The sequence below is a fragment of the Topomyia yanbarensis genome, chromosome 2 (genome assembly GCF_030247195.1).
Source record: "Topomyia yanbarensis strain Yona2022 chromosome 2, ASM3024719v1, whole genome shotgun sequence".
In the NCBI taxonomy this organism is placed as follows: domain Eukaryota; kingdom Metazoa; phylum Arthropoda; class Insecta; order Diptera; family Culicidae; genus Topomyia; species Topomyia yanbarensis.
In genome coordinates, this window is record NC_080671.1 from 185,780,343 (window position 1) to 185,852,431 (window position 72,089).

Genomic DNA, 72,089 nt, shown 5'->3' on the forward strand with positions numbered 1-72,089 from the left:
TTATACAGACCAATACTGTGAAAAAAAAATGTTTCAAACTACTCAGTATATCCAGATATGGACGACGATAAGTTAGAAGACACATTGTAGTTGCACCCCCCATCGAGAGTGGATACTTTGGGAGACTTCTTTTCTTGGATCTAATTTGTGGATATTTTTGGTCTTTGGTCCGTTATTTCTCATGAAAGTTCGTACCAATATAACGAATGTGCAGCTGATACAACTCATGGTTCATTCGCCTGTGCCACGTTTCGTCTTCCATCTGCACTCTACCATAGATGGTACGCAACACCTTTCGTTCGAAAATTCCAAGGGTGTATTGGTCCTCAACGAACATAGTTCAGGTCTCGTGGCCGCAGAGGACCACCGATCTAATCAGCGTCTTGTAGATAATCAACTTCGTGCGGCGGCGAATTTTGTTCGACCGGAGCGTCCTCCGGAGTCCAAAGTAGGCACGATTTCCCGCCAAGATCCGTCTCTGAATTTCTCTGCTGTTATCATTGTCGTCGGTTTCCAGTGAGCTCAAATACATGAATTCGTCGACCATCTCAATTTCGTCACCGTCAATCCGAACTCGGGTGGGAGGTTCACATTATCGTCTCTAGAACCTCTTCCTCTCATGTATTTTGTCCTCTAAACGATACGAATAGTTTAAATATCGCACGTGGAATGTCTCTTTTGGAAATTTTCATGTCAAACTTTCATATTACCCAGTTAAGCCAAATATTTTTCTGATATAGCCATGAATTTCCTTAATTATAGTGTAGATAAAGACTTTGAATACAATTGAATTAAAGTTGAGTTGATGTAGCAGCAGACAAAAAAAAGTTTTGTTTTCTCAAACCTTCGCAATTACAATTAATAAATATTTCAGATTGGCAGAAGATCTTATCACACAACTTAGAAATGGATACAGAAATAGCTAGATAGCTGCGATAGAAGAGAAACAGAGAGAGAGAGAGATGGGGGGCGTGTGAGGAATAGCAAATGTTGGTTAATGCAGTGATATTATTTTTATAGGTATATTATTATGATATATTGATTTCTTATATTCTTATTATAAATAATGTAAGTAGTAATTTTTGCGCCATAACCAGTATAACCTAAGTCTTGCAAATGAGCTAAATTTTCGCTAGAGTTTTGGGCTTCAAACATACTTACTACTTTACTTTCGGTGACGCCACGAGTATAATTATATGAGAAATCTTTTATCTCACTATTAGGTGAATTACTTGTTGATCTGTGTATTGATATACCATCCAACATTTACCTCATGATTAAACGTGTGTGTGTGTGTTAACCATCCTAACTCCCACTAGCTGGTAGTGATTTACAGAAAAAAGATGTTTGCATGTATTTTAACATATCCATGCAAATAACTTGGTTCAAGGATTTAGGTAGGTGTTAGCTCAATTGACTTTCCGATGACCCATTTCGTGTACAGTGCCAGACATGTTCCGAGGTCATCGTTCCATCAACCAGCCCCGCCTTACTGTAATGTTTGTATCAAATGGATTATAACATTACAATAAGACTTTCGATTCCTTACATGAGGTAAGAAATGGACGCGTATTTAGTGTATTTATTTGATTTTTGTATATATAAATTAGAATGTCTGTAGAAAAATATACCAGTTTTTCTATTTCCTTCCTCATCTTCTACTTACGCGAGTGAATGATACTTGCTTATCCATTTTTCGTCCCATTCCAAACCTCCAGATATCCTCAAAATCTCCAGCTTCTTTCTCACGCATCAAACAGCCCGTACAATCCTTTCTCTTTCCCACATTTGCAAGTACAGCGCAATTTATCAACAAAACAGTCGACCGATCGCGGCTAAGGTACACACTCGACGACATGAGCTTCTCCGTACTAACTCAAAATCGCAGTAGATATTCAAAGAAATACCCACAGCATAGTCTGATATAGGACAACTTTGACAATCCTTTGCCTTGACCACCATCTCCGCTCTCATGATTATCCATTCTTAAATTGCATCACATAAAATTCACTCCATATTGCACAACGAGGGAATAGCCTTTCTAACGCGTACAATCCCGATCCGCTGTTAAAACAATTGTTCGAGTAGACACTCCTTGGAAAGATTTCACTTATTTTCTTTATTTCTCACTTTACGTCTCTCGACATAAAAAGAAGTGTCGCGTTTAACATAAATTTTCATTGACAATCATGCAACAATACGACGCGGCGTTTGTTTATGTCAATTCCATTTACCTCATGATTAAACGTAATGCCTAATCCAAGGGATAAATACTAGAACTCACTGTTTCTTTATCAACACATTATTTTGTCTTTGAAGTGAACTTATATATCGATTTTTAAGAAATAGTTAATTTATTATAAAGGTAATTCACAAAATGTTCTCAACATCGAATTCCTTGAATCACGTAGATGTGTTTTCATACCCCGATATTCAAAATCGGTTTAGTTTTGCCCCTAAAATACCAGTAAAGCAATACTCTGTATGAAACAATCTCATTTTTAGTTAGTGGAAATTGGTAAGCGAGGACTAAAAATACAAAATGTTTAATATCTCCGCCGCTCGTGCACGGATTTTGACAGTCTATAGCTTGTTAGAAAGGTATTTTTACAAGCTTTCTATTTATGTTCTATTTGTGGGACAATATTATATTGTTCAGAAAATAATTGCCAAAAACCTGCTGTGTTTTGACAAAATCATCCATATCTCAGAAAGTAAACAACATATCGAAAATCAAAAATAATAGTGTCAAATGGCAACGTTAGGCCTTTCATTTGAAACTAGTTTCATTAAGATCGGTTCAGCCATTGCTGAGATAATTACATGACATTTTGTACATACATACATACACACATACACACACACACACACATACAGACATTGTCTCAATTTGTCGAGCTGAGTCGATTGGTATATGAGACTCGGCCCTCCGGGCCTCGGAAAAAGTTTTCAAAGTTTGAGCGAATCCTATACATTTCTTTTGTAAGAAATGTAAAACCGTACTTGATGTAAAGTATGTGTCCTCATCCACAAAACAATTTGGTATCGTCCAAAATTTTCCCATTTGGGAATTTGCATATATTCAGCATTCGAAGAAGTTTCTTGTGACGAGTGTAGAGCGACTTTGTTTCTACTTACTTGAAGTCAGTGGCGTAGTCAGAAATTCGGTTTGGTGGGGGTTTGGTGAAAATCGATCATACTGTCCAAACGGCATAATTCCGAAACCGTAATTTTTGAAGTTTTAAAATTAAGCAGAATTAATTTTTCAGAAAATAGTAACAGAGTTCGTGTCTTTAGCGAATTTGTTGAGACTTTATTGTAGTCATGAATATTAACCTGAGAAAATTCACCATAAATACTTCTTGGACGATATACCGTCAAAATTATTTTATCAAATGATGCGCTGTTTAACGTTTGTAAAACTCATCGAGGATACTACACCTCCGAAATTGGCGGTTTCAAAATGATGCTATCTTGACCTTAAATTACTGTTTTTGAACATTTGACCTATACATATAGTTGGTCATACAACAAAAATCAAATGCTCATCAAAATCGATCAGGACCTGCTAGAGTCGAATGGAAATCGTCATTTTTCATAAATTTCTCTCTACATTCGGAAAGTGTTATCCTCGTTATTAATCATACGTTACGTTTTCGTCTTAACTCGACGCATTCCCAAAATAAAAACCTGTTTTAATCCACCTAGTGGTGCAATTGTGCTTGTCTCATTTGTCCAGACTACAATTCCATGGCTGGTTATGTTCAATACAATGGTGGAAATAAATATTACATGTTCAGTACGATTTGCACATACGTACAATGGATCGACAGCCACGATCTTGAGATACTATGTGATACTGAAACATCGCTTGAAACCAGCGGCGGATCATGGAGAAAGATCCGGGAGGTCCAGGTTCTGCCGAAAATTTTCAACTTGTTAAGAAATTTTAAACTAGTTTTAATTTTAAAGTAGCAACCCCTCACTGCATGCTCCCTCCGGGCCGATATGATTGACGATTTTTGGAGTGATTGCATAACCTTTCTATATAAGAAAGGCAAAAATGTACCAAAGTCCAAAAAAGTCCATTTTTGTCAAACATCTCAATGTTTCATGCATTTTAAAGTCATTTGGCATCAAAAATTCAAATTCGATTTTGAAAATTTATCATTTCAGTTTATATGGGAATTTGCTGTGTGATTGCACTCTTCAACTCGTAACTCCGGAGCTGGAAGTCCAATCAATAAAAAAAAATCAATAGCAGCCGATGGGAAGGTTGTACCTTTCATTTGAGACTAATTTTGTGCAAATCGGTTCAGCCATCTCTGAGAAACAGAGGTCACATTTTTTTCAACACACATACATACACACACAGACATTTTCCGATCTCGACGAACTCAGTCGATTGGCATATGACACTCAGCCCTCCGGGTTGGGATTAGATTGACGAATTTTAGAGTGAATGAGAAAGGCAAAAACATTTTTAGCAAATGTTGAAAGTTATGCATTTTTTTGGTGAGCAGTTCTATGTTTCATAGACATTAAATCAATTTTAACTTCACTTCCTATTAAATAAAGACCCTTATTACAGTACATTTCTACAAAAACGAGCTCAATTTGAAAATAAATCTGAGGATTATGATTGATTAAAGAACTCTGGAATTTTCTATTGGAATGTTTTCAGGCAGGAATTTGATATTGATGCTATTAGACAACTGTGAAATCAAGACCAATAGATCAGTTACATATCAGGACCCCATTCCGACAATTTATCAAAAGTCCTCATGATATTTACAACAACAGGTTATCAATCTACGGATCAGATAATTGTTATTGTTATAATGAAATAAATCAGTCTGCATAAATAAATTTTCAACTTCGATCCAATTTTTTTCTTTGGGTGTGGTGGGGGGGGGGGGGGGTTGTATGGTGTTAAACCCCAAAACCTTCTACGCCTACGCCTTTCGCTTTTCATTTTCCGATATGTTTCAGATCGATCCGATGGTTATAAGTTAGAAAAATTGCAGTCAGAAGGTTCGTACAAATGAACATTTTTGTACTGATAAGTTATCAAGTTCCTTCCAGACAACTTGGAAGTGTTCGGTGATTATTTCTAGCGGTTGTATATAGTAAAATGAAATACAAAATTCGTTTTATCGATATACTGTTTGGCTTATTTCAATGGATTATTACTATATTGAACAATAAATAGGCGACAAAGAGTAATCCACAAACAACAAGCCATAACTTTTAAAGTATTCAAAATAGATATTGGAAGTCTTCAGTAATGTTATTCGCAAAAGTAAGAGCTATAAATTTTCTGAAGGCATCATTTCGATATAATCACTTCCAAGAAAATTTGTGAAAATATCTCACTCATAGGGGGATTAATCAGCAATAACACAATACCGAAAGAAAGGGCATATTGCCTCCATTAAATTCTCCGAAGATACTATTGACCTAAAATAAGCCGTTTTTGGCGTTGATAATAGATTACATGTTTTTGGTCATATTTCTGACAATGGGAAATGATAAAAATCTTTCGTCCGCATTTAATGTTAAATATCTCTTTTGATAATAGTCCGATTTCAACAATCTATAGCTTGTTCGAAAGGTATTCGTATAAGCTGTTTAAAAACATTTAAATTGTTGATCTATATTGTCAATTTCGGCAGTTAAATTTAAAAAAAAACTGCCGAAAGCGCCATTTTTACGCATTCAAACATTCATATCTTGGAAACTAAACATCAAAATCATATCATATAATGCAACTCGCCAATGCGTGCGGTGATTTTTTTTTTGTTGTGGAGGAAAATTTCCAGTGTCGCCTGATAACGGCTGAAGGTCACTCAGTCCGCTTCCATGGTTTCGTTTACGTAGGGGACGGTGGGGAGTTGTGAACATAGTTTTGTCTTCGGAGCATAACTAGCATAAATATTGGTCGATTCGCAGGCTGACGCAATTCAAAAAAATCATTGTCTTGTTTTAGATATGGCAGAATGCGTGAAATGCGTGGAATCGGCATTTTTAGTTTGGTGGGGAGTTGTGAACCATCGCAAAAAGTAGAAGAGATGGAATATTTTTGTGATTTATTTTTATTAGAGCTATAGAAGATAAATTTTAAGATATTTCTAAACTAAAGATGAGAATGATCTGGTCCGCAATGAGTCGGTGACAACATGATTCACGCCAAGCCACTTGAATTCGCGGTTGTAGCACGGGGAAATTAAAATTGTGGCAGAATCCAGTTCTTCGCATAAAATTGAACATTTTTATGTTACAATATATATGATTCATCCCTGATTTTCAAATTATGATACTGTGCTAATTAAAAAAATACTATAACCCACTGAGATGTACGGTTTACAACTCCTCACTTAGGGTGGTTCACAACTCCCCACTTTGCATATATTCGAAAAAAAAAGCATATCTCCATCGACACACTAAAGGTTCTTCCATTTTTTTGTCGATGAAAGCCAATTACCCAAGGAATGTTTTGCACTAATTTACTTTGAAATCAGTTACATAACGGGACTCCACATACCACAAATACAATTGAGTAAAAAAACTTTTGTTTGGTATATTTAGTCGAATAGTTACCCAAACATAAAGAACATGAGTTAATACAACATTTGCTAATGAAAAAGTGACCAGTGATGGCAGTAGAAACATTTAACGGTAGTTACCACATTTTTATCATCTATAGCTTAGCGGGAATTGACGGTGTTCACAACTCCCTACCGTCCCCTATGTGTTGTCATAGCTGGTGCTGTTAGGGAAGTTGGTGATTTCTTTGATTTGTTTCTTAAGTTTGCGGAATATGGTCGTGTAACCATCTTCTTGTTTTCCTGTCTTATTGTTAGTGGTATTGTTTATTGTTTCAGATGTGCGGGATGGTAGATAACACTGCAAAACAAAATGAAAAAAAATAATGAAAGCAGAACGAAAAAAAAGGCAAAAGGTTGGGGTCCCAGGAAATTCCTGGTGAAGAAATTTTTGACCAAAAATGAAACTAGGTTTTACAGATTAAGACCAAAGTTTGTATGAAGATCTAGGTGTGCTCAAGAGGTAAGATATCAATGAAAATGGTCAGGTGGTAGTAGGTGGTGCTGTAAATTGCTAATCGCCAAACAATTACTCCATGGGGACACTGATAAGTTTTTTTTCTTAATTTTTATGTAGATAAATAAAAGCTCCAAATGATTTAGGTAGTAATTGAGGGATCTAAACTCTAAGAATCGAAACTGGGTTACGCATTCAAAAGTTATGAATGGAAAACAAAACTTATTTCCCAACCGGGGACACATTCCTATGATAAACTTTTGCGCAGAAAAAGTGGCAAATAATCCATTATTTTAAGTAGGTATTATTAGATGGTTTTGTCGCACCAGATGGAACCTAGATACAAGTTTCATCATGTTATATCCGTAAAAAATCCAACCTGCCAAAAAGCTATCAAAACTCTACTTGAAGAAAGCACAATGAAAAGTATACTATAGCTTGCATCAAAATTCGTCTCGGCATAAATAAAATAACCGTTCAGCATACGGGGTTGCGAGATTCCTCTAAGCGTTTCGCAGGAACATGACAACCATTTATATTACGGCAAATTTGTGATTCTTGTGTACGGCGAATGTACAGTGTCGGGCATAAGTGAAGCAACTGGGTGGCAGATTTATTTGATTTTTCTCTCTATATAAATTTCAGTTATCTCATTTTCTGTATCGAACTTTTCAACATTCTGAAGCAAGGCCAATGTACACTTTAAGCTATACGAAGTTGGTCTTAAATCACTTGTTGTAAAAGTAGATATGATCAGAAAAGTCACGCGCGCAAACCGGCCCGGTGGCATAACTTCTGTCCGCCACTGTTCCTAGTTTCCATGCGAGCGCTTTAGTCAAAGTTGCATCGTGTTCGAGTAGAAATTTCTATTCCAGTCAACCAAAGAGGAGCCAAAAGATGTGAAAATATTTGTTCTTTCTTTCCGCGGAACTTTCTCTCAAAGAAGTACTACCGGCACACTCTGGTGTAAGCCGGGAAGCTGAAAAATGTTACACACTTATTTTGAACGACTACGACAATAACGATGACGCTGAGAAATGCTTTGGTATTGTTGCCGAATGCCTTTTGGGAGCAAACAAAACAGCTGATGTCTCACGTTCCAAAGTCATTCGTTTTTGGTGAACTCTCAAGATAAGGGTCGAAAGATGCAGTAAATGGGAAATGAGTAAAATTTTATTACGTACCTTTGAACTTCAATCGTTCAGTACTTTTAAAGATTTTTGTTAAATAACCAATGGCTCAGTGCAAGAACGACTCTATTCTAAACAGCTTGTTTTGAACAGTTGTGAAGCAGTACCGTCAATATTATGTATTAATAAAAGCATTAAACGTATAAGGGCCGCTAAAAACGACCAAAAATAGTCTTCTGATAAAAAATGTTCTTGGAGAACTCTATTTTTATTTGTTACGGATCCATAAATTTAATAGGGTTGCGTAATATTGACCAAGAATTCACGTTTTACAGACTTTTAATAATTTAAATATTACTTTGTCGCGATATCACTAAAAAATTTATTATGTTTCCATTTAGTTGATATGTTGCGCTTACACATTAACACTAAAAATACTACTTTGGTTAGCTTTTGTCACATGGACACGATGGGTACAACCTAAATATGTTATAGGGAATCGAACATTTTACTAGAAGTTTTGAATTCAGAAATATGTGTGACACTGTTCAGCAAAAATGCCGCGCAGTAAAAAACTTGTAACTTTACGTCGTGCAAGATGCACTTAGAAGGTTTCGTCCCAATTCACATCAATTTACATTAGAGTTATATGGAAATATAAGTTGTTAAATGTTTCCTAGTTTTTTGAGTATAGTTATACATCCAAAGAGTCACAATATTTTATTTTACAGAATATTCTATTACATTTTATTTTATATTCTATTCTATTATATTATTAAAATTCTATTATCAGACAGAAAATACATTTTTATTTTTTCAATTAATGCACACCTTGTATGCAGAAATCCCACATAAGTTCTCGGAAAGAAGAAATAAAATGATGTAAATAGCGTTTTCCGTTTATTTTTAGTGTGTCAGAATTAATACTTATGAGCATTTAAATTTTTTTTGTATTATCAAGTATAATATATAATCCGTTGGATTAGAAAGCAAGAAAAGAAAGTGGTTTTGTATATATCCTTGATAAAAAAAGTATTTCATTATTCTAAACAACTTTACAGATGGTCAAACAAAAAGTTATCGCAAATTGCAATATTATTCTAAAGTATTCATGTGTTCTACAAAGTTTCTAACAGTATTCTCAACTACTTTGCTGAAGACACTAAGTATCTATTTTTTTTTCTTTTGAAGAATAATTGTCCGTACTCACTTCATTACAGCACCACAGATATCAAAAGATGCCTTATATCGTGCTTTAATTTTTTTTTGAAAATATTAAACCTTCAAATTTCACGTTTTCGGAATTTTTGGATCACGACCGTATAAAACTGTTGAAACATTAATATGCTCTTCACTTTAAAAGTGCATAATATAAAAAGAAGATAGTGTGTCACGTATAAAATACTAGCTGTAACCCGGTGTGCTTCGCTACACCCATCAGGACTAAACGAAATATTTTAAATATACTAAAAATAACAAATATTTTTGTTACAAAGAAGAAACTTATTGTAATTCTCGCGGATAGACAATGTTCTTAGTTTGACCACCTGGAGCACAATTAAATAAATTGCTCTGTTTTCCTACACACAATCGTTTGAAATCCCTTGGTATCGTTCAAATTCGAGGTAATCTGCTCCTTTATATTTTCTAGTTACAATGGTCGCTTAAATAAAAATTTTCAACCAAAGCATAGTTGTGGTGGATCGATGTTGCGCAGTAACTAATTGCAACACATGCGGTGCACAGTGTTGCAAAACGACGTTTCACGATCAAAATTCAATAACTCCTGAACCATTGGTTTTCGAGAATGGATTTTTTCGAAGAAGTTTCTAGATATAAATAGATGCATCTTTTGATATAATGAATTGAGTGATTAGTCCCCTAAAAGTGAGTTAGAAATTTTTTTCCCCAAATTATTTAGCTAGAAGCTCGCTGTCTTCAGTAAAGCTCTAGAAAATATTATTGTGAAAAACTTTACTGAAGATACTAAAGCTCTATATAGTAACAGTAGCGAGATATTTAGGTTTGCTTGGGATAGACCCCTTAAAACTATGTTGCGTTTCGGCTTCGCCTCATCAGAAACCGACACTAACACATTGTCCCTTAAAAGGGATTTGCGTCAAGCCGGCGCTAATCTATTCCGACAATGTGTTAGTGTCGGTTTCTGATGAGGCGAAGCCGAAACGCAACATAGTATGAAATAAGGATTTGTGCCCTCCTGTACAAAAACTGGTTTTTACCAACAAATTTTCACCCTAGTGAGAAATTTTGGTTTTTACCAAATTTTCCTCCTTAGGGTGAAATATAGCATAGCCCTTAAAACAGTTTTTCGAATATAACTTTTTACGATTACTTTTTATTATTAAAAGTGTCTTCTACAAAGTTGTTAAAAGCGATAAAATACACATTTTTCATAACAACGATGAATCTGTAGCTCTCGAAACAACAAAGTAATTGTCAAATTTCGAATATTTTTAGGTCAATTTTCACCTTAAGCAACTTCCTTGATCGCAAAAATTCGTAGAAAGAACTTATTTCTTTCGATTAAATATAAAAACCTTCGTCTGACGGAGACTGCTGTGTAGGTTACGTATAAAACCAATACTCTTGAAAGCATGGCGGATCGACTGAATTAAATAATTCAACACGATAATCCATAGATTTATATGCGTAACAGAATTTCCATCGATTTTTTTTGGATGGAGTATTGTATGAAATTGAAGTCAATATACGCAATCGATTAATTCTTCAAAGGATTGTATTATTTTACAGAATAATGTGGAAATGTGGTGCAGTTAATTGTTGCATTGATTAACATTTTCCCAATCCATATATCTAACTTTTTTGGCGAATTGACCTGCGAAGGTGACGATAAGAATCATTCAATAAAAAAATGCACATATAGGGTAAAGTTCTGTTTTAGAAACATATTTCCAATGATACGAAGACATAACGGAGTGTTGGTGGACGTGGGTAAAATTAATTCATAAAAAATGACACATTTAAAAAATATTTTGACGATACAGAGAGTGTTAGTACACTCAGGTTTTTTTTACGCGGGGGATACGAGCCGCGTAAATGAAAACCGCGTAAATTTCAAAATCCGCGTAAATGAAAACCGCGTAAATTTCAAAATCCGCGTAAATGAAAACCGCGTAAATTTCAAAATCCGCGTAAATGAAAACCGCGTAAATTTCAAAATCCGCGTAAATGAAAACCGCGTAAATTTCAAAATCCGCGTAAATGAAGACCACTTAAATTTAAGAATCCGCGATAAAGGGAACCTCCTTGATGGATACCGCGTAAATTTCAAAATCCGCGTAAATGAAAACCGCGTAAATTTCAAAAACCGCGTAAATGAAAACCGCGTAAATTTCAAAATCCGCGCAAAAAAACCGCGTAAAAAAATACCGCGCAAAAAAAAACCGCGTAAAAAAAACTTGAGTGTATATTCCTTCACTTTTCATATAATCACTGCACAATTGAACAATATTTCTTCAAATATCATAGCAGAATACTGAAAATTGAGCCAGTGACAGAGAATCTCAGGAGGTATCTCGTTGAAAACTTGCTTTGTGGTGTACATCATAAATCAAAATATATTGGACCAATCGTTTTCAAGGTTTGCACAGTTCTTTTATATATCCCAAGGTATTGATCGAAGCTTTTAATTTTTTCTTGATATTTGAATTTTTCGTAGCAGCTAAAAATGCAATTTTTGTTAAAAAAAATCATAAAACTTAGTTTTGTGAACAAAGTTATGATCTTTAATGATGTTATGATATGAAGGAGAACTGTGCAAAATTTCAAACAATTTGGTTCAGTAGATTTTGAGTTATGCTGTACATCGCATTTATTCGAGGTGTCTCCTGAAGATTGAACATTTATGGAAGTATTGCTTAAATGTTGCATTATTGACTGAATAGACTAACACTCTCGGTATCGCCATTTTTTTTTAGTACGATATTTTTTTCAACAATAATCCTACCCCCTTTAGCAAGAACTGATTTCATCAGTAGGTGTCGACTAACGGGTAAAATTTGACGAAGATCGCCGACCACACCACCAAATATTCGATTGGTTCCTTTTATGGGTCATTGTTGATTCGTGCTATATGACAGTGTTGCATTCTTTCAGCATTTTGCTTACACCCGAATTTTGATTGATATTGTAAGTAACGTTTTCCGCAAGCGCAAGATTTAGTGGATATTTTAGGGCAGAGCTGTTCGTCCATCATCCAATAATGTGGATTTAACTTCGGATGATCGTAAGTGCAATTTTCAATTTAATTTTCGACAAATTCATGCAATTCATCAGTATTATATTGTCATTCGCGTAATAGATCTCTATCAAAAAAATTCTTGCCATTCCATTTATGTGCTGGTAAACATATGTGCAACAAAATTTTAGATTTTTGAAGTAATTGATAGATATTGCATCAGAAACCCTCCCTCTCCTTCAGATTCCGAAACCAACAATCATGTCCACCTTCTTGGTGGAAGAAATACTTATGCCAATTCCTATATAATATATGTAGCTAATAATAGTTCTTCAGTACACCCCCCCCCTCTCCTTTTTCTCGGCTTGGGTACTTCTCACCCTCCCCATCGTGCACAAAAACCACCCCATGAACATCTCCTTAGTGGAAGGAATACTTATGTCAAAATCGAATTCATCGCTAATAATCACATTGAATGAATAGATAAGGATTACTTCAGAACCCTCTCCGCCCCCCATTTCGTGGTCCACTCCCATCAACCATTGGCTTAGTGGGAGAAATACTTATGTCAAATACTAATAAATATGGAGATATAAATAATTCTTTGCCTGAAAAACAACCCCCCCCCCCCCCTTAAGCTCGGTGTACCCCCCCCCCCAAAAAAAAAAAACCATACCATGAACATCTTCTTAGAGGAAAGAATACGTATGACAAATTTCATCAAGATCGGATTTGTAGTTTAGAAGTAGTTAGCGGACATACATACAAACATACATTGATTTTTATATATATAAATAGATTTTATATATATATATATATATATATATATATATATATATATATATATATATATATATATATATATATATATATATATATATATATATATATATATATATATATATATATATATATATATATATATATATATATATATATATATATATATATATATATATATATATATATATATATATATATATATATATATATATATATATATATATATATATATATATATATATATATATAGATACCAACGCCATTAAAATCAGTACTCAAATATACTCTATAAATAGCCACTTACTCAACTTTTTTCATTTTCCCTATACACTAAGATTTTTTACGCGTTTTTTTTTCGCGGTATTTGTTTACGCGGTTTTTTACGCGGATTTTGAAATTTACGCGGTTTTAATTTACGCGGATTTTGAAATTTACGCGGTTTTCATTTACGCGGATTTTTGAAATTTACGCGGTTTTCAGTTAGGCGGTTTTCATTTACTCCTGTATCCCCAGCGTAAAAAAATCTGAGTGTATTTGGTTCCACAGGGAGGCTATCTTTGTAATCGCGAGTACAAAAAAAAACTTCAAATGCTCATAAAACCGGTTCTAACGTACTAGAGACACAGTGGCGTAGCCAGAAATTTGGTTTGGAGGGGGTTTTGATGAAAATAGCAATTTTTTTGAAAAAATGCTAAAATTTAATATGAGTTTGATAAATTATTCAAAACTCAAAAACATAAGTAGTCTAACAGATGTCATTCCAGTCTACAAACAAGAAGGATCAACATGGAACAGTTTTCATACCTCTATAGATTATTTCCTTGTATAATATGTCAATGAAGTCAAAAATTGCGATCTTTTAAAGTGGGATAAATGATCTAAAAAATTTTCAACGTTCAAGATCACCTAATATAATAATCCTTGACTTTGAAGGTTTGACAACTTCGGGAAGTTATCAACATAAAACAGCGCCTGCTTTGATATAGAAATTTTAGTTATTAACTCTCATAGAGGTAATTATGGTGAATTAATTTTTCAAAAATATTAAGAGACATGGTGCCTTCAGCAAAGTTTTTGATAATGTCATTTCAAACAATTTTGTTGAAAATATGAAGGCTACATGAATTCAACATATAGGGATTTAAATGGACTGGGCCTGCTATATTTCTTCTTAGTGAAGAAAAATTTAGGTGAAAACGGATAAAATTGTTTGAAACAATCATTGCGAGTTGAGAACACAAAACCTATAACTAAATTATGGATGGATGGAACTGAAACTTGCGTTTCGACTTCATCTCATCAGAATCCGACACTAACTTGGTGGGCGGACTTAGCTTGTGCCGAATTTATGCTAGCTCCTGAAAGTTGTATCACTCTTTGTGTTTTTGGGTCCTGTTAATATCTGGGAATTATTTGTTTTAAATCCAGTTCCCTTATTTTTTGTAAGCTTCAAAGGCACCTTGAACGCAATGTGAATTTATTATTTAATTACCGCAGAAGAGATTTATCAAATACAGTAATTTCAGAATAGCTTGTTGTAAAGGTTTTTTACTACTATATTTCGATACTCTGAATATGTGGGATATTTATGTCTTTGACAAAGTTGTTTGAAATAGCACTTTCGAAAACTTTGCTGGAGACATTAAGTCTCGACCCAAATTTGATTGAAGAGTAATTCTTGTCTATAATTACTTCTTGGAGGATTAACCGTCAAAATTATTCTATCAGCAGATGAACAGTTTTACGTTTTGAAATTCTTCAATGTTACTTAACATCGAAATTTGGCAGTTTCGAATGAATGTGATCGTGACCGTTAAAAATTTATCGAGCATTATTTTTCTTTTCTTCATTAGTCAACCTCACAACTTGCAGTACTAGTACGTAGCACACAAAATTTTAGTACGCCATTCATTGCATCCTGCTAAGAGGCTATTCATATAGTTGATAATACAACAAAAATCCAATGCTCATAAAACCGATCCTGACCTGGTAGAGACAAAATTACATCAGCTTTCAACTAGTTTCTGAAATGTTATTCTTGTTGTTAACCATATTGAATTGTTGTCTCAACTCTACACAATCTAAAAAAATACATTATCAGCAAATGTTGAAATGTATGTAAGTTTTCGGTAAACAAGCTTATGTTTTATATGCAATCAACCTATTCAAATTTAGATTTCCATTCGAAAAATTGTCTCTAATCCATATTTTGAAGCATCTTTCCAAAAATGAGCTCATAATAATTCAGACAGTTATTTTATTTTACATTGAAGTAATTTGACAACTATGGGCTTTTGGCTAAGAGATAAGTTACAAGATCCCCTTCCCATAATTTTCCAAAAGTTCTTATGACGCTTTAAACACAGTTCTCAATGTAGTGATCAGAGAATATTTTTCCAAAAATATTTTGTGGAATATTAAATTAAATTCGACAGCATCAATTTTTTTTTCAATCCAATTAATTTTGGTTTGGGGGGGGGGGGGTTAACCCCCAAACCACCCCCCCCCCCTGGCTACGCCACTGTAGAGACAAGTTGAAAAAAATCGTTATTTTCTTTTTATTTTAACTTAACTTGGGTAAACTGACCGTTCAATGCTATTCTACCGGGGATGAAAAAGAAATATTGGTTCGACACTCGCTGTTGGTAGAAACCGAGACTACCTCTGCATCTCTGCATGAAAGGGAAAAGATCAGGAGGTATGCTTCGGTAGACAATATTATCTTAGCAATATGCACGAAAGTGGCTCGCGATAAATTTTAGAGTAACTTGAACTCCGGAGAACCAGCTATTGCGAGTGTTGCTTCTTATTTACACTTCAATGATTATTTCCAGATTATTTATTAGTTATTAGTATTCGTTAAGCTTAAACTTGAACTGAAAGTTAAATAGTAAGAAAATGGTTTGAAACCTCCTCATTCGATATTATTTTTCAAATATTTTAGTGAAGGAAAACTAGCAAAGGAAAAGAAGGAAATAGTCTCGAAAAAACCGTAGCTACTGCGGAAAATTCGATTTGGGAAGAAAATATGAAGTAATTTTGAACGGCCCAAAATTAGTCTTAACTGTACCAAGAGTTCCAGGCACGTATCGATTGTTCCCCTGCCCTGTTAGCATACGACCCATAGATCTTCATAACGCGACCGTACACCGATTGGCACCGCGGGGGAAGGTAAGAGATAGAAGTTCTGTATCAGAGCTGAATTTCCAGCAAACGGGAAGTCAACGGCATCGATTACAGACTCTGACGGCCTTCATCGGGTGACATCACGTACTGAGCAACCGGGTGTCCTCCTCTAACCGACAGGGATGGACAGCACACTGAGTTGAGCGGGTGGTTTTCGTGCAGAGATCTGGCAGAACAATACTCGGCGCATGCCCGAACAACATGTTCGATATCGCGATAACTGCTGACACAAGCGCAGATTTTACTATTCGCAAGCCCAATAAGTCGGACATGAGCGGTCAACTTGTAGTGATTGTACGAGTGCCAATACATCACATGAGTGAAATGCCGACCCCCATCCATTCCTCTAAACCAGCGATTCTCAACCTGGGGTTCGCGGACCTCTAGGGGGCCCTGAAGTCGTTGTTGGGGGAAAATATATTTTGGGAATGCTGACTGACATTTCAAGTCTTGTTTCCCGACAAACTGAAAATAACATATTAATAGCATACAAAATCGATGTATATCCGTGAGGGTCCTCAGCAACCCAGTGCGATTTTTTAAGGGATCCGTGGTACGAAAAAGGTAGAGAACCTTTAGCTGCTGCTTTAAACCAAGGTTTCGTTGGTACCTTGGGAATAATAAAATTAGCCACTGTCCTAACTCTCCATTGCTCCAAAATGTTTGCCAACTCCGACGAGAGATATTGAAAAATTCAGATTGATCTTTCGTAGATGATGGCACATTCTAATCCGGCTGTTTGAATATTCCACGGTCTCGTTAGTATTGTTTCGGCTGCGTATGCGCCGGACCGTGCTCATCGATGTTTCTCTCGTTAATTCGTCCACGAACCGGTGGTAGTAATTGCGTTTCTTGGCTTTCATCAAGTTTTTTATGCTGGTATCTAACGTCGCGTACTTACTTACCATACCGTTCAGGCTAGAGCCTTGTTGTCTCGTACTGTATGCAGAAGCCGTCTCCACTCCACTCGATCCATTGCTGCTTGTCGCCAGCCTCGCAGCCTTCGAAGGGTCCGCAGGTCGTCCTCTATCTTGTCGATCCACCGTGCTGTGCGCTCCGTTTTCTTGTTCCAGGGTCGCCCTTAAGAACCATCTTCACTGGGTCGTCGTCCGAATTCTTACGACGCGCCCAGCCCACCGCAAACGTCCTATTTTTGCGGTATGCACGATGGATGGTTCTTCCAGCAGCTGATGCGACTCATGGTTCATTCGCCTGCGCCATGTTCCGTCTTCCATTTGCACGCCACCATAGATGGTACGCAACACTTTTCGTTCGAAAACTCCAAGGGTGCGTTGGTCCTCCATGAGCATAGTCCGTGTCTCTAATCAGCGTCTTGTAGATAATCAACTTCGTGCGGCGGCGAATTTTGTTCGACAGAAGCGTCCTCTGGAGTCCAAAGTAGGCACCATTTCCCTCCAAGATCTGAATTTCTCTGCTGGTATCATTGTCGGCAGGTACCAGTGAGCCCAAATACATGATTTCGTCGACCATCTCGATTTCGTCACCGTCAATCCCAACTCGGGATGGGAGGTTCCCATTGTCGTCTCTAGAACCTCTTTCTCTCATGTATTTTGTCTTCGAAACGTTGATGGCAAGTCCAATTCTGCTGGCTTCAGCTTTCAGTCTGATGTACGTTTCGACATCGTTCCGTGCCATTATGTCAATGTCGTCGGCGAAGCCAAGAAGCTGGACGGACTTCCTGAATATCGTGCCACTCGCGTTTATCCCACCTTCTAACGCAACGTTGAACAGCAGGCACGATAGACCATTACCTTGCCGTAACCCTCTTCGAGATTCAAAGAAACTCGAGAGTGTCTCTGATACTCGAACAAAGCACATCACCCAATCCATCGTCGCTTTGACTAATCGTGTTTGCGTATCCAGAAAACCGTACTCGTGCCTTATCTGCCATAGCTGATCTCGATCGATTGGGCCATATGCCGATTTGAAATCGATGAGCAAATGATGTGTGGGCACGTTGTATTCGCCGCACTTCTGCAGAGCCTGCCAAATATTTGGTCCGTTGTAGCGCGAGAACACATGAATCCTGCTTGGTAGTGCCCCACGAACTCCTTTGCAAATGGTGACAATCGGCGGCAAAGAATTTGGGAAAGGATCTTATACGCGGCGCTGAGTAGTATAATCACGAGGTAGTTGCAGCAATCCCACTTGTCACCCTTTTTGTAGATTGGGCAAACGACACCCTCCATCTTCTCCTCCGGAAGAATCTCATCCTCCCAAATTTTGGCGATTACCCAGTGCAGCGCTCTACCCAGTGTTTCACTACCGTATTTTAATAGCTCGCTGGTTAGTTGATCTACACCGGCAGCTTTGTTGTTTTTCAGCCGACCGATCTCCTCCTTGACTTCTTGAAGATCAGGGGCCGGCAGCCTAACGTCGCGTACTGTCGATAGTTAATGGGTTATCCGTCATTCCGGAAGGTCTTATACGCGATACTTTTCTCTATGCATATGTCTGAGCACTCTTTGTCCCACCATGGGTTGGAAGGCCATCCGCGGGAATTCGCTTTTGGTATGCGTTTAGTCTGAGCTCAAATCGTGATATCGTGAATCAAGCTATCCAAGAACCCACGCTCTTCCTACGGAGGAAGCTCCTGTGCAGCTTCGATTTTGCCTGATATCGCGGACAGGTAGCTATTCCTATTAATAGTCCGTGTGAGGTCATACTAGGCATAGATTGGAGTCGATGGTCCTGAACCGTTTCGATTGTCGAGATAATGCTTCTGCAATTCCACAGTAGAACAGTGATCAAATCCTCCTTGTTCGATGAGTTAGCCATCGAAGGTTCAATCGCTGAAACGAGGCGTCATTTTGAAATCAATTGCATCCAAAATGTTTTTACTGCGGGGAGAAAGCTATATTAAGATACTTTTAAGAGAGTCAGAAGAATGTATTTCTTTCAGATGAGTTTATTAAAGCAGCGCTGGTTTCGTTCTCCGGTTGAGATATGGGGACCCTTGAGGTTGTTGATGTTCCAAGCAGGCATGGGAAAATTCGTTCACTCGCGCGACTGTTGCTAACTGTGGATCACAAAGTAGTCAAAATTTTGTGCGCACTAATTAACCATAATCAACGCACGAAGTGAGAAGCCTAATAACTTCAGAGCAGGTCACTAGATGGGCAAACTGCGAATCAAAAGTGAAGCTTAAAAAATTTAAGAGCAGCGTCAATTCTTCGCTCGTGAATGTTTTTCACGTAGCTTCGCGAAGCTCACAAAGGTTTCTTCATGCATGATTAAAACATAGTACCTATTTTTGCACTGGATTTTTTGCTCTCAGACCGCGTTATGGGTAGTTTTGTGATACAATACTAGCAATTTGATCTACTGAAGTTCCTTGCGGCCTATTTGTTAGCAGTGCATTGATGCAAATTTTTAAAACCATTGATTATCAGCTAGTTTTAAAATGGTATATGGTTTTCCAAGCATTAATTATATTGTGCGAATATGAAAATGAAATAAAACTGTATAATGAAAATCCTATGCAAACCGCGAACCGCTCGAGAAGAGCTTCGCGAACGAAGCCATCCGCGGTGGGGAAGGAAAGAATTAAAACACAACTGATGTGCTTCTTCGTTGGTTGTTATAGCTTTGAATCGCATGTGTCCGTAACGACAGGTTGCTAGGTATCATTTTCGAAGCTAACAGAATGCATCACAACTGAAGAAAGCTTGCTTGCGAAGCGCGAACGATCGATTCACGATGCGATTTTTCCCATGCTTGGTTCCAAGAAGTGCTGGGAACTCTTTTTCTGAGCTCAGGTTTTTAATACCAGTTTACACCAGTACTTCCTACAACGGAGCTTAGGAGAGAAAATATCTTCCTTTTTCTATTACTTCTAGGCATAGTGGAAAATGTGCCCTCCTGAGGATTATCATAGCCGAGTTTGGTAGAGGCCGGTGGCGTAGCTACATCTATCATTTCAGCAAAAATGCTTAATGTGTCCCTGAAAGGAACGCTTCAATTTCTCCTCGTTATGGTTGTACGCGCGACATGTCGGGAGATCATAATTTATGCTTTATTAATCATTTCCCAAGAGGCGAATGACCCTAAGATTAAAACCTCTATAATCAAAATAAAAAATCATTTCTCGCGTCGAACCTTACTGCTGCAATGGGTGGCTGTGTGTCCCAGTTGTTTGCTATCCGTACATGAAAGTTGAACAAACAGACGAACCTTGTTAAAGAGGAGGTAGTTCGGTAGGACAGACTCGGCGAAGGTCACCCGTTAAGAGTCAGAGTTGACATATGACCTAGCTGCGACTGATGCTGAATGCAAACGTTTGCAGTTCAGTATCTTCACTGGCTAAAGCGTGGGAAGCTAAAACCAGCCAACACCCTGCGCAATTGAAACTCCAATCGGAGACCACACCACATATTTCAACCCGATTAGTTGGTGCATAAATTACGTACTTCTTTGTAAAGGGCCCGCAGCCAGCAATATCAAACTATTTGACATTTCTGTCACGGTCAAATAGCGTTCCATCAGACCTCGAGAAATCTGCAATAGTTTTGTCACGCACTTTGTCTGTGACCCGAAAATAGATCACATAGGGCAGGGTTGAGAAGGGTGGGTACAATTTAAGTCGGGAGGTAATTATATTTCGATATCCGTATCACCCTGAGGCTATCATTGTCAGGGGAAGTCATTTTTGCCCGGGTCTATTGCCAAGTGCGGGATGGTAAGTGAGACGAAAATGGGTAATGTATTATAATAACGGTATTTAACTTGAATACCGGTATCCAAGTAGCTTACGAGAAACTAAACAATGCTACTTCTCTGCTGGTCGAATAACGGTTAACGCGCAGGCACGAAAGAGGAAAAAATGCCAAAACCTCGAAGAGGCGAAGAACGCACAAGATAATCTTGTAAGCGGATTAGCACTATTCTTTACAACGTTGTGCTACACGGACTGGGAAGATCGACTTATCGGGCCAAAATCACCGAACGAATGTATCAGAGGTGTATGGCGATAGTTTGGCCTTATGTTGCACAATGATACAGATTTGCCAGACCATTCATAATGTTCCTTCTACTCTGCGGAAAAGCAATATGAAGTATCAGCACACACAAGCTGTATCTTTTAGTCCAACAGTGAGATACTATGAGTAGGCTAACTTCGGGAGAGATGCCGAACATTTCTAAAAATCAGTCCTGCATCAAAGTAAACCATTCATTTTATGATTTTTATCAATTGTGACAGGTATCTAAAACACATTGAAATGGTTTTTGTAATGAAAAAAAATAATTATCAAATTTCCACGAACATTTTAAAAACAAAGGTAAATTCGGGAGAGTTGCCGCATGTGCGGGTGAGACGCCGCACCTTGGTCCCAAATTGCGAAATGGTGAACAAAAGTATTTTTTAGCTCTCATTGAAGTTTTCGTGATTAGGTGTCTTCAGCTATGTTTCATGATGCTTGAATCTAGAAATCGGCTAGCACCTTCAAGTTTCTTAAGGATACTCCCATTTCTAGAAACTCTGTTCTCACTGCTAGGTGGATTACATGGTTAGCTATGTCTTAAAACAACGTCAATCTTTGTGTCCGGATTCCTTGATTTTCGTAAATGTGTTTTCAAATCCTGATTTCTAAGATTGGTTAGCTTTGCCGCAAAAACACCAGTTATTGAGCATTTTTAAAAGAAATGGTTTCATTTTCATCTCTTGAAAAAGGGCAAACTGCGAAATAAATATTGAGCGTTTATTGCTTATGATTACAGCAAACCTTTCGGCAATCAAGTGAAATCGATAAGCCGGCTGGACGAAACCGTAAAAAAACGAAGAATTGAAAAAAACTAACTTAGTGATACCATAAACAATGGAAAAACAATATTAGGGGGCATCAAATAAAAGGTTGAGATCCGCTTTACTTCATACCTGGAACCTGAAACGACTAGGAAGAGGATTTAACAAGCCAATTTCCCTCAAACTTCAATATTGTTTCGTGCAATTCCCAGAATTCATTTTAACACCGTACGCTCGAAATTTTCTAAATAAATAATAACCCTTTTCCATCGATGGTAGAGCTAGATAGCCAAGTGCTTTGGTAGTAAGTCATTGTTACCGTTGTTTATAATTCAGGGAAAATATCACCGAAGCACAATGTTGCGCTTCCCTTATCCTGTCGGAAAACTCGATTATTTGAAAGTTGCATATCTAATTGCCTTTTCGGAATTGGAAGCAAATGTTTCCCCCCCCCCCATTTCATCATAGGATATCCAGTAGATACGAATACCGGACAAAATCCGGCCATCGGCTGCCGGAAAAGCTATTAGGTAGCGGGTGAATAGAAAAGTTTTGAGAGTTTCGCCAGAAGGTTGCAAATAAAAGAAAACATCGTTGTTTTGCGCTCGGACGGTGCCGCAGTCCTGGCGCCAGGCTAGTATGAAGGGAGCCCTGAGAATGACGATGATGGATGATTTATTTTCGCAACATGAAACTCATTAACCGGTGTTTGATAAAAGAGCGTAACTTTGCTGCATGGTAGAATGGTTGTTTCCAGTTAGCAAATTTGGTCTGCTACCGTGGTGTTAATTTATGCGAAGGTAGAGTTTTGCAACTTTGAAAAAAAGTTACATTACACAATAATGAAATGTAATAGTACCTACCAAGCAATAAATAATCCTACCATAAAATATGTTGGTAAGTGTGCGTATATGTAGAATTGCGATATATTTTACACATGAACTGGTTGATACGATATATTTTACACATGAACTATGATACAACCACGTATTAAAAAAATCGTCGAAACAGTCACCAAACGAAAGCTTGGATACTCGAATCTTTTGTGACATATCCTACTTTAGAACGAGACTATCGGGGGAGTGGAACTTTTGTATTTGTATTTGTCATGTCTTAAAAAGTCTTCAGACCTCCAATGTTAAAACAGTTTAAAACAAATAATTTAAACACAAAATTGTTCGTATAATGTATTATTAACTTCAACAAATGAACTTTTCGCTGTAGGTGCTATTAAACGACTCTTACGTCAAAGAACTTTTGCCCAAATTTCATACGTAATGTTTAAAGCCGCGTTTTTACATTCCAAAACGTGGTTATGCAAAGCATGGTATAGAAAATCAATAAATTAAATGAAATTTAAAACTTAATAGCGAAATAAAGGAAAGTGAGCAAATTCCTAAAATGTGAAGAATAATTAATATGAATAAGATTGACAAATTAAATAAATCAAATAACAAATGCGACCACAATGCAACAGAAGAAAAGGAATAAAATGATTCAATTGATGAAACTTGTTAAATGAAAAATTACGAAACAATTCAATGCAATGGATACGGCGATGAGTACGCCCCCTCCGTAAGATTTACGGCTATTCACAAAACTGCGATCGTTTCTATAAACAGCATATGTATCGCCAAAAAGCTGACGAGAGAGAACGAATCCTGTCGTCTAACCAGGTCTCGGTGAGAACAATTATTTCGTAATGGGAAGGAGAGGTTGCTAGGAAAACTTCTTCCGTGCGTAGGCCTCGGACGTTCTGGTAAAAAATCGTCAGTTTACCATTCAAGTCTGCGTCAATAGTCGATTTCTGAAATTGCTCCACATCATTCCAAAGATGATAACCCGTACGCCTGGAAGTTGTCGTTATTTGAGAGACGGGTACCATTCGACGCTTCAGCAGGACATATACTGCTTCTAAAGCTACCTGACGGAGTAACGCTGTATGCTGATCGAATAATGCTGGATGCTTGAATACCAAACAGATTTGATGAAGCGACAGAGCTTTGATCAGCAACAAATTATAGTTTGGAATAAACAACTTTTTCGAGGCTAAAAAATATAAGGGGAAGAAAAAAAAACAACGGAACAAGAGAAAAAAATGTGGATTATTCTTCTAGTAAGTATAAAATAAATTGGTTGAACAGAGACTACACTGGGGAACCAGAACCGCATAAAATTTTGAAAATGATATGCGGTGACGATAGTCGCCTAAAACTGTTGACATAACAAAATTAGGTCACAGGTTAGTAAAAGAATAAACGAAAATAAAACAATTAGTCTAACAGGAACTTGCGCTTGAGAAATAGGACGTATTCTATAATAGGGATCTTTAGGGGTGTGCGGGTTAAGACATATTCTGATGCAGATTAGTACCGTGAGTTAATATCTCAGTCCTTTTTCAATTTTTTGGCCCGAAACTATTGAAAAAAACATTTTTTAGTTTGTTTCCTTTTAGGACAATAACACATCCAAACCCATGAGACTTGCACGACTCTATAGGTTGCCTTATCAGATCTACCATACTTTGCAGATTAAACTTGGGATGGCAGGCTGCTAGCGGATTGACAAAGTACCAGATCATGCTGTGTGGGGTGCTGTCCCGGTTAATAATGAGGCGGACGAGATATTAGCAGATACGTCATTTAGTAGGACAACTGTCAGTTTGCTGGTTGAATTTAATTTGGTTTTTTTTTTTAATTTAAAAATCATTAAATAATAATTAAGGCTTAAGAATGATATGAGTGTACTCGTAAGGACACCCGCTACCAATACATATGAAAATCTGGCACAATTTTTCCAAATTAAAGATCCCTATAGTATGTTAGTAGAACTGCAATGTTTTTATGCGACTGGAGATGATTTGTGTGGACCAAAGACCTTGTTTATGTTAAAGGCTCGCACAGAGTGAAGCCAAATCTACCTATCGAATACTTAGATGGCTACCTATCTTGCAAAGTAAACAAACATCCTTTTTTCGGATCATGGTGAAATATTTCAATTGACCAAACAGGACGCTGCATTCAGTTATACTTTTTTGCAACAATGTAAAATAAATTACATGGAATAGCAATATAAATGAAGTGCTATAAGCCACGAAACAGTACACCAAAAACAATTTCCTAATGCAAAAAAGGCATTACATCCTTTCGTGCATATTCAGAATTAGAATCATGCCTTCTTCGCATTGTAGACCAAGCATAGTTACTGCATTATACCAACACAGCTTGATTCAAATTGAGAATACACGCTACCATATTATCTGCCCGCAAACCTACCTCAGGCAAGTACAATGCACCTGTGAGCTCTTCCTTTCCTCAAAGCTCTTCGATTTCCAGCATTGGTCATCGACGGGCTAAACTGCTGCTATACTACCAAAATGTTGGTGGTATTAATTCAATCGTTGAGCAATACCGTCTTGCAGTCTCCGATAACAGTTTTGACATCATTGTCTTCGTCGAAACATGGTTGAACGATGACACGCTTTCCAGTCAGGTGTTCGGTACTGAATACGAGATGTTTCGCTGTGACCGGAGCCTTAGCAACAGCCGAAAAGCCACCGGAAGCGGCGTATTAGTAGCGGTTAAAACCAGCTTGAAGGCAAGAATCGTCGAGAACACTTCTTGGGTTTGTCTAGAGCAGGTTTGGACAATTATCGAGCTTGGCGACCGTAAGTTGTACTTGTGTGGTTTGTATGTTCCACCCGACCGCGCTCGTGATACCGAATATGTTGAAGCACACTGCAGCTCAGTTTTTACTATCCTCAAATATGCTAACGCTGTTGATGAGATCATGGTACTAGGAGATTTTAATCTTCCTAGCATTTCATGGAAATCTTCCCGTAATGGATTTTTTTTATCCGGATTCGGACCATTCCGTTCTCCACCCATGTGTAGTGAGGCTACTTGATAGCTATAGCTCAGCCACGTTACTACAAATCAATCCTATGGCCAATGAGAATAGCCGCCATCTCGATCTTTGTTTTGTCAGCGATCAGGTTTTCGCCACATCAATAGTGACAGCTCCTTCTCCCCTAGTAAAATCAGTGGCACATCATCCTCCACTGATCGCCACGATTGATAGCTCTGTGGTGCATGACTTCGATTTATTACCGTTTTCTGTCTCCTACAATTTCCGTAAAGCTGATCATCGCAGTATTCCAGACCTTCTTTCCACCATCGATTGGGAAAATATTCTGGACCCCGAAGATGTCGAAACCGCAGTTCAAACCCTTTCAAACGTTCTGGTGTATGCTATTGACAGGCACGTTGCAAAGAAAGTTCACCATCGACAAACCGGCCCTCCATGGCAAACGAGTACACTGCGACGGGCGAACTCTATAAAGAGAGCTGCCCTGCGGAGGTTTACCGAGTATCGCACAATATCACTCAGAGACTATTACGTCAGTCTCAACCATGCGTACAAACGAGCCAGTCAACACTGTTTCTATTGATATCCGCAAAATATTCAGCGTAATCTCAAGTCGCATCCCAAACGTTTCTGGAAATATGTGAACGAGCAGCGCAAGGAATCAGGACTGCCGTCGTCTATGACTTTCAATGGGAACACAGCTACCACATCTCGAGACATATGTGCACTTTCTTCGGAAAAATTCGCGAATGTATTCATAGATGATGCAACGATGATTACCAGAGCTTCCTCTCGGCCTAAGTCATCTTTCAATCCGGGACCCGACGGATTCCCTTCCGTTATCCTGAAAAGGCACATTGAAGCTTTGATTACTCCGCTTCTTCATATTTTTCGAGCATCTATTGCTAGAGGAGTTTTCCCGTCTTGCTGGAAATACGCGAACATGTTCCCAGTCCACAAGAAGGGTAATAAGCGAGACGTCAATAATTACCGTGGAATAACTTTATTGAGTGCAGTTTCGAAGTTGTTCGAGCTGGTGATTATGGAACCTCTTCAGGCTCATTGTAAGCAGTACCTCAGTGACGATCAACACGGCTTCACGTCCGGGCGGTCAACAGCGTCTAACCTGCTGTATTTAACATCCTATATAACAGAGAGTATGAAACATCGTGCTCAAACCAACGTTGTTTACACCGACTTATCTGCCGCTTTCGATACGATAAATCACGATGTCGCAATCGCAAAAATGGAGAGATTTGGAGTAAATGATAGCGCTTTGCAGTTGTTTCGATCCTACCTCACAGACCGAGAGATAGCGGTTGTCATAGGAGAGTGTCAGGCCCGCACTTCATTTCTACGTCAGGAATACCCCAAGGAAGCCACTTGGGACCGTTGACGTTTCTGCTATACTTCAATGATGTATATCTAGTTCTGAAGACTCCACGATTTTCCTTCGCAGATGACCTCAAGATATTCCACCTAATTCGTTCAATTGAAGATTGCAGATTTCTCCAACAGCAGCTTGATGTCTTTGCTGATTGGTGTAATACGAACCGCATGTGCGTGAACCCGAAGAAGTGTTCGGTAATATCGTTTTCACGGAAAAAGGATTCGATTCATTTTAACTACCGTCTACTAGAAACAGACATTGAACGCGTCAGTCACGTTAAAGATCTGGGAGTGATTCTGGATGCTCAACTTACGTTTAAGTAACACGTCTCCTGTGCAGTTGGTAAAGCATCTAGAGCACTGGGATGCATCTTCGGAATAGACAAAAATTTTACGGATATCTATTGTCTCAAATCGCTCTACTGTTCTTTATCGCGATCAATTCTAGAATATTGCTCTGAAGTTTGGAGTCCAAATTACAATAATGGCGTTGAGAGAATAGAGTCCGTTCAGCGTCGCTTTTTACCTTTCGCGCTTCGTAGATTGCCGTGGAGAGATCCTTCCCGACTACCTCGCCATGAAAACCGGTGTTAGCTAATTCAACTAGAGCCCCTACATTAGAGTGCCCAGAAAAATTATGAATTTTTGAAAACTCAATCGCATTTTCGCCGCTAGGCGGCACTGTGTGCATCGTATTATCACTTTAAGTGAGAATAAGAAAGATAATTTAATTGCCTACAATTTTGTCGTAGACTGCCAGTGAATCCGACTTTGTTAAAAGAAGTTATTAAACTTTTAGCAAAGTGATGTCTGAGTCAGTTTTGCATGGGGCCTAGCAATGCATTGTTGTGTATCGGTACTCGATTCCCACCAACTATACATTTTTGTGAGATAATGGTTAGATTTAGCTGAATGGTATGTTCAGAAGAATTGCAGTACATAATACGAGTTATGTTTTGGTTTGAAAATTTTAGTTCCACCTGTGACCGCATAGAGGGCGCCAACACTAACTTTTCATAGAAGTGAGATAGAGTATCGAGATGTTGGGAAGAATTATATAAAAATGCTTATTCTACAACTTTATGGAAGACACCTAATCTCTATCTCTTTCCGTTGAAAAGTTAGTGTCTATACAGTAAAATGTGGAACTAAAATTTTCTAACCAAAGCATGACTCGTATTACTTACTATAAATCTTCTGAACATACTATTGACCTAAACCTAACCATTATCTCACAAAAATGTATAGTTGGTGGGAATCGAGTACCGATACACAACCATGCACTGCTAGGTCCCATGCAAAACTGACTCAGACATCACTTCGTTAAAAGTTTAATAACTTCTTTTAACAAAGCCGGATTAACTAGCAGTCTTCGACAAAGTTGTAGATAATTAAATGATGTTTCTTATTTTCACTTACAGTGATAATACGATGCATAGAGTGCCGCCTAGCGGCAAAAAGGCGAGTTAGTGGTTTTTCTTCATGTAAATTGTCGAAAAATCCCATACAAATTTCTGGCACGTTGGTCCGGTAGCTAGACTTGTCCGATTTGCTTCAAATTTGAAACAAGTACTCCTGGTGGGACTAGGAATCGACTCAGGTATGGGCCGATAGGGGTCATTTTTTTCCTGTCACTCTACCCTACATGTTCGAAGGAATACTGCAAGAGCCTTGTTCATCGCTGACACTCTGCAAGGTCGTATAGATGCCCCAACTATTCTGGAACAAATCAACATAAACGTCACTCCTCGAACACTACGCAACAACATTATGTTCGCATTACAAAATATGTTAACTTGAAGACAACATTGAACTCACGCTGATTAAGCTAATTAAGTATTTTTGTTTGTTTTTGTCGACATGTTACTCATCATCTTCGTGGCAGTGGTGCACTCATATATACTTACAAAGTGTAATAAAAATGTAATAGATATTTCCACATTGTTAAATTAAACGTAATTAATTATTAAACCAGCTTTGCTTTTAAACAAGCTTTGATAAATGAGAAAGGCACAATTGCACCACTAGGCGCATTAAAACAGGTTTTTTTTTCATTGTTGCTTTTTCTTGCTAGCTGTCCAACCTTCGTGGTATATATGACTTGCTCAGCTGTGCTGTGAACCTGATGTGACACGATCTGATTCGGAGGTGTCGACCGTAATAATTTTCGCCGGGTTTCCTATCCTTCTTGGCGCTACACGTTTTTATTTATTACCAGCTAGCTGCTGAGAGTTCCTCGACGGCGGTATTTCTCCCGTTACCGATACCCCTTTTCGAAGCCATTTAGCTGTCAACCGCTCTGACGGAGAGGTCATCGGTGGTAAAATTTCTCCAGACTACAACATCCCGATTTTCTCCTACTTCGTGTTTTTTTTTCTCTTTAACTTCCGCTGAATAACTTTTGGTGTTTAACTGGTTTACTCTCAACAGTTGCTAATATCGATATTAGTCGACCGATCCAGAGAAACCGACCAACTTGACTTACATCCTGTTTCAGTCATCTTGGCCAGTTTCTTCGACGACTTGTTTTTAGAGTGACCGAACTCAAATGACATTTTCTGTGTCAACACGGCTCGCTGCATAATTTTTTCTTGAGCAGGAAGTTAACAGGTAATCTTCGATACAACGTACCCTCGATATAACGTACATATTTTTAAATTTATTTTTCAGGTCCAAATTTATCTTCAATTAAGCTTGTATTCCATATTTCAAGAATTCGATATGTTACACACAATCTTAAAACGTACTAATTGGGCTTCTAATGAGCATGTTAGCAGTTGGCTACTTCTTTGAAGGCGATTTTTCCAGTTTCATTTGCGCATTATCGTAATTTATCAAAACCAACCATTTATTTCAATAAATAATACAAGATCAGTAACTGCAAACTAAAATTAATAATATTGCTGTAACCATTGTTGGTTGGTTTCTGAACTGCGGAATCTGAGTTGCTGGGCCGAATGACAATTTTAAAATTTCATGGCATGCTGTGCTACAAAAAATAGCATGTCAAAAGCAATAATATTTGATGATAATCAGATACAATCGCTTCCTGAAGCTCCTGAATTCGGTTCTTCGGATTACAGATTCTTTTTATCATTCCCGACATTTGGGTCATCACATTACAACAACCATATGATCTACAAAACATATTGAAAGTAATGCGAACACATTTAACTCCGATTTCGGATATTCCTGAATTCAGTTCCCTAAACTCATGATTATTTTGTCTGTTTTGCATTGATTTTGCCATCATGTGACGAATGAAATGACGTCCCCGTGACGATCTACGAGGAATCCAATGATATTTATCAAAATTTTACTACTGGTTTCTGAGACTCCTGAATTCGGTTACTATAATCGAAGATTCTTTTCGAATCCTGTTATGTGTCACATCAAATAAATAAGAGTGAGATATTTCATTTGTGGTTACACGGGCAACTGTGCACGTTTTACGACCGGTTTGGGGTATTTAGGAAACCGGTTAGCGGTCTGAAATATATATTCAGAAATTCTTGAATCGTGGATACAAGTGAATCTTCATAGTCTGTTCTAATGATTAAAGTTCATAAATTGCTTTTATTTGATGAGGCGCAGACGGTTAGAATATTAAAAAAAAACACTTTACAAGCCCAGACAACGAATAATAACAAATGACAAAATAAGTATATTTTCAATAAATTTAATTCATATAAGCAAAAAAATAAATTTTGTGAGCATTTTGCATGCTTCGATATAACGTACAATTCAATACAACGTACAATTTTTAAACCGAGATGTACGCTATATCGAAGTTTACCTGTTCATTTTTAAAAGTATTTCGAAACTCGCATGGGAGGGGTTTGAATCCCTAAGTCTCTACCCTTGTGCACGGGTCTGGTGCCATGTTTAATATATTTGTGACAGAATAATGAGATATGAGGCGGTAATTGACCGCTCGTATTTGTGGTTTCCCAAAGAGCCGCTGCGTTCTGTTTCAATTCACTTTCGGTATTACAAGAAGGTCATTTCTTAACAAACACATGATTACGGCGTAAAATCCATATTTTTACCATTTTTTTGTTAACGACCTATTGAGTCAATTTGTCAACTATTGTTACGCCATTTAATTAGCAAGGGATTCAGGTGATTCGCATTTATAATGCCAAAAGATCTTGACTCCTACGGTAGCAGACAAAGGGTTAAGTCGCCGGTAAACTCTAAGCTTGCTCATATGGCCCTTCCACGCTTTTCTAAACTTTCTCCCTTCAACTCGTTGCTCTCCGTTGAGTACTATGGCGTAAAAGCCAACTGTCAAAATCCATTTTGAAAGAAAATTCCGGACAAACGGTCACTCACCAATCACAGATGTTGGTAGTAAACAAAAGAGAAAAGTTTTCTCTTGCATTTAGTGCTGTAAACTGTGTTCGGCCAGTAACGGTTTTTTAGAATTTGAAGAGAATTTTGACAGTTGGTTCTTATGCCATAATCACATGTTTGTCGAGATTTGATTTTAACCATAGATGTTGATGGATATCTCATATGCTTGGTTCGAATTCAAGTACTGAGCAATAGGGTCACAATCATACGTCTCCCAACCTTTGAACGGAACGGATCGTTATATTTCACAGTGGTGTTCGGTGTGTAAATTTCAGTGATTCAAGGTCATCCTTTGTTCGTTCGTTAGCTGCCATTCTGCTGGTGCCGGCAGTAAATCCAGTACATTGTTTTCGCTGGTGCGGAACAATCGACGTTGTTTGCAGATAAGTTTTGCTTTATTTTTTTTCCTCGTTTGCTTTCTTTCCTTTTCCCTACTTTTACTCTACCTTGTAATCAAATAATAAGACACATTCCCGTTTATATAACGCTCTGCTCTCGTGCTTAAATGGCCGAGGGCGAAATACCATCTGATGTAATCATGGAAGTCCCTGATCCCCCTAATACTCGCATTGCTCCCCGCATAAAGCAGTACCCAGAAGGTTCCTCTGGGCCATGGGTGGTATATTTTCGGACCGGAGAGAAACCGGTTAATATATTAAAACTTTCTCGAGATCTGACTGCTAAATACCCGGCCGTAACTCAGATAACACGTGTTCGTGCAAACAAGATACGTGTTCTAGTGAGTGATCTCGGCCAGGCAAACGCGATTGCTTGCTGTGAGCGCTTTACGCGGGAATTTAAAGCGTACGTGCCTTGTGTGGCCTGTGAAATCGATGGGGTAGTGTCCGAACCGGGCCTGAAATGCGAAGAACTGTTGGAGCACGGGGTTGGCTGCTTTAAGGACCCCTCACTTGAACAGATTAAGATCTTGGAATGCAAACAATTGTATACCGCAAACACCGAGGGAGGTAAGACTACCTACTCTCTATCAGGCTCGATTCGGGTGACATTCGCCGGGTCCTTTCTTCCCAACTACATCCTCCTTGACAAGGTTCGCCTACCAGTTCGCCTGTTCGTACCGCGGGTCATGAACTGCAGCAATTGCAAGCAGTTGGGCCACACAGCCACATATTGTGGAAATAAGAAACGATGCGGCAAATGCGAAGGAGAGCATGAGGATGACGCTTGCGACAAAGAAACTGAAAAGTGTATTTGCTGCGGCGGGGGCCCTTCACATGCTCTTAAATCATGTCCTGCGTACAAGCAGCGCGGGGATAAGATTAAGCGCTCCCTTAAGGAACGCTCAAGGGGTTCTTATGCAGAAATGCTAAAGAATGTTTCGCCATCTGTCCTGTCCGAAAATCCCTATGCTGGTTTGGCTAACGTTGAGCAAGAATCTGACGACCCACGAGAGGGAACATCTTTGGTTAACCCAGGGGAATCCAGGAAGAGGAGAAATCCAGCCTCCCCTACATTGCCTCGTAAGGGTGCCAAGGTGTCGTCCACTCAGAGTGCGCCATCTACAACCAATAAATCCAACGGAAGTGATGCACAAAAGCCGAAGCAATTTGCTCCAGGACTTGGAAATATTAATTCTAACAAGGAGTACCCACCACTTCCAGGGACATCCAAAACCCCCAAGTGTCCCCTTTTTTCAAACAGATACTCAGTCCAGTAGCGGACTAATGAAATTTTCTGACATAGTGGACTTAATTTTCACAGCTTTCAATGTTACTGATCCTCTTAAAAGCCTTCTGATACGTTTTCTCCCTATAGTGCAAACATTTTTGAAGCAGTTGACTACTAAATGGCCCCTCCTTGCAGCGATCGTATCCTTCGATGGCTAAGTCATCGAACGAGGTCACCGATTCGATCACTGTTCTACAGTGGAACAGCAGAAGTATCCTCCCGAAAATCGATTCCTTTAAATTTTTACTAAATAGTTTAAAATGTGATGCTTTCGCATTATGTGAAACTTGGTTAACTTCCGATATAAATCTCAACTTCCACGACTTTAATATAATTCGTCTGGATCGAGAAAACCCCTATGGAGGAGTACTTTTGGGGATCAAAAAGTGCTATTCTTTCAACCGAATTAACCTCCCTTCGACACCAGGCATTGAAATTGTCGCTTGTCAAGTTTTAATCAAAGGTAAAGACCTTTGCATTGCTTCCATCTACATTCCTCCTAGAGCCTCGGTAGGGCACCGAACGCTTTGTAATATCACGGAATCCTTACCGGCACCGCGGCTAGTTCTGGGAGACTTTAACTCGCACGGTACGGTATGGGGCTGTCTTCATGATGATAATAGATCAACATTAATCCAAGATCTTTGCGATAATTTCAACATGACCATCTTAAACACGGGAGAAATGACGCGGATTCCTACACCACCAGCACGCGCAAGCGCGTTGGATTTGTCGCTTTGCTCGACATCGCTACAGTTAGATTGCATGTGGAAGGTGATCCCTGATCCCCACGGTAGCGATCATTTGCCTATCGTGATTTCAATTGCTAACGGTTCAAGACCATCGGAAACAATCAATGTCTCATATGACCTCACACGGAACATTGATTGGAAGAGTTACGCGACCGCGATATCTGTTAAAATCGAATCCACTCAAGAACTTCCTCCGGAGGAAGAGTACAAGTTTTTGGCTGGCTTGATTCTCGACAGTGCGAATCAAGCTCAGACTAAACCAGTACCCAGCGCGAATACCATTGGACGGTCTCCCACCCTGTGGTGGGATAAAGAGTGCTCAGAGCTGTACGCGGAAAAGTCCACTGCATATAAGGCCTTCCGGGAAGACGGGTTACCCGCTAGCTATCAACAGTACGCGTCGTTAGAAAGGCGAATGAAGAGTCTAATGAAAGCCAAAAAACGCAGTTATTGGCGCCGGTTCGTCGACGGGTTAACGAGAGAAACAGCGATGAGCACTCTTTGGGGTACGGCTCGACGTATGCGTAACCGTAATACTACCAACGAGAACGTGGAATATTCAAACCGTTGGATATTCGCTTTCGCCAAGAAGATCTGTCCGGACTCTGTCCCGGTACAGAAAACGTGCCGCGCCGCGTCTCCTCACGATACCGCGAACGAAACACCGTTTTCGATGGTGGAGTTTTCACTTGCTCTCTTATCATGCAACAATAACGCCCCAGGGTTAGACAGAATCAAATTCAACTTGCTGAAGAATCTGCCAGACACTGCAAAAAGGCGCTTGTTGAATTTATTTAACAAGTTTTTTGAGGGTAACATTGTCCCTTATGAATGGAGGCAAGTGAAGGTCATCGCCATTCAAAAACCAGGAAAACCAGCCTCCGACCACAACTCGTATCGGCCGATTGCAATGCTGTCCTGTATTCGGAAGTTATTCGAGAAAATGATCTTGTTTCGCCTCGACAATTGGGTTGAAGCAAATGGCTTACTATCAGATACACAATTTGGCTTCCGCAAAGGCAAAGGGACGAACGATTGCCTTGCGTTGCTTTCTACAGAAATCCAAATGGCCTATGCTAGCAAAGAGCAGATGGCATCAGTCTTCTTGGATATTAAGGGGGCTTTCGACCAAGTTTTTATCAACATTCTGGCAGAGAAGCTGCACCAGCATGGTCTTTCGCCAATTTTAAATAACTTTTTGCTAAACCTGTTGTCTGAAAAGCACATGCACTTTTCGCATGGCGATTTAACAACATCGCGATTTAGCTACATGGGTCTTCCCCAGGGCTCATGTCTAAGTCCCCTGCTCTACAATTTCTACGTGAATGACATAGACGATTGTCTTGCCAATTCATGCACGCTAAGGCAACTTGCAGACGACGGGGTGGTCTCTGTTACAGGGCCCAAAGCTGCCGACTTGCAAGGACCATTACAAAATACCTTGGACAATTTGTCTACTTGGGCTCTTCAGCTGGGTATTGAGTTCTCCACGGAGAAAACTGAGTTGGTTGTTTTTTCTAGGAAGCGTGAGCCGGCGCAACTCCAGCTTTTATTAATGGGTGCAACGATCAACCAGGTTTTCACATTTAAATATATCGGGGTCTGGTTCGACTCTAAAGGTACCTGGGGATGTCACATTAGGTATCTCAAACAGAAATGCCAACAAAGGATCAATTTTCTCAGAACAATAACTAGAACATGGTGGGGTGCTCACCCAGGAGACCTGATCAGGTTGTACCAAACAACGATATTCTCGGTGATGGAGTACGGGTGTTTCTGTTTCCGCTCCGCTGCGAACATACACTTCATCAAACTGGAGAGAATCCAGTATCGTTGCTTGCGCATTGCCTTGGGTTGCATGCACTCGACCCATACGATGAGTCTCGAAGTGCTGGCGGGCGTTCTTCCGCTAAAAAATCGATTTTGGGAACTCTCATATCGATTGCTCATCCGATGCGACATTCTGAACCCGTTGGTGATTCAAAATTTCGAGAGGCTCGTCGAGCTTAATTCTCAAACCCGTTTTATGTCCTTGTTCTTCGACTACATGGCACATAGCATCAATCCTTCTTCGTACAATCCCAACCGTGTCCGTTTCCTAGATACTTCTGATTCTACTGTATTCTTCGACACATCCATGAAGGAAGAGATTCGTGGAATCCCGGACCATATACGCCCGCAGGTGATCCCCAATATATTTTATAATAAATTCCGAGAAGTCGACTGCGACAAAATGTTTTACACTGACGGATCAAATCTCGATGGGTCCACTGGCTTCGGTATCTTCAACAATACTATCACCGCTTCATTCAAGCTCAATGATCCCGCTTCAGTTTACGTCGCAGAGTTAGCTGCAATTCAGTACACCCTTGGGATCATCGACACTCTGCCCACAGATCACTACTTCATCGTTTCGGACAGCCTCAGCTCTATCGAGGCTCTTCGTGCGGTGAAGCCTAAAAAGCAACTCCCGTATTTTCTGGGGATGATACAGGAGTCCTTGTGTACGTTATCTGAAAAATCTTATCAGATTACCTTTGTTTGGGTCCCCTCTCATTGTTCTATCCCGGGCAATGAAAAGGCCGACTCATTAGCAAAGGCGGGCGCATTAAATGGTGACATATACGAAAGACCAATCTGCTTCAACGAATTTTTTAGTATTTGTCGTCAGAGGACGCTCAATAGTTGGCAAACCTCGTGGAGCAACGGGGAACTTGGACGATGGCTACATTCGATTATCCCAAAGGTATCAACGAAGCCTTGGTTCGGGGGGACGGATGTGGGTCGGGATTTTATTCGCGTAATGTCCCGACTTATGTCCAATCACTACACCATGGATGCGCATTTGCGGTGTATTGGGCTTGCGGAGAGTAGTCTGTGCGCTTGTGACGAGGGCTATCACGACATCGAACACGTTGTCTGGGTATGCGCCGCGTATTGTGACGCCAGGTCTCAGTTAAAGGAATCCCTTCGGGCCCGAGGTAGACCACCCAATGTACCAGTCCGAGATATGCTGGCAACTCGTGATTTCCCCTTTTTATTTATTTATTAACAGATTAAGGCCGAAGTGGCCTGTGCCGTATACAAAAGATTCCTCCATTCCACTCGGTCCATGGCCGCGCGTCGCCAGCCACGCAGTCTGCGAAGGGTCCGCAAATCGTTTTCCACCTGGTCGATCCATCGTGCTCGCTGCGCGCCACGTCTTCTTGTACCGGTCGGATTGCAATTGAGAACCGTTTTCACCGGGCTATTGTCCGACATTCTGGCTACGTGCCCGGCCCACCGTAGTCGTCCGACTTTCGCGGTATGACAGATGGGCGGCTCCCCCAACAGCTGATGCAACTCATGGTTCATTCGCCGTCTCCATGTGCCGTCTTCCATCTGCACTCCACCGTAGATGGTACGCAGCACTTTCCGTTCGAAGACACCAAGTGCGCGTTGGTCCTCCACGAGCATGGTCCAGGTCTCGTGCCCGTAGAGAACTACCGGTCTAATCAGCGTCTTGTAGATGGTCAACTTCGTACGACGGCGAACTCTGTTCGACCGAAGTGTCTTGCGGAGGCCAAAGTAAGCACGATTTCCTGCCACGATGCGTCTACGAATCTCTCTGCTGGTATCGTTGTCGGCGGTCACCAGTGAGCCCAAGTACACGAACTCTTCAACCACCTCGATTTCGTCGCCACCGCTGCAAACTCGAAGCGGGCGGTTCTCATTTTCTTCTCGTGAACCTCTTCCTATCATGTACTTTGTCTTCGACGTGTTGATGGCAAGTCCGACGCGCTTGGCTTCTCTTTTCAGTCTGATGTAGGCTTCCTCCATCTTCTCAAAGTTTCGTGCAATAATATCAACGTCATCGGCGAAGCCAAGTAGCTGAACGGACTTTGTGAAAATCGTACCACTCGTGTCGATCCCTGCTCTTCTTATTACACCTTCCAGCGCAATGTTGAATAACAGACACGAGAGACCATCACCTTGCCGTAACCCTCTGCGTGATTCGAAGGGACTCGAGAGCGTCCCTGAGACACGTACTACGCACATCACCCGATCCATCGTCGCCTTCACTAATCGCGTCAGTTTGTCCGGGAATCCGTACTCGTGCATAATCTGCCACAGCTGATCTCGATCGATAGTGTCGTATGCGGCTTTGAAGTCGATGAACAAATGATGTGTGGGCACATTGTACTCGCGGCATTTCTGCAGTACTTGACGAAGAGCGAACACCTGGTCCGTGGTAGATCGTTCGCTCATGAAACCCGCCTGGTACTGCCCCACGAACTCTCTTGCAATTGGTGATAGTCGACGGCATAGTATTTGGGAGAGTACCTTGTAGGCGGCGTTCAGCAGGGTGATTGCTCGGTAATTACAGCAATCCAGCTTGTCGCCCTTTTTGTAGATAGGACACACAACACCTTCCATCCACTCCTCCGGTAAAATCTCCTCCTCCCATATCTTGGTAATCACCCAGTGCAGCGCTTTAGCCAGTGGCTCGCCACCGTGTTTAAGTAGCTCGCTTGGTATTTGGTCAACCCCAGCGGCTTTATTATTTTTGAGCCGGCTAATCTCCTTCTGGATTTCTTGGAGATCCGGGGCCGGTAGTGTAATGTCTTCCGCGCGTGCTCCCAGGTGCGTTACCGTGCCATCCTCGTCGTCTGCTGCATCGCCGTTCAGGTGTTCTTCGTAGTGCTGCCGCCACCTCTGGATCACCTCACACTGGTCCGTGAGAAGATTCCCGTTTGTATCTCTGCACATGTCGGCCTGTGGTACGTGGCCCCTGCGCGAGCGGTTCAACTTCTCGTAGAATTTCCGTGTGTCTTTAGCGCGGTACAGCTGCTCCATCGCTTCGCGATCTCGGTCTTCCTGCAGGCGCTTTTTGGTCCGGAAAACCGAGTTCTGCCTGTTCCGTGCCTGTTTATATCGCGCCTCGTTCGCCCTCGTGCGGTGTTGCAGCATTCTCGCCCATGCTGCATTCTTCTCTTCGACTAACTGCTCGCATTCGCCGTCGTACCAGTCGCTTCTTCGGTCCGGGCCCACCGTACCTAGTGCAGTGGCTGCGGTGCTACCTATGGCGGATCGGATATCTCTCCAGCCATCTTCAAGGGCAACTGCGCCTAGCTGCTCTTCCGTTGGTAGTGCCACTTCCAACTGCTGCGCGTATTCTTGAGCCACTCTGCCATCTTGTAGCCGCTCGATGTTTAGCCGCGGCGTTCGGCTTCGACGAGAGCTATGCACTGTCGAAAGTTTTGAGCGCAAGCATACTGCAACCAGGTGGTGGTCCGAATCTATATTCGCACTGCGATAAGTGCGGACGTTTGTGATGTCCGAGAAGAATCTACCGTCGATTAGAACGTGGTCGATTTGATTTTTTGTTACTTGGTCCGGTGATCTCCAGGTGACTTTGTGGATATCTTTGCGAGGGAAGAAGGTGCTTCGGACTACCATTCCACGGGAGGCTGCGAAGTTCACACATCGTTGGCCGTTGTCATTTGATACGGAATGCAGGCTGTTAGGCCCGATCACCGGTCTGTACATTGCCTCCCTTCCTACCTGTGCGTTCATGTCGCCGATGACAATTTTCACGTCTCGCAGAGGGCAGCCGTCGTATGTCTGCTCCAGCTGCATGTAGAACGCTTCTTTCTCGTCGTCGGGTCTCCCTTCGTGTGGGCAGTGCACGTTGATGATGCTGTAGTTGAAGAAACGGCCTTTGATCCTCAACTTGCACATCCTTGCGTTGATCGGCTGCCACCCGATCACACGTTGGCGCATCTTGCCCAGCACTATGAAGCCGGTTCCCAGCTCGTTGGTTGTACCACAGCTCTGGTAGAAGGTAGCCGCTCGATGCCCGCTTTTCCACACCTTCTGTCCCGTCCAGCAAAGTTCCTGCAGCGCCACGATATCGAAGTTGCGGGGGTGTAGCTCGTCGAAGATTATCCTGTCACATCCTGCGAAGCTGAGCGATCTGCAGTTCCATGTTCCGAGTTTCCAATCGTGATCCTTTATTCGTCGCCTGGGTCGTTGCCGATTGTTCTGGGTCGTATTCTCTTCTGTATTGTTCGTTATGTGGGTTTTTTAAGGGGTGGCTTATAGGGCCTACGCCAACCACCTGTCTCGCCGGTGGGCCATCGTGCCAGGACTGCTTAAGGTCCCACCTGGGCACCAGGACAGGTTTACACCTTCCGAGGAAGGGTAACCCCCCCTTCCCTGCCAGCATACGACCAAAGTTCCCACCGGGGTTGGTTACCCAATCTTCACTAAGGTTACTCGTATCCCAGTCGACGCCACGAGGAGGCCAGGGCTAGGAGTTACTGGGCAGGAAGCTAAGGACCGCAAGTGGGGTCTATTTTATGCCTTCAGGTACAAGAGGCTTACGCACTGCCCAGTCATTGTCGACCAACGTGATTTCCCCTATATGTCCCTTATTTATACCTTCATAAAAACGATAAATATCCCAATTTAGCCCCTCTCTTTTATTTCTCGTTTTTAGTTTCCTCCTGCCTTGTGGAACCGATCAGCTCCAGAGTGCCACTATGTAACCGCCGTCGCCCTTACCACTACGCCTGCATAGAAGGAAACTGAAGCGAGAGCGAGTCGAGGTCCGATGACTTTTGAAGGATTCCCCGCGGGTCCGAAGAATACCATCCGCCAATCCGGTACTCGACGACTTACTAGACTGAGGCGCAAATTTATTTCGCTGATCCCCCTCCCCCCCCCCCCCCCCTTCGAGCGAAAGTTGCAAGTTTTGCTCTTCTTTCCCTGTCTCTCCCCTGTCCTTGATACAACTGCTGCTACACTGATGCGGAAATAAGCCACCCTCTGAATATCTTGACCAAGCATAAGTTTTAGTTAAAAAATTCAAATTAGTATTCTGTATTCCTAGTTTTAAGATAGCTATAATTTTTACTCTTTATTGAAACTCTTGTCCTCCATTTTGTAAATAGAATTGAATTCCTAGTTTTAAAATTTCTGTGAAACTTCTCATAAATATTTGTTCCCCCTTTTGTGTACTAAACTATATTGTTAGTTTTAAGATAACCGTAAAATATTTCGTAAAATACTATTACTCCCTCTCTTGTATATCAAAGTGAATCCCTTGTTTTAAATTTTTTCATAAAAAATCTTTTGGCCCTCTCTTGTATATTGAATCTTATTTCTAGGCTTAAGATAGCTGTAAACTTTTTTTTTCCTTTGTAAAAAAAATATTTCAACATTGTAACCTCCTAGTTTTAAGATATCCAAAATGTAAAAACATAAGCATTTGGCACCGCCAAGCTAACGCATTTGTGCCTATCAAATAAACGAAATGAATAAAAAAGTAGGGCCACAATCGATTCTATTACCATAATAGGCAAATTACCATATAGAAATACTCTCAACACACAAACAAAGCGGTTGCGTACGTACCTTGAAGCGTATTCGAGTAGTATAAAAGGTAACATGAAAGATTTAGAAGCACAAATTAAAATTATAACTTTTCTCGATTTGCTACGACAAATTCATCCAACATGCGTATGGCATTTTGTTAATAAGCAAAAACTCGCAGAATTTCATTTAAGCTACATGCGATCAAATTTCATGCAAACTATTCTTTTGTAAAACAGTATTTGAAATAGAAGGAGCTAGTGATAGTTTAAAATTTTACACGATATGAACGATATAAACCACCCGGCAGAACTGGTAGTGCAAATGAGAGGAAAAACTGTGGTCATGGCCACAATTGTTGGAGACATTACGAAAGTTTTCAAACGGAATGAATAAGTTTTAACTACAAGAACATTGAAAAATTTTAGGTAACTAAAAATCTTGATCGATGTACTTCTAACGACACTATAAGAAAACATGGCTCAGAAGCTGAAGAGAATGAGGAGAGATCCCAATTAGTTTATTTCGTTAATCAAAATGTCGGTGGAACCCAATAGTTCATTAAACGGTTATAATATAAACCTTTAACATTTGTTTTATTAAGAAAACAAATGGTGAAAATTATTTTTGCAGCTATCCAGCAACAACGATGCGACAGGATGTGCTTAGAAAGATCCAATAACATTAATAAATCAAACTTTGGTTGTTTAGATGTAAATATAGAATGCTCTCATATTAAATACCAAGTGGTTATAACTACTGCTACTGCTGCTGTGCGATGACTGAAAAAACCTGAAAGTAAAAGTTTTACAAATCATGCAAACACATATAGACTCAACAACATCACATTTTTTGGTGCAACCAAGAAGGGTACACGATTGCAATAAATTGGGTATTGTGTGAACGCCTAAACAACTCCTGGTTCCGAGTGATGTCTCGATAGTAAGCTCAGAAGTTCTAGTTTTTGATGAGGAAGTTGAATCCGAAGCTTGTCTTTTGATTTTAAAACTAAACGCCTGGCATTATGCAAAATGTACCAGACGTTTGATTCGCTTGGAGAATCGGAAACATTACAAACCAAACTTTGAATGTAAAACTACGCTTTCGTTTATGATATAGTGACATTCGAAATTCAACAAAAATGAAAAGCGGTACAATTAAATCAGGGCTGTTTGGTTTCTGAGAATATGTTGAGCCCTAAGTAGCTAGATTTTAATCGTAACCCTACTAATTCAAAGCAGTTGTTAAAAACTGTGTGTGCTATTTATGTTCGAAGCGTTCAGTCAAATGGTATCGGGTATTATCGACTACTTCTGTTGTACCTCAAAGTAGGTAGAGGATGATATTTGGGGAAAAAATCGTTCTACACACACCTTCAAATCTTAACCGTTACGGAGTTATTGAACTTTTACTGATTTTGGTTATGTTTGTCTTTAAACTGCTTTATCTCAAAAAGTATACAACTTATTCGCAATTTGTTAGTTTTATTGGAAAGCTGAAAAAATTTTCTAGTGAGTTGAGTACTTCTACCTGTAATTTAATGCAAATTGTTTGATTGGTAGGGCCAAAAAAGTTTAAAGAGGGTATGTTTTGCTGTTTTCTGTGATTTTCTTAGAAAAATCAATAACAAACCATACAATTACATTTCACCAACCGACGCCTCTAAAACGTCTCTACAATCTGTTATTTTGTGTTATGCTCATATCTCTTCTTGTTTTGCTACAATTTCGTTTTGAACACGGCTTGATTGTTGTTAAAACTTATCTCCGAAAAACAACGATTTCGAATCCACTGCGTATTTGCTAAGATATTGAGTATAAGCATAGTAGCCATGGAAACAGCAAAACTATCGCTTGGTTTGTTTATAAACAACATGTATTTTCCGGAAAAATTGGCAGATATTCACCTGTGCTACGGATTTGCTAATTGTGTGGCAACAACAGCTCGTCAAGAATATGCTCGCAGGTTCCCCGCTCGCCGTTTACCAAATGCAAGTTAGTAAATAATGAATTTGAGGTGTTGGTTTTTTTTTTATTATATTCTTTTTGATGCAGATACTTTTTCGTCTACGAACCGCCGGTTTCGAGAAGGGACGTTGCCACGTCAAGCGAACCAGCCCCGAAGATTGTTGGCGCCTGAAATGGAAGAGTGGATTCTAAGGTGCGTCCGAAACGATCCTAAAATAAGTACGAGGAGAGTTGCGGCCCTTATGTCCGTATCACACTGGAAAGTGTGGAGTTTATTGCACCATGAGAATATGCACCCGTTCCATACCCTCCACGTACAGGAGCTACTAGAAAGTGATAAACCGAAGCGAATTGACTTTTTAACAGGAAGGTGGAAGCAGATGCTCAATTCCTCAAGAATATTCTGTGGACCGATCTTTACGCGAGCCGGGTTTTTCAACACTCACAATGAACCCACGTGGGAAACTGAAAACCCACGTGAGGTAAAAGAAACTAAACCGCAGTTTCGGTTCTCGGTCAACGTATGGGCAGGTATAGTTGATCGAGAGCTTATCGGCCCATACTTTATTGAAGGGAATTTGAACGCAGCGAAATATTTGGATTTTTTAAGAAGCGAGCTCCCAATTTTACTAGAAGATGTTCCACTCGGAAGAAGGCAGCGATTAATCTTTCAGCAAGATACCCGATCAGAATGAAATAACAAGATTATAACAGAACACAATTTTTGTAACATATTGTGTTATAAATTTGGTCTCGTTAGTAGTTAAAATAACAGAAATTTATAACAAGTAACAACGTGAGATACATTTTTGAAATATTTCTGTTATGTGTTTCTGATCGGGTAGAGCTCCACCTCATTCGACTTATGCAGTTTGAGTTTTCCTCAACACCATCCTCCGCGATCGCTGGATTGGACGGAATGGGACTATTCTTTGGCCCCCTAGAAGTCCTGATTTAACTCCAATGGACTTTTTTCTATGGGGTACATCAAAGAAGAAGTTTATTCCGTCCAAATTCATACTCTCGACCAACTCAAGGAGAGAATAACGCACGCTGCAAACAACGTGCAAGAGAAAATGCTACGCATGGATTTTGTGAAAAAATGAAAAGTTCAATAACTCCGTAACGGTTAAGATTTGAAGGTGTGTATAGAACGATTTTTTCCCCAAATATCATCCTCTTATTCCTCGAGAGATTCTTAACCATGAACCAAACACCTTGTATAGTGCCTTTTAATGAAGAAAATAAAAAAAATAATAATTGCAACTGCTGACTCTAAAACTAGTAAAGTAATTAGCCACTACTCAAAGAGGAAAAATGTCAACGGCGACATCTCTATCATATGAACTGTATGGCTTTTACTTTCGAAATAAAACCACTCAATCCTCGAAAGATAATTTAGTCAAATAATAATGACATTTTTCCTCGTGATGCTGCCCGAGGAACAGAATAAAAAACGACTAATTTCCATCATGGCCCTCCGCATCAAATCCCACCCGAAACCGAACACAAAATCTGTCAACGTTGAATTTTATAATAGTAATAATCGAAGAGCAAGAAGCTTCAAAGACTATGATGACAGGGTGCCGAAACGCTGATACTGGTACTGAAGGCAACTCAATTACGTTCTAATTGCCAAGATCAAATTAATTTCTACTTCGGCTTCGTCTGACGGAAGACAAGATGTGTAACGGGCGAAGCCACCCGGACTCCGGAGGACACAGACAAGGGGTAAGAGATTTAAGGACAATTTGGACGATGTCTATTCTGGTCTGCAAGATGGTTTTCCTCAGGCTGCCGTCACAAATTGTGCAATTGAACGTGGTGAGTTTCAGTAGAGGAATATGTAGTTTAGAGGTGAACTTGCAAGTTTATCAAGAAACCTTCCACACTACACGACCAACCGATCCAAGTATTATCTGTCTTTGCGTCTCAAGTGCTACATTGGCAGCAGTTTATCGCAAGCACAGGCAAGTATAGATTTGTTAATTAATTGAGAACTGGCAGCAGAAATGGTCTCTCGAGGAAACTTATCAGACTTTCGTAATCACAATTAGAAATTGCTTCCCGTGAAAGTCGAGCAGTAAAGCAACGAAAGTTTTCCCGAAACCATTTGCTGCATAGAAACCGGAACTCATTAACATGTCAGCATATATCATGAACTGATACACTGGTTCCGTAGTGTTAACAGCAAAACTTTTAATTAATTTTCCGGACTATTCGCAAACCCTGAGATATTTGTGGGTGGAGAGACGGAAGTCCAAAGTGGTGGAATGCGAATTTTACTGATTTTAATGTTGCATATGTCAATCTCAAAGCTGACGCTGTTAGGACTAATAGTTTTGTTGTACATTTTCTGTCTGTCAAAAAAGCGATGTCGTGCAATTTGTATGATTAAATGTAGGGGAGAGGGGGTTACAGTGAAACACACATTTTTGATGAGAATACATGTTATTTTTGTATTCGCAAGTCATGTATAGTGCCACTACAGTGTTAACTAATACATGTGTGTGTGTTAACCATCCTATCTCCCACTAGCTGGTAGCGATTTACAGAAAAGATATGTTGGCATGTATTTAACCCTCTAGTTCCCAACACCGCCTCTAGGCGGTGTTGGGAACTAGATGTTGTATGTTGTCATCCGCACTAGTATATCTTCCCAACGCTCACATCTTTCATACACACATTGTTTCGAGAAAATGTCCTGATGTAAGAACTTCTTTATCTGTTGGATCATCAGAATGCTCGAACAGTGGCCTGGAATTGAGTACCGCTTCAATTTGGCAAGGAAGCGTGGCAAACTCTATAATGTTGAGCGTCGCCAGCTTCAATACCTTGGTTAGTACAGATTGCACGCTCTTTACGCCTGCTTGCCATAACTCACCAAAATGAGGAGCACTAGGCGGGATATTCCTCCATACGATTTGTCTTGTTTGGCAAAATTCAAAGACCTTCTTCTCTGTCACTTCGCGTTCGAATAGCTTAGATAACTCCTTCAATTCGTTTCGTGCGCTAGCGAAGTTTGTCCATTGCCACTTCAGATTTCCGCCGAGACACCTCGTCGTGCTACAAAACGATGAGGAACGCCGTAGTGGACAAATCTTCAACTGCTTCTAGGTGAATGGCCTTGGTTACCAAGCAAACGAAGACATAGCTATACTCTTTCACTGATATGACCATAAGAATTCCTTGGCATATGGAGATAGGTCCTGCAAAGTCTCCCCGACCTTAAAAAACGCTGGTACTCGCTCCACACGACCTTTTGGTAAGTCTCTCATAAATTGCTCTACTAACCTTGGATTTTGCTTTAAATTCTGTACACATCTTCTGGTTACACTACGGACTGTATTTGGACAGTTAGTGACCCAAAACTGCTGCCAAACAATAGCCATTATGCCGCAGAGTCCAACGTGGAGATTCTCACAATGAATGGCCGCGATGAGGCTTTTTACTTTTTTTATGCTTATGCGGTATTATCCACTGTTGCTTTACATCATACGGTAAACTAGTGTTGCGTAATCGACCACCAACTATATACCATCATCTAAGAACAGACTAAGATTCCTCGCTGATTGTGGGAAATTGCTCCATGTTGCGACTCTCCTCTTCTTTAACTTTAATTTCCGAAATGATTCAAACCTGATGAACACTGGCAACTCTTCATATCTAATCGCTAGATGAACCCTGACTATGGGCTTCATCTCGGGAATACCTTCAATTGGCTTGACCACGCGAAACTACGTCGGCTGGGTTATCCTTGGATCTAATGTATTTCCATTCAAAACGATCGCTCGTTAGGATAATCTCTCATACTCTATTGCAAACGAGCAGCTCCAGCTGTTCTGGCTGATGCTTCAACCAATACAATACAGGTTGGTTGTCTGAGCATAGCGTCATCTCCTTAAAGTCCAGATTGATTACTGAGAAAACTTTCATCACCAAACGACGAATCAGAAGTGCAGCCAGCAATTCCTTTCTGGGAATGCTGAGTGCTGTGTGCGACTTTGATGCAATAAACTTAATATTGGCAGTTTCTTTACCGTCCAACCGGATGTACACGGATATTTACCGTCCGACCGGATGCACACGCAGGCTCCAAAAGCTACTCTGGAGGCATCCGCGAAACCGTGAAGTTCATGTGCACTCACATTAGCCGCTACCACTCTTCTGGGAATTCTTAAATGACTCACATCACACAGTGCGCTTAGAAATAACTTCCCGTGTTGTAGTAAAGCCGCTGAGATTTTTACATCCCAGTCAGACTTCTTCTTCCATACTATCTGCACAGACAAACAGACATAACACTCTAGAATTCACCATCGCCCATGTTGAAAACAGTAATTTTTAAAATATTTCACGTAGTAGTCGGGTAAATAACTTTGTAAAAATGGGTCGCTGGTGCGAGTTTGTGATGTGTCAAAACAGAGAAGGTGTAACAATTGGAAAATCGTTTTTCCGGTTTCCACGCAATCCACAAATGTATGTAATTCATATATAGTTTTTCTAATGATCCAAAAAACAATAGGCTTGTTTTCAGCTGTGCGCTTTGGGTGCAGCTTTGTTGCTCGGAAGAACTGTTGGAACGGTTCAATCTCGAAGGAATTGAATATGTAAAAAGTATCTGTTCTTCGCCCTTATGCAGCGAATTTTATATGGATGTTTTGGATTTAGAACGAAGCGTTGAGGATGGTTCTAAGGGTGATCCATTGGAAGTTCCAATGCATGGGCAGAAAACGACTGCAAAATATTGTTTCGTGGATGAGATGGAGCGTCTAGATGAGATTGCAGAAATTTCTGCAGATGAACCACAAGATGCTAATGTGTTCAATAACGGGGAGCTGCACACGGAGGCAGATGGCCAGATCGATTTTATAACAAATGATGATCAATCTGCAGCAGAAGTTTATCGCCTAGTTGAAACTGAGCATAATTTCAATACAGAGGCATGTGTTACAGGTGAGTCACAAAATACATTATGGTATGCGACACTAATTGCGAAATTTGACATTATGATGACATAACAGCAGAGGTGACTGCAGAATATTATAAGTCGCTTTTCATTTCCGAAAAGAACAAATGTTCGAAATTACGTTCAAAAGTTAAACATCTGAACAGAGAAGTACGTGAAGCAAAACGCAAATGTGCGTGGCGTCTAAGGTCCATGCGTTCGAGACAAAAGAAACTTAACGCGTTGAAGACGGGAGTTACTCTTTTGAAAAAGAAAACAGGGACAGATGAGAAACTGTTGGATCATCTGAAAAGGATCTTTTACGGCAATGAACGTTGCTCAAGCAACAAGAACCTTGAGCGAATCTGTAGCAAAAGGGATAGAGTTTTATGTGCAAATGGGAAATCTTCCGAAATCGGCTCTTGTAACAGCATCATTTGCAAGCTTCCATGATATGCTATTTGATACCTTCAACTCTAAAACTATTGGCCAAAACTCCAAGGTAAAATAAAAATATTTAAGCATAGTTCAGCGACAAATAACAATTTCATTAACAGCCTTATCGTGCTGCAATATCCGATGAAACATGCCACTGGCCTTTCTTAGAATATGCTGAGAAGGTTCTGAAAGATATGTACTATACCAAAAGTTCATGTTTCAACATTAAACAGGTATGTTACATATAAAAATTTCATGGCTGATTCATCAAATAATGGAATTTTAGGCCTCTAAAGAAGCCAACTCGTTAACTGTGAAGCAACGCAAACCAAATTACATCGACGGTTTCATCGGTAACATATATGCTATTCGTTGGTTATGGAACAAGCTGAAACATGAGTTCGGGTTCGAGTACTTGTGCACTAACTTTTTGTGTCAGGATGTGGTAGAAAACTTGTTTTCTGAAATAGGAAGACGATGCGGACGAAATGATGCTCCTAATGCCTATCAGTTCGCTACCGCTTTCAAGTACGCAGCTATTTCTGCAAACGAAGATCTATCTTCCGACAACACTTCTGGGACAAATTGCGAAAAGGACGACGCGAATATACTGCTTGAAGAAAATGATTTGCTTGTTGAAGAAAATGATATAGAGTCAACAGTCCAACAACATCTTAATTACAAGTTCAAGCCATTGGATTCAAACGCAAAAAAATATTCTCGAAGAGAACTTAACGGATTGATGTACATCATCGGTGCTGCTGCTGCAAAGATTCAGCACAAAAAATGTCGCAAACACCTCTCTATTGAACCCCAGCGAGGTAGATAAGAACAGCTCACTGTATATTTTCTGCAGGATAAAAAATGCAACAACGCTTCCGAGCACCGTACTCTACAATATAGGATTCCAAGCATTCACCGTGTTTAAGCAAAAGTTTAAAAAGTTCCTATACCAAAATCGGCAGAATGTGAAAACACGGTTAAAGCAGTATCTTAGTTTCGATCAGTATGAAGCGTACGTCTGTCAGCAATGTTACGATGTCTTGGTTGATAAAATTTTCAACACGCTAATACAATGCTTTTTAAGGGAAGCTAAAACTGAATTGAAACAAAAAATACCATCGAAACGAACTTTAACGACAAGAAAGAGAAACCGTAAAGCTATTCGTATCAATTTGCCCGAATAAAGATGGATTAGACGTTTAACATTTAGTATTCCCCTCGTTTATTATTGTATAACTTAATTTAAACATAAATAAAAACTTTTTTATATTTATATAAACATGCATTTGCATATATCTAACCAACTTACATCATAGCATAGTCATATTGTCAAATACGTTTACCGTCAAATATATGTGTATATGTTGCAGGAACCTACCCTAAAATCAGAGGAAAAAGTCACATGTGTTATTGCTTATTTGCTGATTAGTCCTTGTTTGAAGTTTACTTTCGGATTGTGGTATTTTACAAATAGATGTTGGTTAACCTTTCGGCACTCGTGCTTGTGCACTGAGTGCACGTCACTCTGAAAATCCAGCGAAATCGTCTTAGGACACCAGCGGCTGCTCGTTCAGTGAGCCATTTGCGCAACCTCCGGAGGGTTAAGTAGAGACTGAGAATGTTTCGGATAACCACCTGATCATTGCGAACAATTCATATTGTGGGCGAAATTATGCTTTTCGGCAATGTAAGTTCTGAGCTATGCGAAGCGGATAAAAACTGCACTATCTAGAGATTGGGCATAAAAATGAAATCCCCCAGCACATACAATGCTGGCTTCAGATGGGAATGCAACGCGATAATAAAAAACTTCAACTAAGGGAACATTTAAATTGAACCTTCGATTCGTTGGTGTAGCAACCGTTAAGTTTATTTTCGGAAGTAAAGCTGTACGTAGCTTTTAGACAAACAAACTTTCGTCGAGAAGCTTTTACCTGCCAAATGTGACGAAACCAGCATCGCTATCTTCGATGAGGTGAGCAAAGAAGTTGGGCAGGAATCACGATAGATAGCGCTAGTGACAAGTAAGAATGGTTTAAAAAATGTGATCGATGGAAATATCGGATTTTTGTTCAATGTGTTATGTCTGTTTGTCTGTGCTATCTGCATAAGAAGCTTTTCAAGAACAGAGGATCAAACATCGTCGAAAGTAGCGATAATACTTGTCTCTTCGTTGGGTGTTCGATGTCTGATGTTGGCAAAGAAAGGTGAAGTAATTCGTCGTTATCCGGTTTCCACATTGGTCCTAAGGTCTTGATGATTTTATTAACTCCAGATTCATGAATGCTAACAAATTATTCTCGATCATCTTCAGATATACTTCCCATCAGCTCTTGTGCAAATGGAATCCTCCTTGCTTCATCATTTCTATTAGCTGCCTTTGTGCTTCAAGTGCTTCATCTAGGTCATCGAACCCAATCAACTCGTTGTCTACTTAGAAGCATTTATTTACGATTTCTGCAGCTACCGGATATCGCAACTTCTCGTCGACAGTCGGGTTGCATCAATGCTTTAGTGGCTAAAAATGTCGCCGATGCTGTCCCATATGTAACTGTCTTCAGCTCCAAGACTCGCAACGGATCGCAGGAATTCCTTCTCCAAAAGATTCTTTGCAACGGAGTAGTTTGTGCTCGAGCCATTCCTTCAAAACCTGTGTCTGCGACAATCGCTCCACAAAAAATCCAACCAAGCTTCGTCTCGCAAAGTGTTAGACCACCTTCTCCTAGTTAATTTTTTTTGGACATCAAAAGTTGAAGAAACCACTGGTTTCCGACGAGCATATCGGATCGGCATGTTGGTTTCCCGCAGGAATTTCCCATGTGGTGACGCTTACCTTGCTCGTTAGAAGGTCTGCTGTTACCTTCTGCTTCACAACGCACTGTATTATGAGAACGAAGCGCATATACCTGGATCGTAGCTGTACAGTAACCCCTCGATTAGATTTATACGTTATTCATGGTAGTTAGTGAGCAAAAAGGTTTAGGCTAACGACACTGAATCCCTCTGGATAAAGACTCGACACGTCTATCGTTTGTTTACCATTTATCTGCTAGTGTCATTCCGATCGAGCACGAAACCTGTCAATGACCCTCGTTCCAGAAGGGTTAAAAGCGATTTTCTTCGGATTGAGTGCTTTTGACAAGTCTCGTGCTCGATTAGAATGACACTTACAGATAAATAATAAGAATAAGATAGAGATGGCGAGTCTTCATCCAGAGGGTTTAGCGTCTTTAGTTTAGGCTACATTGTGATCAACAGTTGGCAATTGCCGTGCAAATGAACGAATTCCCCTGGACTGAGCTAATTTTTATTGGTTGTTACGATCAACTGTGGAAATTTCGGAGAAAATCAAAAACATCCAGCAATAAGTTTACATGGGTGACTCGATCGGATGCGGTTCCGGAGACGACTGCATCTCCTTAAAGTTCAATTTGATGCCTTTTGTCCAAATTTAAAATTCCGCTCGAATCCAGAAACATGACAGAAGCTGTGAAAATCTAGCAAAAATGGAACAAAACACTCAATATTAAGAGAGAAAAATCTTTTATACATCGGTTCCAAATAAAAACTGAAACTATTGAAATATTTATCCAAAATATCACCCTGGTTACATTAACCACCTCTAACATAACTAATGATTACTATACATAGCAGGTCATTAGAATAACCAATTATCTACTAACAATGCCAACAGAAATAATGACTGTGCATGTATTCTCACTGAACACGAAATTCTTTTTGGGCTTTGCAATCAGTATTATAAAATTTACAGAATCTTGATTCATCTCTTTACTGCGGCTAAACAAATTCTCGAAAAATGGGATGTCTATTTTCCGTGCTCTATTGTGGATACCCCTCAATCACACTTTCACACCAACGTCTGAATAAGGAATCCTCTGTTCTACTAACCAGTTTTATAGTCAAGTCCCTTGGCACCGTTATCAAGTCGCTGGAGCAAAAAAAATCTTAACTATGCAGAAGAACACAGTTTGTTTCAGTCTTCAAAGAAACCGCAGCGCGCTGGGTTGACGCATCGCCTGGAGGAATAAGGTTTGCAGTCTGCGTTTCGTTCTCCTGAACAGGGAATAATTTTCATAATTTGATAAATTCCATTTTATTTCATTAGTGCGGCGAGAAACTGTTCATCATGAAGCAATTAGTATGCCTGAGTGGCGTGCCTTGTGATGGTTTCACAATCTTGATGCACTGAGAGTGGCAATCTGGATGAAGCTCTCGGTGATAATAACAGTCTGATCCCATAAAAGATTTTATCTTGAAGATAATAATCTACTCGAACATGCTACGGTTATTCTTTTGTCCATAGTGCAAAAAATCATTTAAGATAGCAGAAATTCAGTTTTGCCAATAATTGATAGATTTTGTTTGCCTTTCTAATGAAGAATTATTATGTACCTACTCTGAAATCGATTTTCTAACCGAGACCCGGAGGACATTCGATTCAGTTCACCGAGTTCTACAAGTGTCTTTAAATGTGTAAGATAGCAATAAATATATGGAGATCCACGGAGATGACTCTACCAATATTCACAAATTTATTCTCGAATATAAAGCACAATAACTCTATCAACTGATAATAAATTTTAATAATATACCCCTTTCAGATCAGGAAATAATAGGGGAATGTGTTCGGTTTTCGGCACACTTGTTTTTGGCTCAAATGATCTCCTTCGTCATTGGATGAACAAGGTAATAATATAACCGAGTATTTTAAGCAACGAAATACCTTGTTCATCCAATGAAGAAGATCATTGGTAGGACACTGATGACTTATGAGCATATTAATAACAAAAAAAAATACTTTGAATGTCGAAATATATGGAATGAACTATAATATTTCAAATGTTTATTAATTTCGCATAATAGTTTATTTTTCATGCTTCATAATACCCATAATTTATTGAAACGCTAGTCTATTTTAGCCCGCATTATTCCAAGGATCCTATTAGATCCCGCTATGAATTATATATGTATCAATAGGGTATTTCTTGCTGAATATCAAAAAAAAATAAATTTAGCTGCTACTACCTGCTACTCTACAAACCATAGCCGCTTAAAGTTAGCACAGAAAAACCAAAAAAACAGACATACACCCTAAAAACGAAGAGATAGCGAGTTGGTCTATTTCACAAAAAGGTGAGTTTTGAAAGCATCAACAACTTTCTAGAACATCGAGAAACTGTAAAAAATCAAATAAAAAAGTTACAACGAAAAAACACTTTTTAAGGGGGTATTCCGACATGTACTTCAATTTCACCCAATAACTTTTTTCGCTTAACAGATAGCCATTTCGCTACTTCAACAAAGTTTCATAAAATCATTTCGTCTACAAACTTTCCATACATGACTATCAATTTTGGCAACAACTTGCAAAGTTATTTTTTTTTTTATCTGCGTATATACCCCCTTAAATAAATTTTTTTCAACATTATATTAAACTACTTAAAAAATGAAGAAACCTTTCCGAAGACATCAAAGTGCCATAACCAATAGTTTCGTCGCAAATAGCAATGTCCGGCTTTTTTTGATTCTGTCCCACTGTGCGTCGGAATTTTGGCGTCGAAATTTCTACGTCAGTTTTCCAGGATCGAATTTCAAGCTCAAAATTCCGACTTCGGAATTCCAAAGTCTGATTTCAGCATCGGAATTCCGAAGTCTGATTTCAGCATCGGAATTCTGACGTCGGTTTTACGACATTGGAATTCCGACGTCGGATTTCCGACATCGGAATTCCGACGTCGGATTTCCAGTATCGAAATCCCGACGTCGGATTTTCGACATCAGAATTCCGATGTCGGATTTCCAGCATCGAAATTCCGACGCCGAATGTCAGCATCGGAATTCCGACGCCGAATGTCAGCATCGGAATTCCGACGCCTGATTTTAGCGTCGGAATTCCGACGTCGGATTGCTACATTTCCAGCATAGGAATTCCGACATCGGAATTACTACTTCAGTCGAAAATCCGACGTCCGAATTCCAATGCTGGATAACCGACGTCGGATTTTCAGAATCGTAAATTCAGATGTCGGAAATCCGACGTCGGAATACCGAGGATGGAAATCCGACGTCGGAATTCGGATGTCGGAAATCCGACATCGGAATTCTGACGTCGGATTTGCAGCATCGAAATTTCGACATCGGAATTCTGGCATTGGAATTTCGACATCGGAATTCCGACGTCGGATTTGCAGCATCGGAAATCCGACGTCGGATTCACGCTTTTGGAAATCCGACGTCGGAATTCCGATGTTGGAAATCCGACGTTGGAATTTCGGTGTCGGAAATCCGACGACGGAATTCCGTTGTCGGATTTCCAATTTCGGATTTTTGGCATCGGAAATCTGACGTTGGATTTCCAGCATCGGAATTCCGATGGCTGATTTCCTGCACCGGAATTCCGAGGACGGATTTACCTTATTGGAATTCCGACATTTGATTTGCAGCATCGGAATCCCGACATTGGAATTTCGAAGTCGGATTTCCGACATTGGAATTCCGACGTCGGATTTCCAGCATAGGAAAGTAAGATTTTTAAATTTTGTTTTTGTAAAAGAAATGAAAGTTGTTGAGATATTCTTCGCGAATATCTTTGCTGAAAGCACTATCTTATCTAAATACTTTAGAAGTTACAGCGCATAATATTTGGATGACACCCAAACAATTTTTTTAATATGTGTTCAATCATCGCTCCTACAAGTCATAGCGTAATGACTTCATTTCAATCGGCAACACGCACAATTTTTTTAACACATAATTTTTCCTACCTCGAGTATTTTGGATGATATTGAACATTTGTTGAAGAACAATAGTTTTTTTCGAATCATTTGTAACTCTACTGCCACTAGAGCTGGTTGCCTGTTTTTGCCTGTTCAAAATTAAAATTAGAAACTTTCGCTAATTCTAACAAAAAATACAATTAATTCTAATTCGTAATTATCTCTTCTTGAAAGAGACGTATCTTGACCACACGACCAACTGAGGCCTTATCTACGGTATTTACGAAGTCGTGTAAAAAAAAGTTTTAAAGGGACCATTCACAAAAATGGTTTACAACTTCGAGTATACTTTAAATGGAGATTTTTAGTCTTCATCAAACATGTTTGCAAAAACAAGTTCCTTGACATTTCAGAAGAATTCGTCTTGTTTTTCATAATACCAATTGCGCTGGTTTTAACTCGAGTGCAATACTTATATTTCTCTCCGATGTAGCAATAATGAACAAATAAATACGCAAACAATTAAACCAATTCCCAGTTTAATAGGATTCTATGAGAATATTTCTTATCGAATTAACGAGAGGTAGCTAAAAGCGTTCATAGCTATCGTTTCATTCCTGGAACTCTGAATTTATTCAAATCCTGTAGAATAAACAAATTCTATAATATGTGATGCCCAATAAGGTTGTCCAGTGTGACGTCAACTCTTCATGAGATAATCCTATCTATTCGTCTGACACCTATCATTTTGCGGTGCTGTGTTATTAACCCGAGCGACTGGAACGAAGATGCCCATCTCGAAGATGTGCAGAAGACCTTTGTTGTGGCAAAAGCCGCTCTAAAATATGGAAATAGTATTCACTAGTTGCAAATAAGATAAAATGCAGCATTAATTAATTAAGTGCAACCGTTCACATTTCGTCAGTGTTGTGCTATCTTATGTCAATCGCCATTTTAGGGTAGTTTGATAGGCCATGTAACTGGATTTGAAAATCATTTCAAAGTGGAGTTTTTTAAGAATATAAATTTTTCTAGATTACTAAGATACTCCAAAAAATCTAAATAGCGCTTGTCAGAAGATAGCACCACAGCGACGATTTCTGTTCCAGCACACTACCACACAGCCGAGTTGAAATCGGAAACTGCAAAGGAATCTACTAATTAACTCTGGCATACAGAGGCCGCCGGCTCTATACAAAGTGGAATGGACTGGAGTTCTGCGAATGGTGCTGTTATGTCTCGCAGCAAAAGCAACAGGACAGATTGCTGGAATCTGAGTACCAGTTAATGAATGCAACAATGTCTATTTTAAACCGATATGGATATTGATTAGGTAGTCAACTCATTATAATCTAAGTTTGGTTTTAATAATATATTATTTTTTACGTTATCCAGTTAACGTGATGACTAAGATGGTAGAAATAATTCACATTAAAAGCTCCAAAACTGAGCAGCCTGAGATTAGCCTCGGATCAACATATATATCTATGCATCTACTACTAAGAATTTGAATAGATCCAATCATTCCACCGAGTCTATAAATGCCTTTGCGGAAAGGTTAGGGAGCGATCACACAAGATTACAACTACGCAAGAAGCCGTATCGAATTATATGCTAGAACCCTATAGCATTTGACAGGAACTATAAAACAAGCTAATAAGCATAACTCGTCAAATTCATTTGCAGGAAATTTCCAGAATGATTATAGAATGGTCTAAAATAGTCAATTTGTGAAATTAGTATTTAGTATAATTGGTATTTGAAACTTTTTTTACACGCGTTTTAAGCTAGTCACAATGCACAGATGGAGTCATAGTTCAATTAGTAATCTTTGAATGTAGGTAGAAATTATTCCTTAAAAACTTAAAATTTCATGTTGACTACTGACTTGAAAATTTAACTCTAAATTCTTCTGAACTTTCGGCACTAAAAAAAAATCTACGCGTTCATTTTCCAACCTGAGTACTTTATCTGCAAAATCATGCCAGATTACCGTAGCTGGCGTCTCTTCCAGTTGCTTCATTCCGGGTAATAAGGCATAAACTCAACTCTAGTAGAGGTGATTTTAACGGGTTTTTCAACTGCAACTGCAAGGAATTATATATTTTTTTCTCGTCATAGGGCGCCCGAAAGATTGCAAGTCTCGTAAAGCAGTAAAGACTTAGGGACGTGTCTACCATCAATTTTTCACAAAAATGTCGATTAAACCCTGTTGCAAGGGGATAGATAAGGGTTGTGATTTCATTCGAGTGATACTATGCCATAGAGTGATGTCTATGTCAAATTCTTAAAACTTGGATGCTCATTCCTGACATATTCGGCTTAGCTTGTGCAGATGGATTATCACGACATCGAACATGTTGTCTGGTCATGCGAAAAGTATTGTAGAGCCAGAACTCAGCTAAACCATTTCTTTTGGGTTCTGTCCGTACTGACAATAAATTTCCAAAATTTAGTTATTTCTCATTTTGTTTCTGTCATTTACTGATCTCTATCACGAGACTATCGGCAAATCTAATGCTGCACATTTGACGTACACGTGATAATCTGAATAAAACAACGAATCACACCGTACGAACTTAAATACATGATCTGTTTGTGTCAGGGGACAACATTTATTGTCCTACCGCTTGTGTTCATTATTGCGTTGTTCCGAAATGAGATGTGTACTTATTTAAAAAAAATAATGATGACTTGAAAATCTTAATACACCGTATTGCTTCAAACACGTCTGCAAAGTAGTAATACTATAAACTTTGAAATAGAGCAGTGTTATTGACGGATGCAAGGATAACTAGGAGTGTCAATATTTTGCCCTTTCGTCCCCTAACGCGACATTTTGTCTGTATTTTGCACTTTCAAAGTACACAATGGAATTTTTGTAACATTTTGAACAATATTACGTAGCGGAGCTAGCTAAAATGTAACTTCATGATTTTTTACTGAACTAAAAATTGTTAAGATATTATTTCGTAACGTGTTTACCAGAATTGATGAAAGAATTATAATAATTAGGGGGTAAAACAAGCCATTTTTATGCATCAACGCACAGAGGAGTAACTAGAACAAATTCCTAGCCAATAACATTTCTTTTTGGTTTTTTGATTAGTTATATTTTTAAAATACCTTAAAGCCTACTGTATAACGTGGCAAAATTAGGAGAATGTCCAAAATTGTTAAAGAATTTTTGCATGGATGTAAAATGGTGATATTTTAAACGGTTTTTTAATCATTTTCAATATATATCCAGCAATATCGCTTTCTAGTGAAAATGATTGTTTCAAATAAGACAATATTATTACAAACGTTGTTGAACACAACCATTTGTATAACTTCAACTTAAAACTAACTGAAAATAGTAGTTTTGCTGTGCATTGCACCAACTTCAAAAAATATGTTTTTAAAACATTTTATGCCAAACATGAATGTTAAAAAAAAGTTTTATTAAACGGCGAGATCCGGCCAAGTTACTGAAGCAGTATTACAAAACAAGATTCCAGCTATCCAAAAAACATTCTAACTATTCCGATCTTGTCCGATTCACAAATTCGAAGCGATTTGAACATATAGAATTTTTTACTAATTTGAGGTACACCGAAATGCTACAGGGCCAAATACGATGTTTGGAAAGATGTATCTCTATGAATACGTGCACAGACGTCCCTTCCCCTCTCCCTTTTCCACTGATCGATTTATGCAACTTGCAAAACAAATGTAATCATAAAGATCTCCTCGAATTTATTAGTATTCTAAAGGATTATTCTAAATGACCTCTGCACTGGTAGATGAATAGATGCCAAATTGTTCTAAAAACTAGTTATTGTTTATTTATAGTTTATATTAAGGCATAATAACAGCAATAGCAGCAGTAAATTATTTTGCCCAAATTCGACCCCAATTACTCCACTGTGCAACGGCCCCCTTCGGCCAAAATATAACATGTTTCCAAATCGAAAAGCACAACATATACATACATATGGAGAATCTAATCATGCTAAGTTTTGATTCACAAAGCGTCATAGTTTTGAGAAATTTCATGATGAAAAAGAGCATTTTTTAGAGGAAAATCGATTTATTTTCCGAAGCACATATCAAACATCAGTAGAGTCTTCAGAAAAGTTATGTATTTTGAAGATATCTAAAGCGTTCTAGATATAGAAAAAATATAGTTGTAGAAGAGAAAGTTAAAAAAACTGATTTTAAGGTGCAACTTATGTATCTTTTTAGAAAAAAAATATATAGACGGCGGATACGTTCATCAATGTTGTTCAAAAGAAATTGATCCATAAGGTTCTGATTAAAGAAAATGTTTTTTTTATGTTGAGCTAAAAAAATCTTTTTTAAATGGCAGCTTTAGCAAGTCAAATTAAGGTGCCTCCGCTAAAAGATGCAGGATTCAATCCTAGGAAACTTTCCTGAAGACATCAAAGCATGAAAACGTCTGTAAAACTCAGAAAAAACTTTTGACTGTCTTTTTTCAGTTTTGCACCACTGTGCGGCGGCGATATTTTTCTCGATAATCTTATCCCGATTGTTTCCAACTTCGTGTTGTTCGTTGGTTGTTTTTTATTCTTAGTAGATTTTGCAAATTCGTTGACCGACGTTTTTCCAGATCAGGAAAATTTCAAAAGTAATCCAAAACCTCCATGGAAAGGGTTTGAAACACCCCCTCTTACCACGCCTCTTTGCATACGAGCCTGTCTCTATGTCATAATGTGTCTATACCAATTGTCAACCTATATCAATTTGGAACTTTACACCAGTTTTTGAATAAATTTTGTTCTGGACTGTACGTTTGCAATCTGCAGTCTAATTTTTCATTTTATGTTAATCAGGTAATAAGCAGTAAACCATTGCATCTATGCATTTCTGATCCAGCTCGATTTGTCTGTATATTCGCGCCGACCCTGTTGGAAGTATATCAAACATTAGGAAGATTGACGTTTTTAATTACAATTTTATCTTTGTAATTTTTGCCACTCATGAACAAAGTTTCCGGATTAAAAGGAGTTAATATTACAAATTTGCATCACCAACTTATAAACTGTAGAATATTTTTTTCAAATTCAAGCTAATTTTATTGTTCAGAAGGAAATTGACATATTTTTCAAAAAACTCTTCATTAATCTTAAAGTTTTCACTGTAGTTAAATAAAAAGCAATAAGAAGAGTTGGCAGACAACTACAGCTAGGGTTCGTCGCGGTTGCGGTAATTACCGCAACCGCGGGGTTTTTACCGCACCCGCACCGCAAAAACTGCGGTGCGGTGAGTCACTTTCTCCCGCGGTTGCGGTGCGGGAATTAATCTTTTACCGCGCGGTATTACCGCAACCGCACTTCAAAAAATAATTGATAAAGTCTGCAGTCTGCATTAAAAACTGAATTAAAACTATGACTTTTACCGTTTGAGAAAGACGCAACTAGATTTATTTTCTTAACGAATGCTTAGCAATGTCATTATTAGGAAAATCTCTCTGTCAGAACGTTCTATTTTTACTTATTACCTTGCAATAGAGAAACATTTGATTGCTCTAAGTTCCTTAGACTTTTTTTTCATTTCGTTTATTTGATAGGCACAAATACGTTAGCTTGGCGGTGCCAAATTCTTTTGTTTTTACATTTTGGATATTTTAAAACTAGGAGGTTACAATGTTGAAATATTTTTTTTTATGAAAGAGAAAAATTTTACAGCTATCTTAAGACTAGAAATAAGATTCTATATACAAGAGAAGGCGCAAAAAAATATTTTTATGAAAAATTTTAAAACAAGGAATTCAATAGTAATAGTTTTTAGGAAATATTTACAGTTATCTTAAAACTAACAATATAGTTAGGTACACAAAAGGGGGAACAAATATTTATGAAAAATTTCAACGGTGTTTTAAAACTAGGGATACAATTCTATTTACAAGATGGGGGACAATAGTTTTAACAAAGAGGTAAAATTACAAATATCTTAAAACTAGAAATACGGAATACAAATTTGATTTTTTATCGGAGACTTATGCTTGGTCAAGACATTCAGAGGGGGGATTATTTCCAAAATCGGTGTAGAAGCAGTTGTATCAAAGATAGGGGAGAGAATGCGTAGATGGTGACCGGGAGAGAAGAGCAAAACTTGCAACTTTCGGACAAACGGGAGATCAGCGAAACCAATTAGCGTCTCAGTCTAGTAGGTCGGATTGGCGGAGGGTATTCTTCGGACCCGCGGGGAATCCTTCGAAAGTCATCGGACCTCGAGTCGCTCTCGGTTCAGTTTCCGTAGTGGTAAGGGCGACGGCGGTTACATAGTGGCAGTCTGGAGCTGATCGGTTCCACACGGCAGGAGGAAACTTCTAAAAACGAGAAATAAAAAGAGAGGGGCTAAATTGGGATATTTATCGTTTTTATGAAAGTATAGATAAGGGACATATAGGGGAAATCACGATTTGCCAGCATATCTCGGACTGGGACATTGGGTGGTCTACCTCGGGCCCGAAGGGAATCCTTTAACTGAGACCTGGCCTCCAAATACCCGGCGCATACTCAGACAACGTGCTCGATGTCGTGATAGCCCTCGTCACAAGCGCACAGACTACTCTCCGCAAGCCCAATACGCCGCAAATGCGCATCTAAGGTGTAGTGGTTGGACATAAGTCGGGACATTACACGAATAAAATCCCGACCCACATCCAAGTTGCTCTCTTCGTCCAAGTTCACCATTGCTCCACGAGGTTTGCCAGCTGTTGAGTGTCCTCTGACGACAAATACTAAAAAATTCGTTGAAGCAGATTGGTCTTTCGTATATGTCACCATTTAATGCGCCCACCTTTGCTAATGAGTCGGCCTTTTCATTGCCCGGGATAGAGCAATGAGAGGGGACCCAAACAAAGGTAATCTGGTAAGATTTTTCAGATAACGTACACAAGGACTCCCGTATCTTCCCCAGGAAATATGGGAATTGCTTTTTGGGCTTCATCGCACGAAGAGCCTCGATAGAGCTGAGGCTGTCCGAAATGATGAAGTAGTGATCTGTGGGCAGAGTGTCGATGATCCCAAGGGTGTACTGAATTGCAACTAACTCTGCGACGTAAACTGAAGCGGGATCATTGAGCTTGAATGAAGCGGTGATAGTATTGTTGAAGATACCGAAGCCAGTGGACCCATCGAGATTTGATCCGTCAGTGTAGAACATTCTGTCACAGTCGACTTCTCGGAATTTATTATAAAATATATTGGGGATCATTTGCGGGCGTATATGGTCCGGGATTCCACGAATCTCTTCCTTCTTGGATGTGTCGAAGAATACAGTAGAATCAGAAGTATCTAGGAAACGAACACGGTTGGGAGTATATGAAGAAGGATTAATGCTCTGTGCCATGTAGTCGAAGTACAAGGCCATAAATCGGGTTTGAGAATTAAGCTCGACGAGCCTCTCGAAGTTTTCAATCACCAACGGGTTCAGAATGTCGCATCGGATGAGCAATCGATATGAGAGGTCCCAAAATCGATTTTTTAGCGGAAGAACGCCCGCCAGCACTTCGAGACTCATCGTATGGGTCGAGTGCATGCAACCCAAGGCAATGCGCAAGCAACGATACTGGATTCTCTCCAGTTTGATGAAGTGTATGTTCGCAGCGGAGCGGAAAGAGAAACACCCGTACTCCATCACCGACAATATCGTTGTTTGGTATAACCTGATCAGGTCTCCTGGGTGAGCACCCCACCATGTTCCAGTTATTGTTCGGAGAAAATTGATCCTTTGTTGGCATTTATGTTTCAGATATCTAATGTGACATCCCCAGGTACCTTTAGAGTCGAACCAGACCCCGAGATATTTAAATGTGAAAACCTGGTTGATCGTTGCACCCATTAATAAAAGCTGGAGTTGCGCCGGCTCACGCTTCCTAGAAAAAACAACCAACTCAGTTTTCTCCGTGGAGAACTCAATACCCAGCTGAAGAGCCCAAGCAGACAAATTGTCCAAGGTATTTTGTAATGGTCCTTGCAAGTCGGCAGCTTTGGGCCCTGTAACAGAGACCACCCCGTCGTCTGCAAGTTGCCTTAGCGTGCATGAATTGGCAAGACAATCGTCAATGTCATTCACGTAGAAATTGTAGAGCAGGGGACTTAGACATGAGCCCTGGGGAAGACCCATGTAGCTAAATCGCGATGTTGTTAAATCGCCATGCGAAAAGTGCATGTGCTTTTCAGACAACAGGTTTAGCAAAAAGTTATTTAAAATTGGCGAAAGACCATGCTGGTGCAGCTTCTCTGACAGAATGTTGATAGAAACTGAGTCAAAAGCCCCCTTAATATCCAAGAAGACTGATGCCATCTGCTCTTTGTTAGTATAGGCCATTTGGATTTCTGTAGAAAGCAACGCAAGGCAATCGTTCGTCCCTTTGCCTTTGCGGAAGCCAAATTGTGTATCTGACAGTAAGCCATTTGCTTCAACTTATTTCTCGAGGCGAAACAAGATCATTTTCTCGAACAACTTCCGAATACAGGACAGCATTGCAATCGGCCGATACGAGTTGTGGTCGGAGGCTGGTTTTCCTGGTTTTTGGATGGCGATAACCTTCACTTGCCTCCATTCATAAGGGACAATGTTACCCTCAAGAAACTTGTTAAATAAATTCAACAAGCGCCTTTTTGCAGTGTCAGGCAGATTCTTCAGCAAGTTGAATTTGATTCTGTCTAACCCTGGGGCCTTATTGTTGCATGATAAGAGAGCAAGTGAGAACTCCACCATCGAAAACGGTGTTTCGTTCGCGGTATCGTGAGGAGACGCGGCGCGGCACGTTTTCTGTACCGGGACAGAGTCCGGACAGATCTTCTTGGAGAAAGCGAATATCCAACGGTTTGAATATTCCACGTTCTCGTTGGTACTATTACGGTTACGCATACATCGAGCCGTACCCCAAAGAGTGCTCATCGCTGTTTCTCTCGTTAACCCGTCGACGAACCGGCGCCAATAACTGCGTTTTTTGGCTTTCATTAGACTCTTCATTCGCCTTTCTAACGACGCGTACTGTTGATAGCTAGCGGGTAACCCGTCTTCCCGGAAGGCCTTATATGCAGTGGACTTTTCCGCGTACAGCTCTGAGCACTCTTTATCTCACCACAGTGTGGGAGACCGTCCATGGGTATTCGCGCTAGGTACCGGTTTAGTCTGAGCTTGATTCGCATTGTCGAGAATCAAGCCAGCCAAAAACCTGTACTCTTCCTCCGGAGGAAGTTCATGAGTGGATTCGATTTTAACGGATATCGCGGTCGCGTAACTCTTCCAATCAATATTCCGTGTGAGGTCATACGAGACATTGATTGTTTCCGATGGTCTTGAACCGTTAGCAATTGAAATCACGATAGGCAAATGATCGCTACCGTGGGGATCAGGGATCACCTTCCACATGCAATCTAACTGTAGCGATGTCGAGCATAGCGATAAATCCAACGCGCTTGCGCGTGCTGGTGGTGTAGGAATCCGCGTCATTTCTCCCGTGTTTAAGATGGTCATGTTGAAATTGTCGCAAATATCTTGGATTAATGTTGATCTATTATCATCATGAAGACAACCCCATACTGTACCGTGCGAGTTAAAGTCTCCCAGAACTAGCCGCGGTGCCGGTAAGGATTCCGTGATATTACAAAGCGTTCGGCACCCTACCAAGGCTCTAGGAGGAATGTAGATGGAAGCAATGCAAAGGTCTTTGATTAGAACTTGACAAGCGACAATTTCAATGCTTGGTGTTGAAGGGAGGTTAATTCGGTTGAAAGAATAGCACTTTTTGATCCCCAAAAGTACTCCTCCATAGGGGTTTTCTCGATCCAGACGAATTATATTAAAGTCGTGGAAGTTGAGATTTATATGGGAAGTTAACCAAGTTTCACATAATGCGAAAGCATCACATTTTAAACTGTTTAGTAAAAATTTAAAGGAATCGATTTTCGGGAGGATACTTCTGCTGTTCCACTGTAGAACAGTGATCGAATCGGTGACCTCGTTCGATGACTTAGCCATCGAAGGATACGATCGCTGCAAGGAGGGGCCATTTAGTAGTGAACTGCTTCAAAAATGTTTGCACTATGGGGAGAAAACGTATCAGAAGGCTTTTAAGAGGATCAGTAACATTGAAAGCTGTGAAAATTAAGTCCACTAAGTCAGAAAATTTCATTAGTCCGCTACTGGACTGAGTATCTGTTTGAAAAAAGGGAACACTTGGGGTTTTTGGTGTCCCTGGAAGTGGTGGGTACTCCTTATTAGAATCAATATTTCCAAGTCCTGGAGCAAATTGCTTCGGCTTTTGTGTATCACTTCCGTTGGATTTATTAATTGTAGTTGGCGCACTCTGAGTGGACGACACCTTGGCACCCTTACGAGGCAATGTAGGGGAGGCTAGATTTCTCCTCTTCCTGGATTCCCCTGGGTTAACCAATGATGTTCCCTCTTGTGGGTCAGATTCTTGCTCAACGCCAGCCAAAAGAGCAAAGGAATTTTCGGAAGGGACAGATGGCGAAACATTCTTTAGCATTTCTGCATAAGAGTGCCTCGAGCGATCCTTAAGGGAGCGCTTAATTTTATCCCCGCGCTGCTTGTACGCCGGGCATGACTTAAGAGCATGCGGAGGGCCCCCGCAGTAAATACACTTCTCAGCTTCTCCACCGCAAGCGTCATCCTCATGCTCTCCCTCGCATTTGCCGCACCTTTTTTATTGCCACAATAAGTGGCTGTGTGGCCCAGTTGCTTGCAATTGCTGCAGTTCATTACCCGCGGTACAAACAGGCGAACAGGTAGGCGAACATATCCAGGAGGACATAGTTGGGAAGAGCAGATCCGGAGAAAGTCACCCGAATCGAGTCTGACGGAGAATAAGTTGTCTTATCATTTTCAGTTTTTGCGGAATACAATTGCTTGCATTCCAGAATCTTCACCTTTTGAAGTGAAGGGTCCTTAAAGCAGCCAACCCCGTACTTCAACAGGTCTTCGCACTTTAGACCCGGTTCGGCGACGACCCCATCGATCTCCACAACCCTACAAGGCACATACACTTTGAATTGCTTCGTAAAACGCTCGCTGCGAGCAATCTGGTTTGCCTGGTCGAGGTCATTTACTATAACGCGTATCTTATTAGCTCGAACACGTGTTATCTGAGCTACGGACGGGTAGTTAGCAGTCAGCTCCCGTGAGATCTCTAGAATATTTGGCGATTTCGTGTTGGGCCGGAAATACACCACCCAGGGTCCATTTGAACTGGCTGGGTATGTTTTAATACGAAGTAATTTCGGGTTCATCCGGTAAATCCATGGGAATATCATTCCCTTCCAATGTTCCTTCGCCCTCGATCATTTAGGCACGAGGATGGCACGTGGTGTAAACGAGAGATGAATCAGGAATCAGGAAACAGTAGCGTCTGGCTCAAATGGCACGTTCCCCATGTTGATCGGAGATTTGTGCCTTGCCAAGAATCGTCTTTTCATCATTTTCCTGATGGGAAGGATTGGGGAAGTGGTAAGGTTAGGGGTAAGGAAAACAACGACACATAACAATTAAAACAGAGCATTCTGCACCCCCGGAGTGATGCTGAACGATCTGCAGGTGCTACAACAGCAGGAATAAAACTTCCAACCCCCGGAGGGATTTAGAACCTCTACTCAAACAGTGAGCGGATATATCAACACCCTCGAGGGGATATTGAGATAACAGAACGACAACACCCCCGAAGAGATATTGTCATTCAAATACGGCTAAAAAACTATAGCTCTTTACCACACTGGGTTAGGAACAAAAGCATATCCTTAAATTTCAGCTCTCTGTACATAGGTTCATCTATGTATGGAGAACCAAAAATCCGGATGCCCAATTACATTAATACAGGGCAATTGCATATCAAATGATATGATGTTCCGTAATCGGATTCACAAAAGATCACATGAATAATACTCAGCGCGCTGAATAATAGCCATGTGATAATTGAGTTTGCAATGTCCAGTCAGTGCCCTGACCAGAATACTGCAGTTGTGCTTGGAAAAATGCAACAAATTTCTTGACATTTTCGGACTCACATCCGGCAGAAAAGCCTTTGTTTGAACCAAGTTTGCAAGCTACGCCAATGGTTGGCATGTTCGAATGCAGCCCAAGAGCGAATCTTGTGCTTTATGCAACTTATTGACAGAGATAGAACTGGTTCTGGACCAACGAAATCAGTCGCAGCGCCAGCTCTAGCCAATTCGTCCGCTTATTCATTTCCAGTAATACCGGAATGACCGGGTACCCATAGAAGGTAGATAGCATTTGAAATGCTAAGTTCTTCGATTTGAGTTCGACATGCGATTACTAATTTCGATCTCGAATCTGCCGAACTAAGTGCTTTCACGGCAGCCTGACTGTCAGAGCAAAAATAGTTTCTTTTACCGCAAATTCCCTGTTGAAGTGCGGACTGTACGCCACACAGAATCGCAAAGATTTCTGCTTGGAATACGGTACAGTATCTACCAAGCGAATGAGATTGGTTTAATCTCATCTCATGACAATAGAAACCAGCACCGGCTCGGCCCTCCAACAAAGAACCGTCCGTATAACAAACTACGTATTCTTCAAGTTGTCGCTCCATCCAGCCAGACAGCCATTCCTCACGAAGAGGAATTCTCACATTGAAAGTTTTAGTAGGAAAACTACATGTGAGTGTAAGGTCACTGGGAGCAAGTGCATATTCATCCCAAGTAACCATTTGGGGCCACAGTCCTGTGTGGCTAGTTACACGATCTATTGGGTTACTGTTCCAGAGCCCAGTAACATTAAGACGGTATGCACAAGAAAGTGCTTCTTCTTTCAGAAACACATGTAGTGGTTTTATGTTCAAGAGTGCCTCGAGAGCAGCAGTAGGTGTTGTCGAGAACACACCAGTCATCGCCATCAAGACCATCCTCTGAAGATGGTTTAACTTTGATTGGATTGTCATGACTCCTCCCTTCTGCCACCAAACAAGGCACCCGTATGGCAGTATTGGTCTAACAATTGTTGTGTAGATCCACTGAATGTACTTGGGTTTGAGTCCCCAGGATTTGCCGAAAGCCCGTCTACATTGGCCAAAGGCCATACAAGCTTTCTTGATCCTGAAATCGATGTGAGCTGTCCAATTAAGTTTTGAGTCGAGAATTACCCCAACGTACTTAACTGGATCTTCGACAATAATTTCAGAGTCAAAAAACTGCAATGTACGAGCTCCGGTTGTAATCCTTCGTTGCGTGAAAAGCACCATTGAGGTTTTATTTGGATTAACAGATAGTCCAACATGAAGACACCACCGCTCAACAACACATAAGGCTTGTTGCATCAAATCAAAAAGTGTGTTAATGCAAATACCGGTGATCATTATATGATAATCATCGGCGAAACCATACGTCGGAAACCCAAGCTCATTTAGTTTTCTCAACAAGCTATCGGCGACAAGGTTCCATAGAAGTGGTGAAAGCACACCACCTTGAGGACATCCGCAGACACTCAGTTTCCTCATCTCTACTTGTCTTAACGATGAGCACAGATGTCGGTTGCTAAGCATTGCGTGTATCCAGTTCGTGATATATGAAGGTACTCCATGATCTCGTGCTGCTTCCAAAATGGATTCGAAAGACACGTTGTCAAAAGCACCTTCAATATCGAGAAAAACTCCTAAACTTGATTGCTTTTGTGAAAAAGCTTTTTCAATGTTGTAGACAACATTGTGTAACAGGGTGGTAGTAGACTTCCCCCGCTGATATCCATGTTGCATTGCATACAGCGGGTGCTCGCCCAAGCTACCATCCGGGTAGTTAGCAGTCAGCTCCCGTGAGATCTCTAGAATATTTGGCGATTTCGTGTTGGGCCGGAAATACACCACCCAGGGTCCATTTGAACTGGCTGGGTATGTTTTAATACGGAGTAATTTCGGGTTCATCCGGTAAATCCATGGGAATATCATTCCCTTCCAATGTTCCTTCGCCCTCGATCATTTAGGCACGAGGATGGCACGTGGTGTAAACGAGAGATGAAACTTGTATTCAGGGGAAAGGGAAAAGTAGAGACCGATCCGGGAAAGGGAAACGAAAGAAAGAAAAATAATTCTTAGCTTATATAGCGGCGTGTCCGGCAATTCTGGTATTCACTTCACCAGCCTGGGCACCGGCGAACAAATGGTTGACCTTCACTGACAATATATATTCTTGTTCACTTTATGCACAGCACCAGAAAACGAACTGCTTCGATCGAGAGCTCGGAGAGTTGAGTTCCTTAGACTTGACAATGATTTGAAAGGAAATCCGAATACAATCTGTATTAGACCTATCGCTACTTGATTTTTTACATTTTGGGTATGTATTTGTATTTGTTACTGTTACTAAGAAATAAGATCTATAAGCTGTGTCCAATATAATTTGGCACCATTATTTTTACGACATATTTTGAACACTATTTATTTTATATTTTTATTTTTTTATTATTTTTGACTGCATCGGTTTTAACCTTAAGGACATTCGCCTCTTTTCGGGGTAGAGAAAACTCTTTTGGAAAATCTCTAACCCTATGTGCGGGGTTGGGAAAGAAACACAGGTGAGCTCCATACAAGGCAATCGATTTACCAACTACGCTATGCCCGTCCCCATATTTATTTTATTCTTCAAAGTAAAACATTACTAACGAATCTTTTCAATTACATAAAACGCACAATCCAATCATTAAAAAAATCAATTGAATTGTACTGTCAAATCCAATTTAAAAATGCCTCATTTCTCGCGATTTTTCTAGGCAATTGTAGAATTATGAATCTTTTTTGATGACATCTTCTCAACTGTGAGAAATACGTCTATTGTTCGTCCAACTGGGGATATTTTCTACCGAATTAACAATTAATATTTTTCAGTTAGGAAGTAGTTTTGTATTTTTTGAAAGTAAACTTTCGATGCTAGTAGGGTATTGCGATTTTTGTGTTTCTCAAGTGTCAAAGCTAGCCCAGATAGCAAATTTTGCACAGTTTGGACAATTTTTGACCCCTGCCAACTTCAATTGAAGTTTTCGCCGTTTCTTGAAAAATACGAAGTTAGGTTTTTGGGGTATTTTGTTCCTAAAATTTCCTATTTGTAATAATATTTCTGTTGTATGCTGTGAATCATCCACCTTTGGAAGTTTTTTTAAATGTTCGACAACTCTATACCGGTTGAAATGAGATGGATTCCTGATTTTTTGTCAAATATGGCGACGTTCTTATTGATGAAATTCAACATGTTTTATATCACTGTGTTGTGATAATATATAGAAGTACTGGTGTTTTTCTTGAATTTTTTTGTGAATTTCTTTTAAGAGTTAAAGGTGATTTTTGCTATGTAAATGCGAAAAACGTTCATTTCATTTTCATGTGGTAAAGTCATTGAAAATATAAAAATTAAAAAAAATGCAACTTTATTATTCCATTTTTTTTCAAGTAACTGAAGGATAATTAAATTAAAAGTTTTTTCTATTAATTGCTGCGGAAGAACGTTTTTGAATGAATAATAATGAAATACGGCTACATTTCATAGGACTTCAGTGCTATGCTAATATTTAGAGAAATGAGAATGTTTTACCTTGTTTCGAAAGTATTTGTCTAAAAATGTACGGCATTTTATTAATAAAACTTGCAAATTTAAATTTTTTCATAAATGTTGAATTCTGAGGAGGCCATCAAAATTAATTTTCGTGTAAATAAGAATAACATTTTATTATATATGCTTATACAAAATGAATGAATAATTTTTCAACACAATTTTTAAAAAAACATTATTTTTACCGCATTTACCGCATTACCGCGCGGTGCGGTGCGGTAAATGCAGTGCGGTTGCGGTAAGCGGTGCGGTTTTATTATTTTTTTGCGGTTGCGGTGCGGACTATCCATTTACCGCCCACATCCGCACCGCCACGAACCCTAACTACAGCTGGCAAAGTATCCTGAGCCGAGTCGACGGGTGGTCTCCATCTGACCCACAGAGAATCCTTCAAAAAGTGCCAGATCACCAGATCGCTCTCACTTGGTGGGTATGAAGGCGGTCGCATAGTGGTACTCTGGTGTGGGTCGGCTCTAAATAGGCAGTGAGGGAACTTCTTACAATAAGAGATCAAATAGGGTTATTAAATCAGGATATTTATGATTTTTAGAAATAGTTAGATGAGGGACATGATCGCGGCTTGCTAAGATTCCCCGATCTGGGTGGTCTACCTCGGGCCCGAAAGGAGGCATTTAACTGAGATCTGGCGTCACAATACCCGGTGCATACCCAGACAACGTGCTCATTTTCGTGATAGCCCTAGTGACAAGCCCAATACGCTACAAATACGTGTAGTAATTAGACATCGCGTAAAAGAATAAAATCCAGACCCACAATGAGAAAAGACCTTAAATCAGGTAATCAGGTAAGATTTTTCAGATAAAGTGCTCAGAGACTCTTACCCAGAAAA